Source organism: Diadema antillarum, unplaced genomic scaffold, assembly GCF_040938485.1.
Source record: "Diadema antillarum isolate AM-2024a unplaced genomic scaffold, OU_Dant_1.0 scf00000139, whole genome shotgun sequence".
Taxonomy (NCBI): domain Eukaryota; kingdom Metazoa; phylum Echinodermata; class Echinoidea; order Diadematoida; family Diadematidae; genus Diadema; species Diadema antillarum.
Window position 1 is genome coordinate 145512 of NW_027271028.1, and position 64066 is coordinate 209577.

Here is a 64066-nt window from a genome sequence, read left to right on the forward strand (position 1 = left end):
TTGTAGGCATGGGTCAGGGTCTCGACGTGGCTCTTCCAGTCTCTCTTCTCCTCGGGATCAAGGGAGCGTAGGAGGTGGATGAGGGTCCTATTAAAGCGTTCGGTCATCCCATTTCCCTGTGGATGATAGGAAGTGGTTCGGGACTTGGTAATACCGGCCAGCTTACATAGCTCCCTCACGACGCCACTTTCGAAGCTTCTCCCCTGGTCAGACAGCAGCCTCTCTGGAAATCCAAAGTTACAAATATACTTCGACCACAGTACCTGAGCAACCGTCGATGCCTTCTGATCACGTGTCGGGTAGGCCTTAGAGAAACGTGTAAAATGGTCGGTTAAAACCAACACATTCTCAATCCCACCCTTTGACTTCTCAAGCGTCAGGAAGTCCATTGACACCAGCTCCAATGGCCGACTCGTCTGGATGGTGGTGAGGGGAGCCCTGTGGCTTGCCTTCGCAGATCGTCTGAGACTGCAGCGTTCACAGGTACTGCACCACTCTTTCACAGCTTCCTCCATCTTAGGCCAGTAGAACCGTTCTCTCAGGAGATCTAGAGTACGTTCAGGTCCCACGTGGCCCATCCTATCATGTAGTTCCTGCATAGCCATAGGTCGAAGTGTTGTAGGCAGCACCAGCTGAGCGACTTCTCTCCCTTCCTTCTCTATCGTCCTGACAAGGAGGCCATCGCGTAGTGATAGACGCTCCCACTGCCATAGAAGGTTTTTGACCTGGCTGGGAAGTTGAGCCCGTCGACGCCTAGGAGGCTTGGTAGACTCCTTAATGTACTCGATCACAGCCGCCATGCCGTCATCATCTGATTGCGCCCTCTGGAGTTCCTTTACGCTCATTGATGGCAGGGCCTCGAAGTGCGGTTGAGGAACTTTGACCTGTTGGGCAATTTGGGCAGTGGGGACAGTAGGTTCAACGTTACCATCATCACCTGGGCGGGAGGGGGGAGGTCCTTCTTGTCGGGGGCTGGCAACCGAGAGAGCGCGTCTGCATTGGCGTTAGCCTTCCCAGACCGGTAGACCACCTGGAAGTCATAGTTGGCCAATTCAGCTGCCCAGCGTTGACCTGTCGCGTCTAGTTTGGCAGAGGAGGTGGCATACTTCAGCGGGTTGTTGTCTGTGAATACAACGAACTTGTTACCGTACAAGAAGTCCTTGAACTTGTCTGTGACCGCCCACTTCAGTGCCAGGTACTCGAGCTTGTGGGCTGGATACCTCGTCTCTGCTGGGCTGAGGCCTCTGCTGCCATATGCGATGACCCTCTGTACGCCATCTTGTTTCTGGGAGAGAACGGCTCCGAGTCCCAGTCCAGATGCATCTGTCTCTAGGGTGAACGGCAACGAGTAGTCTGCGTACCCGAGGATCGGCGCAGAAGTGAGCCTCTTCTTCAACTCAGCGAACGCAGCTTCACACTCATCAGACCATTCATAGGGAACCGGCGCAGCTGTCTTCTTCCCTCTCTTCTTCCTTGGGTCGCCGCTTGTCAGACGGTACAGCGGGGCCGCGATCTCAGAGTACGACTTGACATACCTGCGGTAGTACCCGCAGAATCCGAGGAACTGCTGCACTTCCTTCTTGTTACATGGTCGTGGCCAATCAGCTACCTTCGCCAGCTTCTCCGGGTCAGTCGCTACTCCCTTCGCAGAGACAATGTGCCCAAGGTAGCCAACCTCTCTCTGCAGTATACGGCACTTGGAAGGTTTGAGTTTCAGGCCGTGCTGCCTCAGTCTGTCAAACACTGTCTGCAAACGTTCCAGGTGCTCGTCGAGTGTCGTGGAGAAGACGATGACGTCATCGAGGTAGATGAGGACGGAATTCATGTTCAGGTCCCCCAGGCAGGTCATCATTAACCTCTGAAATGTGGCAGGGGCATTCTGAAGCCCAAATGGCATCCGGTTGCACTCGAAGAGGCCCATCGGAGTCGTGAATGCCGTCTTTGCCTTGTCGTGCTCGTCGACCTCCACCTGCCAGTAGCCAGAAGTAAGGTCCAGCGTGCTGAAGTATTTGGCCTTACCAAGCGAGTCCAAGGCTTCCTCGATCCTGGGGAGTGGGTATGCATCTCTCACCGTCTTGCCATTCAGTTTTCGGTAGTCTATGCAGAAGCGTAGACTTCCATCCTTCTTCTTGGCGATGACAATGGGGGAGGCATATGGGCTGCTGCTAGGTCGTATAACACCGGCATCATTCATCTCCTTCAACATGTCTTTCACGTCCTGGTAGAGGGCTGGCGGGATCCTCCGGTAGGGGAGGCGGAAAGGGACGGGGTCGACGAGGGGAATCTGGTGGGTAATGGACGTCGTATGGCCGTAGTCTGTCGAATGGTGGGAAAAAACATCGCCATTTCTTTCGAGGAATTGCTGGAGCTTGCTGTGCTCGTCATCCTTCAGGTGCGATAGGTCAATGTCTTTTAGATGTGTCGCGGTCTGTGTGTGGCACCGGGCTTGATGTCTGCTGGTTTGCTGCTGCTCTTTTGGCGACTCAATGCTGTGGATTTCCTTCACAGCCCTGAGTATGGCCAGTGAGGTAGCTGAAGTAAGGGTGATGGGCACGCCGCCAATATTTCTGACTGTAACAAAAACGATACCTCCACTTACAGGCGACAGTGTGTGAAGACAGGTCAGGTTTCCATTAGCAGAGGTTGGTTCTACCAGAGCGCAGCAGTCTGGAACCGGAGTCCTTCCGCGCACGCGGCCCTTCACAGTTCTCTGCTCTCCTGGTGCCAGCTGGAGAGGTCGCCCATACAGAGTCACACGTCCAATGAAGTCTCCCTTCCCACTTACATCTGCCATCCCCAGACGCATGAGGGCTGCTTTCCAGATGGAGTCCCTCTCCCCTACAGCATGTAGGAAAGACTCTCTTCCGTGCATCCTCACGCAGTCCTCCTCCAACGCTCTGATAACATTGGTTCCGACCAGTAAAGGGACGTCACGCTTGTACTTCGTCGTGGCTGTCACCAGTGTCGGTACCTTTGCGTACTCGAAGCCTAAGATGGATAAGCTGGAGTCGATTACCCCTAGTACACGCACCTCGTGGTCGTCGGCACCGATGACGGATAAATCAGCAGCCCTGAGAGGTTGTCTGCACAGGCCAGGGTGAGTACGCCACAGCTCCTCAGATACGGTTGTGACCTGCGAACCCGAGTCGATGAGTGCGTTGACCTCTTTGCCGTTAATTGTCACCAGAGTTTCGTTGGCTGGTCCCACGACACCCAGGTCATTTGTCCTTGTCGTAGGGGTATGAGTGGTTGAGGTCGTGCTATTTGAGTGGGTTGTGGTTTTGTCAGTCTTTCTCAAGTCAGGGGGGTCAAGGTCAGTCTTATTAACGCCCACAGCCACCGCTGTGGGCCTTACCCGTTTAAAGGATGGGCAGGCACGTGAGAAGGGCAACTCCTAGCGAAATGTCCCTCCAGTCCGCAGATGTAGCAGGCAGTCGACCTCTGCGGGGGAGGGGGAGGGGGGCGTGGCATGGACTGTGGAGAAGGTTGTTGCGGCGCTCTAGTTTCCAGCGCCGTCATCCGTCTCTCAATGTCCGCCATTCTAGACAGGTGGGCCTGCTGGTCCTTCCGCACGTCTCTCAGCACCGCTAGAATCTCCCTCATCGCCGGATCACCGCTCTGCTTATTGCTCTCTGCCACCTTCCCTTGCTGGATGTTGACACCCCGGCGAGCCTGGCCAAGATGTCGCCTTGTTGCCCTCTCCCTAGCGAGGTGACGCAGCTCGTCTTTCAGGGCTCGGAATGTCATCAGTCGAGGCCGCATTGGCGACAGTCTAGCCCGGACCTCCTCATCACGCAGGCCCCTCATAAACTGCGTGGTCAGTTTCGCGTCTCTGTCCTCCATTGGTAGGCCGTCGTACAGTGCCTCTTCTATGTTGCACAAGATGCCCTCTAGTGCGATAGCAAAAGAACCAGCTTCCTCGTGTTGTCGCTGAGTCCTCTCATAAAACTGCGCCATTGGGTCGCCATGGCAACTCCCATCTGCGTACTCAAGTCTCAGTTCATGAAAAGCGGCTTCTGGAGTACGCTCACTCGGGGGAATGTTCAGAACAAGACGCCGCGCTTCCCCGCTTAGATTCCGTACGATGGTGGCGAATGCAAAACTCGTGGGCTGGGGTGCAGCAGCCAGCAAATAGTCCATGTCCCGAATCCAATCGTCCACGCTGATTTTTCCATCACGCTGGCCGGAGAAAATGGGGACGTTCCTCACCTGCTGGGCCGCCATGAATGTCGGGGGGTTCGCCACCTGCCTAGCCGAAGCCATGCCGTCGATGTTGGCGTCTTCTCGGGGGCTAGCAGGCACTCGTCCGTATCCACTCATATCAACTGCCATTTCTGGTACCACTCGATGTACTGTAGATAAACAAAAAGGATCCTGCCGACTACGCCAGTTTCGTGTAACGCCCGTGTTTCGTTGCAAGCGCGACAGCTAACAGCGCACTTGCTTTCCTATGTGTATAGTCGTAGCCTGCTTGTGGGTAAGGGGATGCAGGGGGCGTTCACTCAACAAAAAGAAGAAGAAGGGGGGGGGTGACGATGCAAGAACGGGTCCCTAACCTTGCGAGATATGACACCTGTATAGAGAGCAGGGGGAGAACACATCTGGCTTGATCAACACAGTTCTGCAAAGTCTTTATTCACATTCAACATGATACATAATACTTCCAATTTACAAAAACCAACAATCACAAGTTTCACATACACTATGTACACCGACATTACATACAACGCGTTATCCAAACTACCCCTTAGTACTATTAACTACATGTTACTCTATCACCAGATGTCCTATTACATTTACTATTTCTCATTAACTCAAACTTCATTTCTGTACACATTGACTTAACTTATCTCTCTATATATACATTACATACACGCTCCCAACTACACTCAACAGAATACTGTACATTGGTAAAAGCCCCGATGCAGAACCCTGCCATGGATTAAGCAATTTGTAAACTCACAAACTAAAATAAAAGCTAAGGCGAGAAGACGCTGGGCTCCCCAGCGTATAAAAAGCCAAGAAAGTATACAAAAGAAGTGTTAACCAGCGTGTGCGCTGAACATATACTATACAAAAAGTTAGCTCCTCTTTTCGCCTCTTCCAGGCCTAGAGAAAAGGAGATGGGGAGAGACTTCTCCCATAAAGACTTTGAAACAAAAGAGCTACCAGCACATCTTTCCGGCCTCCACAGAGGTAAAGAAACTTGACAATAACCCTCCGCCGTAGTGCGGTCTTAAAAAGCCGTGGTCAGCCGGCACAGTCTACTCGCGCAGACCCCATTCACCTATCGTACTATAACATACAAATGCACACCCTGTCCACTGCCTTGTGTACAAAACTTGCTTTAACAAATAAGCGGGCCTGAGCAGGAAAACTATCGTCCTATAAACTCTACATCAAACCAACTACCTCTTCTATATGCTAGTGACTAACACGGGGCACAGATAACACATACACGCACACACATACACACACACCTACAACACACAAGTAATCACGCACAAACACACACACACGCACACACACACACACACAGATGCTACCCTCTACATAACATGATATTGTATGGTATGCTAAGAAAAGCCACGAGTTCCTTCACATGCAATGTGAGTTCAGGATTAAACGAAAAGCTATCCATTATATACAGCATGTACTTTGATTTTGACACTACATACATTGAATATTGCGACGGATCTATCTCATAAAATATTCATCGACATATAAATGAATTAAGTTGTCGATAATATGACAGCATTATCATAATCGCTAACGCTTAACTTACCAATATATGATTACCGCCACAGTATCTCGCAACTGAGCCAGTTACCAAATGCAAATTTGTTAAAGATAACTACAGGTCAATCCCTAACTCCTTGAATATATCAAGGCCATAGAAAAGTGAGAATAATGTATATATATCTCATCGGTTGTTTTCAACAACTGGAATAAACTACTATTGCAGGACAGCGACCAGAAGTTAACTGCAATTGGTAAAATCATAACTTCATATATTATAACTTGATATAACGAATTCTCAACCATATCTATAATTTGGTAATCCTGTGATTATCAAAACACAACATACTTATTAATGATGTGTCAATGTGTGAAACATACAGAGATAGCAAGAGAGTATATGAAGTAGAATAATTCTTACCTGTATAGAGAGCAGGGGGAGAACACATCTGGCTTGATCAACACAGTTCTGCAAAGTGAAGAACTTGTGCTGACCCACGCCAGATGATGTTCATTCAGCTCTCAGGTAAGAAAGGGATTTGTTTACAAAACAAACGCCGGGTGCTAAGGTGGTCGCCTGGTGGCCTTTTCATCAGGAAACAAAAGAGTTTACCAAGGATGGAACTTGAACTGAGACTAGAGCAACAGTATGTTCTCCAACATACCCGTGTTACATATATATAATCATATATATATATATATATATATACGTTTTGTGTATTTAGATTTACAGAATACACACTTCAGATAAGTGGTGCCCAATCAAAGATGGAATAAAAGAAGAAGAGAAAGATACCTGTTACACTGATTTTTTTTTTTTTTTTTGGAGAATTACTTGAAAGCGGGGATATGATTGCCCAAGATTGTCCCACTTCCCGTAACCATGGTAACAATAAGACCAGTTGTGGACTTACTTTGTGAGGGGGACCAATTAAACGCTTGTGAGCTTTGAGTTCCGATTGGCACGGAAAACTACATTGCTTTGTACGTACTGTCCAAATTCCCTTGCACAGAAGATGTCAAAGGCATACTACCACTTGCAGCAGAAACAAAAGTCCAGCGTTAGTGCTTCAACATAGGTCTAAAATGTGAGTTAGGGATAGAAACAATCAATGTAAAAATTTGAACCAGTATAATTGATGTTAAGTATCGCTAAATGTAAAAAATGTGAACAATAGTTACAATAAAGATGTTTCCAGACTATGGTTTACTGAGAAAAAAAGTGAATGATATCTCCTTATATCTTAGGCTTTACTGCAAAAAATTATATATGGTAGGACGCTTTGTGATACAACTGACCAACAAATATGCATCAAATGTGATATCTTTAACATTTTTCAAATCACTGCTCCCAAAGGTAAACAGGACCTTTAAAGTGCCGGCTTCCTTTATCCAGATAATCAAATCTTCGCGTTCAAAATGTGCCTTATTTCTACGGATACAAGCAGTGCGGCCAAAGTGTCAGTAAGCAAATCACAGCTGTGGTAACTAGTTAGGATATGATTACTGCTAGTGTAACATTTCAGTAATCGAGAACATTGATAACTACATTATTACATAAGTATCAATACAAGTACAAATCCCGTTGGTTCTTATGCTAATCTTTTCTGCATATGAAAGCAGAATTACTAGATAGGCTATACTTGAACAATAATTGAGCATCTGACTCTTACTGTGATAAAAACTAAACACGTTGATATATAGAATATTAACGTAAGCACGTCTTCAGTCCCTTTTTTAAAGTAGTGCCATCAACTTCTGATTGAGACATTCGGGGAATTTCAGAAATATTTTCGAAAGAAGCTTTACAGTAGCACAGCTGGACTGCCATTAGGAAGGCGTTAGAGGCATTATTTACCATTTGTAGATGAAACAAAAACCCAACTCTGTGCTTCAAAATAGTTCGAAAATATGAGTTAGGAATAGAAAAAAAATGTAAAAATGTAAATCAGTGTAATATAATTATGTTAAGTACTGTAAAATATACAAAATGTAAACAATGGTTATGATAAAAGTGTTTCTGTTATAGACTAAACCGTCTACAGCTTGGGTTTATTGAGAAAAATATAGGGATATTTCCTTATATTTTAGGCTTCATTCAAAAAGTTTTAAATGGTAAGATGTTTTGTGATACAACTGACCTACACATTTGCACCAAATGTGATAACTCGAATAGTTTACTTTGAATCACTGCTCCCAATGGTAAACAGTACCTTTAAGAAGATATTCATTGTTGGTTCGAATGACCAAGTCATGCCTTATTCGGGATCGTCTCATGCCGGTCACGGGTGTTGCTGGTTTTCCTACTTTCCGCTGTGGTGAGTTTGGTATTGGCCGGACTTACTTTCCAGTCGAAAACCGACACATCCGTGTTTGCTGCACATGTCAGGAACTCACGGAAAGCAATCCTAAACTGGGGGTTACGAGTCAGGTAGATGAAGGGGTTGGCGCAGCTGTTGAGGAATCCGAGAACGGTGAAGACGTGATGGAGAGGGCTACCGATGTATGATGGCGGGACGAAGCCGACAATGTAACCGAGGAAGGCCACCTGGTTGGGCAGCCAGCAAACGATGTAGACGACAATGACGAGGAACATCATTCCGATGACGCGATTCCGCGCCACGATGTGAAAAGCGGTGGCAGCCGAAGTCTCGTTGGCTTTGAAAGTTGACGACTGGATGTGGAGCTTGACGGCGATGATAGATTGCGTAATAAGCATCGTCAGGACTGGGACGATGATGCGGATGGAAAACCAGAAGTAGCCCATGGCGGCATAACCTGCCGCTGTCGAGATCGTCAGAACACACTGATGACTCGATTCGTCGACTTTGATAATGAAGAACGAGAAGGAGAGAGATAAAAAAGCCGCCAACCATATGAAAACGATTGCAAATTTGACTCGGCGGTTGGTCACGATACGGCCGAACTGGAGTGGGAAGACGACCGCGATAAAGCGATCAATGGAAATCGCCATGAGGATGTAGGACGAAGCGGTGACCGACGTCCACAAAGGAATGTCAGGAAACAGAATGAGACAGTATAGCATGCCACGCCAAGAGTTCGGTACTCTGATTGGACGAGGTGTCGGGATGATGAAAATCGACGTTAGGAAATCTGCAATCGCAAGGCTACCGATGAGGATGTCAGTGGATCGAGCGGATGAGCGACGTTGAAATATGATGACGGCGACGAGGAGATTGCCCAAGGTTCCTAAGATTCCAGATATCAACTGAAGAATGATGTACCACGTCCACTTTAAGGGCATCACCTCCCACTCAGGTTCATGGGTTTTGTCTGGTTTTAAAGGAAGAAGAAAAGGACCATTTTATAGAAAGCTGGACACCAAAGACGCTTAACTGATCTCTACTATCTTTGCTGGACACTCAGCGGAATTTAACTGATTATTAAACTGACTGCGGAAGACATTTTGGGAGTATTTAGAGTAACATTAACGTGATCAATGAATTCATTTGGACGAGAACATAAGGACCATTACTGTACATAACGATTGCACATGTCACTCAGTCGTACAAAATGTTAAAGTAGCAAAACAATTTCTAGAGCATACGAACTGTCTTACGATAAGCGGAAGCCTTCCCGTTTGCCGTTGTCTTATACTCCATTTTTCAAAGATCATTGTTTACACGAGCCGAAACAATTTGTAGTCAATTTGCCATGTGTTCTGCTGTTGAATATTGTGATATATGTAGTAGCGTGTGCTATTTAATATTTTACGTTAAGTTTTCTTTCAAATCGTTTATGTGAGTATTTCCCATTTTCGACTGAGAATATATATGTATGAATTCGAATTTCACTGAACTTTATTTTGTGATTGTGGTCCTCATGTTAAAGTCAGACAATAAAAACATTATATGAAGAAATCCCAAACTGAATACAATATTCTTTAAATGTAGCGGTGAATGAGGAAAGGCGCACTGTGAGAAGGTGGATTAATACCTGACAGTCCTGATGGACCTTTTTAGGGTATCATTCCTTTTTTTTTCTTTTTTAGACAGTTGACATTCTTTGCGCATGTTGCTCTTCATTGAAAGGATATGTTTCTACCGCAAAGCTAGATACGATTATGATAGCAATTTATGTGAATTATATACTCACGTCCATCCGTCTTGTTGTGCGAAGCAGAAGAATTTTTGTCCTCGTCAGGTGGTAGATCGACACCGAATGTCGTCGAGTCTATAGCGTCAGAAGTTAGCATGCATTCTGATTCGTTACCATCGGTAGATAACACTGCTGGGATAACTGTTGTTACCTCGTGGGTCACAGCATCAACAGTGGCCCCACCCACAGTAGAGGGAATGGGCGTGGTCATGTTGGCTCCACCCATAGGTACATATTGAAGGATGGCGATACAGACGAATGTGGTGCAGATAACTGAATTGAAGGAGGTCATCATGTCTGTTTCTGGAAAATAAGGGATTGAGAAAGAGAGATAGTTAGGGTATTGGTTTAGATATTAGAAATTTCCCTTTAAACAAAAGCATTGGCAAAGCCAACATCTTGTTATAGTAAAAGCTTTACTTCTCAAAATAAGTGAGGATGAATTAGCTCTTTCTTCTGCCACTCAACGCAAATCAGTTTCATCTGTCATTCGTTCGTTCTTTCTTTCTTTGTGGTGGTATCATCGTTAGTGTAAAACATCTCTATTATTAGAATAAGCTCATGCTGGTTTTGATCATGTATCCTGAGGAAATATTCCAAGTAACGAGCAACTATCAATCTTTCAGATGATTCTTAAAATGTAATCTTGTCATATTTCGTAGGACACTATTAAGAAGAGAAGGACTCGAACTTCCTTATTAGTTGCATGTGGCAGTCGATACAAATTAAAACGACAGAAACAAAAAAGTAACGTAAACTTGCTTTGGCATTTACAGATCTAAATGGATAGAGTACTTCTAAATTTATCTATGATGAAATGCGCTTAAAATACTCCTAATCAAATTGCCCCGTGGACGTGATTTTGTATACAGTAGACTCCTGTTATATCGAAGTCTTCGGGACCGGCAGTTTTCTTTCGTTACTTCGAAATTTTGTTATATCCGAACAAGTAAACAATAAATATACATAGGTGGATAATGTTGCGGCCTGAAGTTTTACTTCGTTGTAACCGGAATTTCGTTATAACCGTGTTCGTTATAACGGGAGTACACTGTATATATCATCATCATCCACCTTTGGGCTCAAAGTATCATGGTTTCTTGTCTGGAAAATCATGACAAAAGGATGTTTTTGTTTCTTTTTGTGGTGGTAAACTTACTTGAAGAGGAAACTATGGAGGAAGTAGCTGAACGAGCTAAACGGATCTTACGTATGTATATATCCGGATACCATCTATCTCGTAATTTTGCGGAATATGTCGAATGTGTTATTTCTTGCTGTTATCGAGTTATGCTTGGTCATTAAAAGAAGGATGCCCTAAGTGAAAAAGGAAATAAAGTGCAAGGTTTGAAAAAGAGACGTTTCTATGTTAGTCTACATAATAAATCAATGAAGGACATTTTTTTGTGACCACAGCATTACATTCTGGCTGATGAATTAGCCTCTTTACGTCCGGTTTTATCACTCTGAGAAAGGAAGAGGAAAGTCTGAAGATTGCTTTCACTTCTAAATCTGCTAGTGCCGGTAGTTGAGTTGACTGAATCTTTGTGCAAAAGAAAAAAAATGGTAGAAACCTCAAAGGTTTTCAAACGGGAGAACTCACACACTTAGGGACACACAAACACACACGCACACATGATATTTATGCACACATACTACATTTACATCATGCGTCATAACATTTGAGTCATCTGCGGACAGTAGGATACTCCTTCATCTGCACGTATAATAGGCCCAGGAAGTGCAAAGAACAACAAAGATTTAGCTAGTTCGTAATTAGCTCATGTGCACTGTGGTACAATAGCCTTCTTTTTCTTCCTTCTTTTTCAAAGCGACATAATGCGTAAGCTTACCAGACGAAACAATAACAATTTATGAAATGCAGGTAACCAGAATGGTCTGTCTATCAACGTGACAAACACTATTGTCTTGAAGACGTATCCGTTTCACTGTTTTGCATTGAAACGTTAACAAACTTCCTTTGTTTTTATTTTTTGGGGTTAATATTGTTAAATACCACAAATACCACAGGCTATTTATCAGATGGATAGGCTAACACGCACCATTTATAGGGATTACATGAATAGCCATTTTATTCCACACATGCTCATCGCATATACAGTGAATCAAAAAAAAAAAAAACCCAACATGCCTGTTGTTGCAATATTTAGTGACCCTTTTCTGTTTTTGCGTAAAGTAAAACAACAAACTGGCTTATAAGATATTGATTTGAAAAGGAGGTTAGAGTACCGACAAGGTCGCAATGCAATATCTCGTTGCTGTCCCCTTGAAATTTGAGCTACCTTCTCATTTGACAGTCTGGGACTTAACGTAAAGTATAACGCGAAGCAAACGATTGCAGCTCTCGTAAATTTGGACCTCATATGATCGGCCTCAACAGCACTTAAAGTATCTATGAATACAAAATAGCTATTCACAACTTTGTGGCAATGCTTGATGACAGGACCACAATCTTTGTAAGTCCCTCCAACCTATGTAATTTAATTTATTAGCTTCAAGCGACCAACATGATCACGAAAGATGACGCAGTAATGGTATAATGCATCCTTCAGAGCTGTGAATTCTAAATTCAGCTGGGACTACATCTTACTTTGTACCAATTACTCTGGCTGACATCACGTAAACACGTGCTGTATTGATTTGGGGCAAATTATTTCCGAGACGAGACTTTTCGTCATGTTGTTTCACCACAGAAGTAAAACATTCGCCCATGCTTAAATCAGGAAGCATAACCACATGACTACGTGACATGTTAAGCGCACTTTGTTTACAATGGTATAAAGCAACTATTCACTCGTTATGGTCAGTTCCTTTCAGTGGGAAAAAAAAACAAGTGAGGAATATGGTGGAGATTTTTATTCCGTTTAGCCTTCACTTATAGAAACAAGAAATACAATTATTCACTTTTTTCTTTGATCTGTGTCACTTGCTTTTATTAGAAACAAACACTTAACGTTAATATTGATTGATACGTTGCATTATTGTACAGTGTTCAACCGTATTCGTAACAGATTAAAGAAAATGAATTTCGAGAGTTTACGTTTGAAATATCGTATCAGTGCAGGTAAGAAAAAATATTCTCAATTCTAGAAAATCTATCATTTATGCCCAAAATGATGTTCCAAGGAGGATATAAATCACGCACTTTTTGAATATAAATTGAATGAGCCTCTCCTTAAATGTTTGAAAGAAATGTTACGATACATTCAAAGTAAATCTATTGTGTGTTATCATCCAACATTTGTTCAAGATTGTGAAAACAAATATGGGTATATTCAATTTCTTACTGGAGGTATTCAAACTATTCACAGATTGATCGCAAATCAAAATATTACAGGAACAGATTACAGAAATATTGCATATGAAGAAATACTCCACAGAAAAAAATAAAAACCGCTTGTAATTTGATAAGGAAAACGAACAAAAGCAATTTTGTAGATGTCTTGCGTTTACTAATGACAATGTTGATGTTTTGCTTTTTCAAATCACTGCTTGGCATATTGTGATTTTGTGATGATGTAACTTGAGTCGTAAAGTGGACCTGTGCGCTATACAAGTAGCCATTGTTATCATTATTATTATTATTATTATTATTATTATTATTATTATTATTATTATTGTTGTTGTTAACATTGCTTTGGACCTATGAATGTAAACCATTAAAAGCAATAAACCCTTTGATGAGGCTATTTTTGGTCTATATCAAAACACTTATTCTCTTATGATAGCACTAGAATAGTACGCGCATGCAAACAGTCAAACACAGAGACACAGATACCCGTAATTACGTAGCTCCCTACATGTATTGCATAATGTATTGAAACAAAAATTGGCGTCGAAATTCAGGGAAAAAACAATAAATGTTAAGCGAAGAAGGCTAATTAATAGTCCATTCCTGACAGTTGTATAACTTACCCAGTACCAGCAGCGCTCGACCCGTACGTGTAGAATATCTCTCCGCTACCAAGGCGTGTATCAATCCGACGAGTGTGATCCGCTTATATCATTCTCACGCTTGTTGAGCCTCGCAATCCTTCGTTCATAATATTTTTCAAATGCGCATGCGCTGACTGATACTCTCACCGCGTCTCTAGAGGACCCCCCAATCCTGGGTCTGAACGTGCTGGTATACGGCAAGTGCATCCAGAGCCCCGCTTCCTTCATTAAAAGCCAATTTACAATCAGCAATGGTCTAACCTCGTAATCACAGGCTTTGCATATAATCCTGGATTCAGGTTTAAAAAGCAGTTGAACAGCCACACAGAAAGTGCTAATATATACATGTAAGGGCTACATGAGTGATTTTATCTAAAAATAGTAGAATCGTTGAAAAGAATACACATTCATATGTTTGCTCCTATGCGCGGCTAGTTCGTACATGAATATTTATAACAGTCTCCATGAAGACTTAGTCATTTTTTTTTCTAATACCTCAGTTGTACAAACGAATTTCAAGAGAAGTTCCGCAACGACCTTTATGTGCACATGCTCAGATTGCAAATGTGTACCAACTTTGTTAAGAAACCTATGTCGTGCAAAATGCATGTTCACGTGTGTTGATTCAGGCATGGACCTACTACAAATGATTATGGACTATGAACGGAAGTATTTCTTTGATCCCATCCCCATCGCCACCTGTCCACCTGATTATGTGCATCTTGATGAGTACATTCAGAAGTTTGGACAATGACGATTGTGACGTCGCGCATCGTCACTGACAAAAGAACCGTTTCTCTCATTTCGGTCTTACTTGGCTGAGGTGCCTTTTCAGACTGCATGTCGTCTATCGTTACTGCCCATGTCTGAATGTGCGAAAATGGGAAAAAAAATAATAGATTGATAGTCACAGTCAACCTGTAAAACACAAGCATTTCGCAAATTAAATTGGATGAGGGATGATTTCCCAATATACACTACAACTACACCTGCGTTTTCTATATTTAAGAGAGGCACTTTAAGAGAGGTGCGGTCTTCTGTGCATATACATTGCATTTAGATTTCTCAACGCGCCGTGTTGTTATCCAGACTGGCTATCGGAGTTCATGATGAGATCAACGCAGAGAAGTATGTTTAATATCTTTGTTGTTGTTTTTTTTTTGACGTTTTTGACAAAATCAGGTAATTTAATTAATTTCACGAGCGATGTTTTTCCATGTGCAGCAGGTCCATGATGTGACAAAATGAATATCTAAATACGTTTCATATATTTTGTTATATTATTTCTTTTTTTTCTGCAGATTACTTATTAACTTTTACTTACAAAAAAAAAGACCAACCTTTCGAATCAATATTCTGCTCACAAAATCATCTGTGACTCATTGCTTTTTTAAAGTATCGGTGTGGTTAACAACAGACAATGGAATGGAAATTCCCCGAGATATAGCATAACTTTCATGTTCCGCTGCGATGTCTTTTGTTAGTGACATTAGTAATAAAGAAACATGCAAGTTGAGAGGAAGGTTTAATCAAGGAGGTTCGAGAGATGGAGTTACAACTGACTATAATTATTCAATCAGCTGTCAGCTTTCTATGGAGGAACAAAAGAATTCCACAGGTGCATTTGTGCCTTTGATGTTCGATGCTTGAAGCCGCCATCTTTCTGAGCAATCTGAAGATTCATTTTTAACGCTAACATAATATCGGGTATATGCTGCTCGTTTATATATCAAATGCAATTACATTTCACCTAATGATAAAGCATGTAAAACAAAAGTTCATTCCGTTCGAAAATATGTGTAAAAGTGTAAATCTGAGCTGTATTTTGTGAAAGTGTTTGAAAATTTACCCTCATGGAAAGCCGGTTTTATCACTTTTCTCCTTATTTCCGCCAAATGAAACTAATATGGTATCCTCTTCAAGTATAGTTCTTTATAAATTAATATGTCAGATTAGCGTACAGACGAGTGATTTTGATATCTATTTCAGCAATATTTGAACAATTTCTATTCGCGCACCCCCGTGCCTTTACCATTGTCTACCGCCCATCGTTTGTAAGTAGGGATAGCGAAAAGAAATTACCATCACAAAGACATATCTTCCTTGGAAAGTGGCCGGTGATTATGCAATGAGACACGAGTCAATTGTCTTCGCATCTGAGCGGCAGATCCAGTTTGACACATACTTCAAATATTTTTGAGTGGCGGCTTCGAGCATAGGATCAGTGGAAATAGGACTGTTGTGACTCCATTTCTTGAACCTCCTTTGTTTAATTAAGGCCATTAACCCCTTCACTTGACCGTCTTGGTTGTTTCAGGTGTGAGTTTCTACAATTTGCCTCCCTCTACAAATGAACAATTGTTAAGATCGCAACTGCTCATCAGGTGTAAATTAACAAACATGTCCGAAAAAACCCAGTGGGACTCGAACCTGTCATCTACTGTGTTTTCTGGGCAGTGACACTACCACCAGGCTGTCCCTGGTTGCCGACAGTGACACGATAAACATGGAACAAATACTCAAGAGTACCCAAGCTCCGAAATTCCGACATTGTTGTGTTAAGTAGTCCAAAGCAGACAAGACATATTAAATGAAAGCAAGATATTATTCAGAGGAGTGAAGGTTCAGGTGTGAGTTTCTTCAATTTGTCTCCCTCTACAAGTGAAATTTGTTAAGATTGCAACTGCTGGTCTGTAAATTAACAAACATGTTTGGTTGTTTGTTTACTTGTTCGTTTATTACTTTTGTCACATATGCATTGTATTCTTGTCATATTATTGTCACATTTTTATGTCAGCATGCTTTATTAAGTGAAAAAGTGAAAGGTGCATTCTAATCACTTTTGTTAAACGCATATCATTTCTTTAGCAATAATTGACGCATAAGTCACAACCAGAATATATGTTTGGAAGGTTATTTGTTTGCATATTCAAATAATCTGAAGAAAAATAGAAGACAAATTATCATAAAACATATGGAATGTATCTACATAGTTTTGCGACATAAATGAAGTTGAGGGATCAGGAATCAAAACAAATCAGAAGATACATTTGCATTACACAGGCCCTGTAATATTCCAAATCACGCCAAACAGTCGCTTCTTCAAGGCAATGAGTGCCCGTGAAGATGCAAACGGGCCACTCACTGGAGGAAAAAAAGTTAATTACCAACGACCGCATTGTTTATCTTATCACATGTTTGTCATCATAATCTATGGATCCTAATACCAATGCTTTCATTACAGCCATTTGCAGTCTCCAGTAGAATGTTGTTGTTGTTTGTGCAAAGGATATTTATGTATGTCTTTGTTTGTTTGTTTGTTTGTTTGTTTATTTTGTTTGTCTTAGAATAAAAAGAATACCCACCATTTTGAGCGAGTCATTGGAAAAATTCCTACTCTTTCGAATTGCAGTGCATTTCTTTATTCTCTTATTGTCCTGTTTTACATTTTAAGTCACAGTATCTATTTCGCAGTATGTTTGTCAAACACTTCGTTTATACATTCTTCATATTCTAGTCTATTCATTTTGGAAGAATGGGAGCTGAATATTCATGGTTAAGATATGGAAATCTATACGCTTCATTTGAATAAAAGAGAAATGATCAATTAGCTTGATTCAAAGAACGATTCTAGAAAGTATTGTCAGCTGCCATTCACACGCATGCACATACACACACAAGCACACATAATACAATATTCTATGAATATATAGGCCCATTATACACTTTACAGTATATGCACATAAGTATACAATTTCATATATATGTATATACATATACATACATATACATATATACATATACATATAATTATACATATACATATACATATACATATACATATTCATACACATAAATTAACATATACATTTATACATGAATATAGCACATCCGTCGCGAAGGGAAAATAGATTATGTAGATAATCGAATGTACCTATCAATTAAAGGGGAAATGCAGTCTAAATATAAGTTAGTCTGATAAGAAAGATTAAAATATCACGAGTTCAACGGTAAAATAAGGAAGTCATGACATTTTGAAGTTTCTCTAATTTTTCAGGAAACAGTTCTTGAACAGTCAATATGGATATGCAAATGGCAAAGTGAGCATGTCATCCCCTTACAACTTGCCATATAGTTTTCAAATAAAATTTAGCAATTTTCAGTTTTTCATTCAAATGCAATTATGCCCGACGCTCACATCCAGGTATATCTAAGTCACCACTATTTTAAAGTTATTCAACCAGGAATAACGTCATGTTTCAGACTTCAATGACAGAAACATTGAGTTTTCGTCATTTTTTGTACACGATCAAAGGAAAATTGTGAGGTTATGACATGATCAGCTCACTCATTTACATATCCATATCCACTGTACAAGAACTGTTTTGCAGAAATCGGAATTCAAGATTTCATAACTTCCTTATTTTTCATTCGATATCAGTCAAATTTTTTACTTTTTTATTCGTCAGATTTTATTCTTTTTTATCAGACTAACTTATTTTTGGACTAGATTTCCCCTTTAAGAGTTGATGGACCGGGCATTGTAAGGCACTCGTCTTTTTTTCTCTCTCCAGCATGCCAAAACAGCTGTCTTTGACGAAGCAGAGATCCTGATTTATGACCAGTCTTCACTAATTGGAGTTTAATTTCGGTTCCAGTCAAATCAATCTTGATAAAACTCGAGAGAGCGGATATTCCCCTCCCCTGTAATGACTTTAGAAGGGAGACCATTGCCTTTAATAAGTTCATCATTACGTATAGGGTACCTTCGTCATGCCTTCATGAAATCACTCGTTGAACGCTCGATATTATTGAGGAGTCTCCCGAGAATAAATCGTTTCAATACATCCTTATAAACAACTTTATATCCACAAGTGTTCACTCTTTTGCACCATTAAAGTAGTCTGTGTTAAGTTGACGCATATGAAGCTAATCACTATAATTCAACATGCTAACATTAGAGATGAAATCTGTTGTTTGTTTTGTTTTGGTTTTTTTTTTTTGGTATTTTTTTTTTCAGTGTAAGCACTTTAAGTTTGATTTTGCCCAGCATTAAACCGATACTTTTGTTACTACTGTTTTTTGCTCTTTTGATATTCAAAATGTGATCAATAGGGCGTTAAATCTTATCCAATGCTTCATGTAATGCAGTATGAAAATAAACAAACATGGATATTTTTGCATTTTCACAGAGACTGTAAAGATTTCTGCAAGAAATGAGTTGTGTCATTAGGGATTGGTATGATTGGAGAACTGATGAGAACTGATTTCATACACTGTCTCACTACGACTTCTGCTCCTCAAGGCTGTATACACATAGAGCAAAGTGAACAATGAGAAAATAAGAACTTATTTTATTTGATAATTCTCGCGTCTAGTTCTTTTTTATGCAAATGATGGACAAATTGTTCTTTATCGGCGAAATTAAACATCGAGTATTCAGTGTGTGATTAATAGCTGTAATAGAAATCATGATCATACATACTCGGATGGGATTCGAACCCACGACCTATTATTGATTGCTAGACAGGGGTCATACCTACCATAGAACCATCACTGGCTGTAGGGTGGAAGCTCGGTAGCGGGTCTAGATGGGTATGACGTCTGTCTAGCAATCAGGAGGTTGGGGGTTCGAATCCCACCCGAGTATTTATGCCCGTGGCTTTTTATGGCTATAACTCAGATATTGAATAAATCTTGTTTATTTACGTCGATGAAGGGTAATTTGTCAATCAGTTGAAAGATATAATTTTCTGATTACACGGAAGTCAATGAGAACGACGTACGAGTTCAAATTTAAAACTCTTGTCATTTGTATCACTCAGTACATTTGTCTCATTACATACTGTGAATAAGAAATTATGAGTTATTATCATTATGAGCTCTTTCTTTAAGGAATGAATATTTTTTTATTGTTGAATGTTACTGTAATAATTACAATCTTTATAAGCTCCTTTGTGGAAATGTTTATAATGAGCTCCCTCGTGGAGACATTTATGAGCTTCCTTTTGGAGACATTATATTATCATAACAATGCCTACCTAATAATAATGTTTGATTTGTTTAAGATTTATTTTGGTCTGATTGGACGTCAGTATCGTCTGGGGCAACTTTTTTGATAGGGTCCCATTTTCTCCTCTCTTTTCTTGTTCTTTTTAAAACAACATGTACTGTGAACAATAACTGTGAATTACAAAATGTGGATACGATCTTCCATTTTTATTCATTGTACTGAAATCTTCTAATTGATGTTCTAGTCAAACTAATCAACATATATATTCCTGAACATCTGATCACGTAGTACTTTTAAATCTAGACATCGGAAGAGGTTATTCATTTACTTATGATTCAAATAAACTACTGTTCTGCTAATTTCTGTGGGCCCCCTTTTTTTCACAAAATACATTGTATTTGTGTGTGTGCGTTTTTTTAGTTAACTACAGTATAAACAACGACAAAATGATTTACGCAATGCATTTCCTTTTTGCAATTTCAATCACTACGTTGTATATTTTTTGCTTTTGCGCAAATGAAAATCAAAAACAACCCAAAAAATGAATTGACACTGGAATTTGAAATATTGATATTATACTTAACAAATTTAATTTGTAGAGGGAGACGAATTGAAGAAAATCACATCTGAACCCTCACCCCTCTGAATGATATGTTTCTTTCATTTGATATTATACTTGTTAAGAAAAAAAGGCTTATGAAATGTAATTTCGTCCACAACTTTAACAGAACGAGGAAATTGCTATTCAGCTTTTGCATATGTGGGACTAGGGTGAGTGTGCTTGTAATGCGTGATGTTCGTTATCCCGAAGGTTAGTTTATCCGAAAATATAAAAAAAAAGGAAAAAAATGTGTAGGTCCTACGAACGAACCTTCGGAATTACGAGCCTCATTTCGTTTTCTGATTAACCAGGAAGGTGGGAAGAGAACGGACCTTCGGATTAGGAACTGTAACCGCATGCATTTATCATGTCGATGAAACTTTGTACACCTTTACAACACAAAGACACACTTAAACCAAATTTCATCGTTGAGCTATATTATGTATATTCAATTTCATTTTTCCTTTCATATATTCACTTATAAATATATTAAAAAATTGATCCTCATCTGCAAAATGAAGGCATCTGGAGACATTCGAAAATTTCATCTCAACTGTAACTTGTTTAATCGTGGCCTACTTTAGCATAAAAGTCAATGTTGGATAACGGCTGACATGACAAAGATATTGATTTCAGTATTGATGACGCTCTTTATGTCGGCCACATGTCGTTTGAAAGGCTAATCACTCTCGCGTATTGTTGTCAGGAAACTACGTCAACAATAATATCGTGATTGGCATGACTTAGATATTGAAATAGAATTGCGATTTGATAGCACATGTGGAGTTCAATCATGAAGGCCATTACAGAATTTGTGATTGCGACAACCCAACCAGGCTTAAGGACCCTGGCTAATTGGCAGTAGAGGGTTAAATGGTGAAACTGTCTTTTTCCACGAAGTAACGGAAACCGAGCCGTCGTATGAGGGAGCTATTACGCTCAGCCACTTGACATAATCCCGTGGACTGTTCAAAGGCGTAGGCATGGCACTGGCCGAAAGCCAGGCAGTACTGCGAGCAGCACATGAGACTATCACAGTGATGTTCATACAAGACCGACTCTGATGCGGGGGCGCTGTTCACAGCTGCAAGTTCAAATTCTGCGCTCCTGATTCTATCGGCGTAAAATCCTGAGATGTTAAGAAAAAAAGAAGAAAGAAAATGTAAACAAATAACGATTAGAAAAAATACAAACAGCACATTTACCGTCTACCCGTACATTCAAATTTCAGAGAAGTTACTGTACCTAACTTATCTTTTACTTATAACACTTATTTACAACATTCATCCAGAACATTCTGTTGCTACATTTAGGGCGTATTCTTTGTCTACAAAACTATTCAAGGAATGTCTTCTAAAATGTATACTTTGATATCTTCATTAGATATGTTTTATTTCAAAGTTTCATTAACTCTGAAACTGACTATCAAGAAAAATATCTACGTCTCTAAAAATGAGGTGCATAAAGACACAACATCAAAATTAGTTAATAGGAATAACAAATAAATACACATGAATGTTACAGAGAAAAAACAAGAGAGCTACGTTAAGCACAGACAGTTCATTCCCCATAATAATAATGATAATACTAATGATGATAATAATGATAACAACAACAACAATAATCAAATAATAGTAATGATAATAATAATAACAATAATAATAAATGTAAGATATCGGAGGTGAGCACAAGCAAAAGGTCGTTTTGATTTTGATATGTAACCTTATACTAGTATTTCATAGTTTTTACACTAACATTATCAAGTCTTGTATAAATGTATATCATGCCATCGTTTGAAAGTGGTAAATCATTACAGCAAGAGCAAGGGGTCTGACAAATCCGGTTCTACATATAATTACCATAATACAGTGCACTCCCGTTATAACGATCACAGTTATAACGAAATTCCGATTACAACGAAGCAAAAATTCAGGTCGCAAAATTATGCGCTCTTTGTTCTTTATTGTTTATTTGTTCGGCAAAAACAACAACATTAACAACAACAACAGAAACAGACAAACGAATACACAAATACAATTAATTTTATTCGTGAATAAACCTTTTAAACCCTTCCTGTGTCAATGAGTCAAATGTGCATAAATTTTTCAGACAACACTCTAGAAAGGTAACAAAAGACTGTGTTAAAAGACTGTGACAAACTTACCCTCTCGTTCACACAGCGCGGCATGTTTACCAGTACAATGCTTGTCCGCCCATCGATAGCCCTTACCAGGCTCTACCGCCACACAAGCCGCATGTCTGTCTAGATTCCAGAAGTTTGTGTAGTTAAGCTCCTCCCCTGTCGTCCATCGGAACTGGCCAAGGGTTGGTTGGGTCAATCCGATCCAGGAATTGTTGACCTCTATAGAGACGTAAGTTAATTATTATTACAATCAGATTAAAGTAAAAGATTGCGTTAATCTTACAATCAACTTCTGACTCATCTTATCAACGTTATTACCGTTAATATCACCACTCTCAGCGAAGTAAAATAATAAAAAAAAGAAATCAAAACAAAACGAAACGAGACAAAATAAAATTATCACACGGCCGCTGAACTGAAAGAATTGTAATATCTCGTAGGATCCATTGCGATTCTATACATTGCCAGAGGACTAACAATAACTGTAGGGCCGACGCACGACTAATCACCAAGATGCTATAAAAATATTTGTCAGTCAAACATTGAAACTATTTCTTGCGTGTCTTTTACGAGATTCACGAATCTACACAAGTTTTGTTTTGAAATAGCAGCAAAATGAAGTCATAGTCTCGTATGTATTACCAGCATGACTAGTACGGCCCTACTACTTCCACTACTGCTTCCAGATTTGCTTTAACTTTGTCTGCTACATTCTCAAACTGTGGTGTTGCTTCTCCATCTCCCAATGGTTGTACTGGTCATAAACCTGTATGATAATCCTTCTTTAAAACTCCTACTTGCTGTAATCAACAACAATTATACAAAGCAACTACAAAGCCAATATTGTTATGCATTCATAAGAGGAAAGAGTAAGCATGGTCGGAGGAGAAAATTGAATTTTTAAACAAGAGTAAGAGTTGTAACAAATTCTAATCTTATTACCCATTCCAGAAGGTACGAGAATACACTGGCAAGATTTAGGTGACTTACTCAAGTTTTCCATGAGGGAAACCACGTGGTCATTTTCTTGGCTGGTTTCCAGGAAAACAAGATGACTTCCAAGCTCCATGCATTCTTTTTTTGCATCATCTCTCTTCAGTTTAACTTCAGTGTTGATTAGGTAGCACGAGGTGCCATACTGGGAAGTGAAATTTGCCGGACATGGTCCTATAATCGGGTAGTAATGAAGATTACAACTACACGTCACTGCATGGGTAGTCTTGTAATCAATTTCGTGAAAAAAATTTCGGGTGCACGTCACGAGACCGACACCCACGAGTCATATAGCCCACGAGTCATACAGCTCACGAGTCATACAGCCCATGAGATATACAGCTCACGAGTCATACAGTCCATGAGTTCGACACCAAGCTAACAAGGCCTACGAGACCGACACATTAAGCCCCGTGTTGTATTTGTCGAACTTGTGGGCTGTTTTTACCTACAATTCAAGATTCGAGATTCAAATTTATTTTCACTTCCATCAAATAAACAAAGAAATTATATGCATTGCATATGTACAGGATATTTGTAATAATTGCAGAATGTGATTTGACAAAGTACATTTGAAAATGAGGAGCAGATGAAAAAAAACGCAATTATGTCTTTGTTAATATATACATAAGGCGTGTAATACAAGTCAATGTCGAACTCATGGGCTTTATTTGCGTGGTGTCGAACTCATGGGCTGTATGACTCGTGGACTGTATGACTCATGGACTTGTTTTTAATGTCGAACTCGTGGGCTGTATCACTCGTGAGTGTCGGTCTAGTGGGATGATCTCACATTTTCCTCCAGACCCCTTTGGTATGCACGTTTCTAGAAAACTAGGACCTTTTTCAGAAAGAGTTGCTGCTGATCTTACGCTCAATTTATTGATCTTATCTCAGTGAATCGAGCTTAAGATCAGTACTGATAGTAAGTCGGTTTCACAAAGATACTTATGTTGGAAATTAAGTGCAACTGTAATAGCCAATCGAACGTAACTATTTTTGTATTTCATCAATCCTAAGATCAATTCTTGAGTCCTTGAGGGTTTTGAGATATTCAAGATTTTTTTATGTCCATTTTGGCGGCCATCTTGAATATCTCAAAAACCTCAATGATGCAAGAGTCGCATCACCCAGATTCAGATTCAACAACCCCGATATAGGTTAAACCCTCATTTTTTTTTCACCATTTAAGGAAATTAGATAGAATTTAATTTTTTGGCGACCATCTGAAATATTTCAATATCCTCAAGAATGCAAAGTTACACCATATTCAGATTCGCCATCCTTTAAATAAGGTGAAATTTCATATTTGTTACATTTAAATAGATTATGTAGGAATTGCAGAATGTGGCGGCCATTTTGCATATCTCAAAATCCTGAAGAATGCAAGAGTTGCATCATCCAGATTCTGATTCAGCACTCTTTAAATAGGGTAAAACAACTTTTTAAAAAAAGAAACAGGTCGGGAAGTACAACAAGGTTCAGCCTCTGGCACCAAAACTTTATTACCTCCATCGTGTACTTCAGTTTCGCAGACAAAGAGAGATTTAAAGGAACAACTTCTGTCATTCCATTTCCCCTTTGGACCTCCCTGAGAGCAGATACAATCAGTGCCCAAGTCGTGGGCTTTGTTCGCAGACACCCAGTTCGTGAAGTTTAGAGGTGAGCCGTCCATCCATGTGAAGACGAACTCGTCGACCGGCTCCAGACCTATCCAAGCGGACTTCTTGCCAGGGTAGTTGGAGAGAAAGTTCTCAATGTGGACTTGTTCTTCCTCGGAGGTGATGATGGCCAAAGACGAGGCAAGACCGGCGCAGAATTCACCCGCCTTGTCGCGTTTCTTGGATGGCTCCAGTCTGTAGCATCGAGGACCAGCTCTTGTGAAGCCCACAGGACAAACTGGAATAAAAAATAAAAATGAAATAAAAGGAGCTACAATCAAATACTAGACTACCATACTGCAAAACACTATCGCAACCTTCCTATTTTACCGTTTGCCACCTAATCGCTTTAGTCTCTGTCAGATGGCATGTTCATATCAACACGACCATAGCGTACGGTACAAAACTCTGAACGGTATAACAATCATCATTATTATGTTATTGTTTTATTTATCTTATTTTACTTATCTATCTATTTATTTATTTATCTATTTATTTATTTATCTATTTATTTTTGCTGTTCCTGTTCCTCTATTTCTCGAGTTCTAAGTTTCAGGTAAAATATCTTGTTTGCCTGGGACAGATCGTATCTCTTTTTCCTTCAATCAATATTTTGAAGAAGAAGAAAAAAAGAACGTCAAATGGACCCTTTCATTGTATGTCCCTAACCTGTTTCATCCAACGTAGATTTATTCTTCACTGATGTGGACTTTCAATCAATGACCTTCAAAGCCATTGATGCAGAGATAATACAACGGTGTTTTTTTTTTGTAAGTTGAAGCTCTCTTATGTCTGTGAAATAATCAAAATTTCAAGTTTCATTAGCATGAGCGGGATATGCTGAGTTGCAAAATTATATCGGACCGTGGAAGAAAAAAAAAATCATCTCCACTCTATGACTATCCCATCCAAAGCAATGCGGAATATTTAATTTAGAAGCATATTGCACTAGCGATTAGAATCTGACCCAGTTTTGCAACTAAAATATCTTTCTAGCGTGCAGTGCGTCACTGTGCAATTACGGAGACATAATAATAACCATCCCGGTTAGATCACTCATCCTTTTTATTTAAGGGTGTATAATAATAACGTCACTCGACAGTAGACTCCTGTATACACTTTTATTTGCCGAGGATGAACGCTATGTATTTAGTCATATTCATCATCAGACGATCATAATTTTAGCGCTCTGTCCGGATATAAACGGCATGTAATTAAGAGAAATTCTGAAGATTCATGTTTTCATTATCATTAGCACAAAAGTAAAGTTCCATGTACTTCAATGGAAGATCGAAATTATCGCGATGAAAATAAGTTTAGGACTAAATAATTATATAGGAGAGGTTGTAAAGAGGACTTTCCATCTGTCTGTTCGTATTATGATTGAAACATCACTAAACAAACAAAAAGGTGCATGAATTTTAGATCTACAAAACCAAAATGTTCCATTCGAAATGAACTTGTTGAGGTTTATCTTCGCATTTTTACTCAAGTTTCATTACTTAAACAGAAATTCTTGATTAGAATTAAATTTACCGAAAAAAGAAAGTGAAACAGAGGATTAGGAATTATTACTATTAAGTGTTCCTGAATACGTTTCGAGGAATTGTTCATTTACTGAAATAGTCTTGGGCAGCACTGATTATGCAGAGCAGGCCTACTGTTCGTGTTTAGACAAAACAAAAAACTTTTAAAAAAAGAACAACTGACATTTTGTAAACTGTATACATTGCAGTCCTTTTCACTTTTTTGTCTTTTCACATTTTTAAATAATTGCAGCATTCTTTGTATAGATAATCATGTTTCTTTTACTGCTCTGCCAAGTCTGCAGCATGTTTTAGTGGCAGACTTTGCGTGTGTGTACGTACGAACATTAGGACATGCGTACGTGTTTTTGATGTGATGATTTTATAAGCAAGCAAGTAAAAAGTTGTGCATTTGATAGTGTTCGATATTTTTCAGATAGAAGCGGATGCTGTTTTTTTTTTCTGTGAGTAGTGAAGGATGTCTGAATCTTTTCTCTAGATTTTTGCCTCTCCATTATTTCATTTCACAGTCCTCTCTTTGTCCTATTTTACAAAGTTTGCATACATCGTGCAACGGCCTCCATGGCCCAATTATGCACTGTAAAGTCATGACACGTTTCTTGAATGACAACAGAATGGGAGAAATTTAAGCGAAATTGGCTTGAATTAATCGATGCAAGGAATATACGTTCAGCAGACAGATGTGCTGGACACAGTGAGGTAGCGTGATCTAGTTCTGATTCTGTACAAATCCTACTTGGCGTAGAGCACTGGCGACTTACGTTGTATTTTATTGCATGTTAGTAAACGTGAACCACATGTAGGACCTGCATTAGCTCCAATTCGTAGCACTATATTGACACTAAACACTGGTTAATTCGTCGTCAGGAAGCGATCCTTAAGTGATCGACCGCCACCAAATATCTGACCTGTTTTACGGTCAGGTGGACATTACAGCAACTGATGCCGCTATAATTTCTCCAACCCCCCCCCCCCCCCTCTCTCTCTCTCTTTCCTTAACCCTCTCTTCCATACGCATCATGTTGTTGATTTTAATGTATCAATGTTTTAAATTATCGGTTTGCCAAATAGTCAAGCTTTATGCTTATTCTTGGCAATCGTTCTGTATGTAAATTGTAGATGTAACGCAATACGTGTTATTATGTTACCGATGTACAAATACAACAAAAATTGTCGAAATATTACAAAACAACTATATACGGTGTAAAGCATTATTTGTTTATACAATGTTCATGAAATTGCTGAAAAATTATGTAATTGTAAAGCTATGCCATATAGAGAGAATATCTTAAATCTTATCAGAATGCTTTTCTTGTGAATTCTTCTTTTCCATGTAGAGTTATAAATCAAGATTGTATTGCTTACTTGTTTTTTTTTATCCAAACCAGAGCTGATATCATTATAATAATTGTATTCATATTTTGTTGAAACTTACGTGATTCAAAGTTCCTTTAAATATTATGTACTCATGTAAGCGTTATGTATATTACTTTGTATTATTTTATATGGAAATAAAATCATTTTGAATTGAATTGAATTGAAATGAAATGAAAATGTAACGACGACATAACAGGGCTATAGGAAGATTTATATTTGAGACCAATTAAAGCAAACTACTATATACTTTCTTGCTTTTCATTTTCGCATAACCCTTATCTAGCTTTATTATCACGCATTCTATTTTTCAGATTGCACGAGCGAGAAAAACATCGCCGACGATGCCAACATTCCATTGTTAACTCGTATTGTAAAGTCCACCTTGTTTTACCAAATCTACAGCCATAGGCACGATAGGAGTGAACAAAATATGAGAGATATCTTATGGCACCCTAAAAAGTCCATTTATCATAATTCTAACGTCATCAAAACGACATTAAATGTCTACATTGGTGCATCACGATTAAGTAATTTGTTCCAGCGACAACATTTAGATCTGTTGTTAAAGGTTCTGTCTACCGGTGGGAGCAGTGATTTTAAAAATGTTCAAGATATCAATTTTGATGCATATGTGTAGGTCAGTTGTATCACAAAACATCCTACCATATATATATATATTTTATTTTGCAATAAAGCCTAAAATATAAGGATATATCACTATTTTTATTATTAAACTATAACTGTAGAGGGTTTAGTCTGAAGCATTTTCATTATGACTATTGTTCACATTTTGTATATTTAACAATACTTAACATCGATTATACTGGTTCAAATTTTTACATTGGTTCTTTCTATCCTTAACTCACATTTCAGACTATTTCGAAGCACTAACGCTGGGTTTTTGTTTCATCTGCAAATGTTGAATTATGCCTTTAATGCCTATTTTCGATGATGGCCGCAATTGCACTAAAATTATTGATGTAAAGTGCGTCACGGCCTTGGATTTTGAATTATGACACAAGCTATATTTAATGCGTGATTAGTATTTTCACGAGTCTGCGAAAGTTTTTTTTTTCTTTTTCTTTTTTTTTTGGTGGTGGTGTGTGTGTGTGTAAATGTGTGTGTTTGATGTTGTGTATGGTGTGTCCTTTTTTCGTGTATGCTCCTAAACAAGACAATTATTTATGTTTTTATGCAATATTTGTGATACGTATCCCAGTAGTGCTTAATGGACAGTTCTCATCTTGCGTGTGGTGTGGTCGAAATGTGTTATGTGCGGATGTGTGTACCAATATTTGTTTGTTGTTGTTTTTTTTTCAATTCAATTCAATTCAATTCAATTCAATTCAATTCAATAGTGTATTTATTTCCATCATCAAAAAGAAAAGAAAAAGTTGACATAATCCAAAGTGATACAATTTTTTCATTTTTCTTACACTCGTCTGATAAAGGATTTTTTTTTCAAATACAATATAAAGTATATGCACGAATAATGTCATAAAAAAGAAACAATGCACCATGGCAACAAAAATAGTAAATAATCAAAATGATGGAAAACAGTGTTCCACTAAGAAAGCCAACCTTGTAAGACGTGGAACACTGGAACAAAACAACAACAGCACCAATTTGAAATACCAATGAAACATATTCATTTTAAATTCTCCTATATACTATTGTACATTTACTCATTGATAGATGATGCTGATGCTATGAACAATACTTACTAGAATTTTAGAATGCAAACATATAAACTATATAACATAATCACACTTGTGGCGCAGACACTATGGGGCCAGGTATGCCGGGAAAATTGAAGTGTGTACGAGTCTTTATGTCAAAGTTTTTGTGTAATGTGATCACACGAGGGATAACATCGAGTTGTAATTACATACAATTTCCCCTATAACACCCCCATACTAACACACACACACACACACACACACACACACACAAACTAATGAATGGGGCTGGAATAGTTGCTTAACGAACGAAAGGGGTATTTCATTCGGTAAAGTTGATTATAAAATGGGTTCAAGAATGTAGCCAATTGGAAGCGCTGAAATGAGTCACGTGTGCGTGCATTAATTTCTCACTAACATGCACGGCCTGACGTCACAATGTTTACACTAGCAGTGCGCACTCAATCAGTTGTTACAAGTGCGTCGCGCGCTACTATACGCGCTGTCAATCCTGTAAACAACTTCTAGTTCGGGCTGCTGCCGGCCGGCCTTTCTTGTGTGCATAACATGTTTGGCGTACGTATACTCTTATACATACAGTTCTTATATGTGCGGGATTTCCGAGTGCGACGTGCGTAAATGTTTGGGACGAACATCTTCAGACATCTTGCGAGTGCCACATGTAGCTGACTGGTATTGACCCACAAAGGTACGTGGAAAATGCTGTTAGTTTTCGACCCATTTTATAAAACAAATGATGCACAGGATTATTTCGTGGCGTTAGTGGAGATGCAGCTCACTCTCGGGTATTTACAATGTAGTGCATGTTTAACAATTGTAAATACCCTCGAGTGCGCTACATCTCCACTAACGCACTCTATCCTGTGCATCATTTGTATACTAGCACATAAGCATAAGTGGCAATCAAAATTGGCGGAAGTGATATTTTACCTAATATTTCTCTATAGATCCAGCTTATCTTTTAAACAATAACAGATTTCACAGAAATCAACAGCAGTACGGAGCGTGATATAAACTTCTGAGTAAAATATATTATTTTCAGATGACCCATTCATACTGAGTATGAATCCTGTACATTTATACGCAAGAGAAATATATAAGGCCCATTGAATATCACTATATAGTCAGTGTTCTATAATGACATTTACAGTTAACTATTGTATATCTTTCGTAACTTACCAAATCCTTCAGCTACCAGAAATGAACAGCAGGTACACAAGATAAGTGCATTTACAGGTCTCATCTGAAATATTTGGTAAAGAGGAAGAAGAAAAAGAAAAAGAAAACTATAACAGTTTATGTATCTGTCGTGAGTGGAATATGTTTGTTTTTAGACATCCTTACCGTCTTCATGTCTTCTACCCTTCTTTCTCTCTTTAATACTCTGACTATTTCGGTTAATTCCTATTAAACTTACACAAATAATTATAATTCTAGATATAACTCCTCTGTGTTTTTTTAATATTTTCTACTTTTGTTACAATTGTACACATGATGTGATACGATATTTTATCCTGTGGAGCGATTTATTTCATCATTCGGGTTGTCTATTTGATTTTTGTCCTGAATGCCCAACCCCCCTCATTTCTTCCCTAATGAAACATTATTATAATCATATTATAATAACATAAATATGGAAGTGCGTTGTTTACAAAGAGTTGACATTTTTAGGTAAGCTTATCCTCTCTTTGTGTCAGTACTATCAAAAGAACATTTCCACTCTAACGGGAAAACGTTTTTTTTTTCACGAAACAAGTAGGGCTGGGGGGACTAGGCGACCCCCCAAAAAAAGATTCAGATTTCTTAACAGAATATCTCGATAACATAGAAATAAAATCTATCGGTAATAAAACACCGCAAACCAGTGGAGATGAAAGCTCTTAAATGTGATCATTCAGGAAAAAAAAGACAGTTAATCTCCTTGTGACGTTAAAACCTCGATAGCCTGAAGCAAATTATGATGAATACGTTTAATTTAACATAAATCGTATTTTTAAAGATGCATTCTATGTTTAGTTTAATACATGAACCCCAAACTAACCGATAACTAGATATCAGCAGTTGCAGGATAATTCACGCTGCTCACCATGATGCTACAATTACAAAATCTTAGGGAAATTGACAAGGGAAAGAATGATCTCATCTGCAATGTCCTGAACAAGCAAACATTAACATTATGTTACCTTTTGAAAAAAAAAATCAAGATCTAGGAGACAATGATATCATTTGCATTGATCGTTCCTTTCCCGAGCACCACATTTATGGTAGAAAGACTGCGCAGCAAAAGTATTCAAATGATTGCATTCACACGTTTCAGTCTATCGAGTATCGACCACTTACCTTGCTAAATCCTTCACAAGTCGTGTCAAGCAAAGAAGTGTTTGGATTTGCGAAGAATATCTGCAAGCCTTCTCAGTACACCAAAGACTCTTTGAATTAAACTTCAGAATTAGAATAGAACGACTGCAAATTTTGGATTTGCTTCTACATCTCGGAGGTTGGCTGAGGAAACTTCATTGATGTGAGTTTAGTCGAAGTTTCACATGTTCGGGCAAATAAGAACCACTCCATTAGGAACAGGGTGTCAGAAATGTTATTCAGAGGTGATAAATATGATTATCAATGATTTTGTCCATTTCAGGAGCAGTTGCTAGGATTCTCGGTGAATTCCAGCCCGGAAGCAAACACTCAACTTCTTTGTAACTATTTTAGTCTGGTATCGCTTTCGTGACTGCTATAATATAGCGTTTCTCCACTCGAAACACATTTTAGGTCGTTGTAAAGCAACTCGCCATTTGGAGCGTTAATGAAGCTCAGACAGGACGCGTTAAAATATATATCATTCGGAGACAGGTAGCAGTAATCAATTGCGGTGGTGCGCCAGCGTATTTGGTTTGTCGACAAATATCTGTTTGTTGAAGCTGTAGCCTTATATGCAATGCTGTCGGTGGCAGTCTGGGAGGGTACGAAAGAATTAAATCGCATGGAGACCGAGGTTGAAACTAACGTTCTTTTCTGTATGCCTGAAAATTCTGAAAAGGTTGTGGGACACTAATCGTAGACCCAACGTAAGATCACTGAATTGATTGATTTAATGTTAGACCATGTTTGAACAATGCTTACGCTAAGTGATTAAAATGGAGCAGATCTTAATTACAAAATGCGGTAATTGTAAAAACAATTAAGGTAATGATGATAATTACATTTACAAAAATCATGTGCGTTTTGTTTTGTTTTGCTTTGCTTTGTTTTTTTAAAGGGGCTGTAACGAGATAGAGTAGAAAGATAACGAGAAGAGTAGACACACAGGTCCAGACATTTTCACTTTAATATATGAACATAGATTGATTTTCAAGGTCTTTTGTGATGTACTCTATGTACGTGCGAAAATTATATCTCGTTACATTTTTTATTCCTATGGGGAAAAGAGCTAGTAAGCATACACACTCAAGTATACACGCACAAGTATAAACACAGTCATATACGTATGTATAATTTTATCTACATATATATAGGGTGCATGAAAGAAAAAGTTTATGTGTATAAATATATACATATGTATAATTGTTTATAAAGAACATATGCATAAAACTACATATATATATATATATATATATATATATATATATATATATATAAGTAACAAAACTGCAACAAAGTTCATGCTGTATTCACCAACGGTTGATTTCTTCACACAAATTTTCGAGCGTCTCGCCGCCCTTTCTCAAGTGTTGATACTCAACTCAACACTTGAGAACGGGCGGCGAGACGCTCGAAAATTTGTGTGAAGAAATAAACCGTTGGTGAATACAGCATGAACTTTGTTGCAGTTTTGTTACTTATCTTTTTATCTTGCCAACACGTGGACTACCTTATCAACATCTATATATATATATATATAATTATATATATATATATATATATATATATATATATATATATAATATATATATGTTGATAAGGTAGTCCACGTGTTGGCAATATATATATCTGTGTCTGTGCGTGTGTGTCTGTGCGTGTGTGTGTGTGTGTGTGTGTGTGTGTGTATGTGTGTGTCTATAAGTGTGTAGCCTATCTGTGTTTCAGAGAGATTAGTGAAATTAAACACTTTTACTGACAGTCAAACAGACTTTGGGTTCTTTTAACGCTCTCAGGAACAAACATGTATATCTCACGCAGAGTAATTACCAGTATGGTAATAGCAACGTTAACCATGGTGACAATAATCAAATTTTCTATACTGTCTGCGCCATTCCTTGGGCAACATATTAAACAATCAGCGGCAAAAAATCACACGTGGACATTACCATTTCGCTCAAGCCTGCGGCGGGAAGATACAGCCATTTCCGTTTATTCAATATTTGCATAATCAATGTGTCAATCATATAATTAATGTCAACATTGCAACGGGTAATGAAAAACAGGTACTTGGACAGTCGCGGCACTGAGGCCAGAAATAACGGGAAACGTTTTCCCCTCTCCACACAATATTACAGAGTACCTGCAGTTGGTTATAAAAAGCGAAGCGCATGCAGGGAGAGTGAACGGCAGACAAATGGATGTTAGCCTGATATATACACAGCTGGTTGCATAAGATACCGCAAAGAGCTAAGCAAGCAAAATGAAAATTTTAATATGGAAAATCATGGCAAAAAGGACTAATGATTAGGTTAATTAACGACCAATACTTGCTTCATGTGTTCATACTATTTAAAACTCGAATGTAACTATTATGCCAGAATTGTACATGACGAACGTAAATGATACCCTGCATGTATTTTAAAAGAGAAATGATAATCATATTATTTGATGCTAGACAGCTGTGCAAAAATACAGCATTTTTTTTTTTTTTTTTTGGGGGGGGCAGCCTTAAAATGAGCACCCCACTCCAAGGTAGATGGATCATATGATTTTGGTTGATACAAAACTTCAGGTTTCTAACATTTTTGGTGCAATAATGAGAAACCTCTTATGAAAGAGGATACAATGCCAAGAAGAGGAATTCGACATTTATTTTATGAAAATTAGTTTTGGAATGGCTGAGACATCCAAAACAATGCGATCTTGATAAAAGGTGGCACCCCCTTTTATTACAATCGCTTTGTTTTACTTTATATTGGAAGTCTAAGCCATTCCAAAACCGATTTTCACCGAATAAATTTTGAATTCGTCTTAGAATGGTATGCTCTGTACTATTTTATAAGTGGTTTCTTGGTATCTTGCAAAAAGTTAAAAGTCCAAATCATCATCTCCACCAATACCGCCCTTTAAAATGATGTTACTGCGGAATTATATACTGGTACAAAAGAATTCAGCGTAGTCTCTATATTTGTACATTATTCTGATTGATTCTCTTGTCTTGGTGCGATGAAACAAATTATAATACTGTTAATTCTGATGTGCCCATCAAAATTGACGGCAGTCACATTGATGATAGTTTGAATAATCACAGAAATGATTCCGCTCATGGAGAATACCTTTGTATTTCAACTCTGAGCTATGGAAGCAGCTAAATCATACCGAAAGCTATACTGTATACAATGTTAAAGTGATATTTACATCAAATGCTCGAGCAATTTATCATGAACTTCAATTTGAATTAAATGGTTACAGTGAAATATACAGATTAAATCAAGCATAATGAGCATTAGAATGATGGTATACTTTTGGCTCAGATCGGGCTTCAGGTTTCCAACTGTTTTTAGCAATAATTCAATTCTAATTGAAATTCAAATTCAAATAATAATTAACCTCTGATGGAATGTCAAAGAGCATACAATTCTAGGAGAAATTCAAAGTTCATTTGAAGAAAATTGGTTAGTACAAATGGCTGAGATATCCAGAAAAAAAGAGGTCCTAATAAAAGTTGGAACCCACCTATTAATAGGACCGGTTTGTTTTCTTTATCTATACCTCAGCCATTTCAAAACCAGTTTTCATCAAATAAGTTTTGAATTCATCTTAGAATATGTATGCTCTTTAATATTTCATAAGTGGTTTTTAATTATCTCGCAAAAAGAAAATGAATCCCCAATCTTAACCCAAACTATACCATCCCATCAAAATTAAAGTTGTCGAATTTCATGTAATAATTATGATAATGATAATAATGATGAAAATAGCGGCTACTTGTATAGCGTATAGGTCAGCCTTTCAGTGCTTATGGCGCTGCAAAAAGATAAATACATTTGTATTTACATGTGTATACATGTTCAAACATGACTACAGCAAAATGGGCTAAGCGATATTTCTAAACATTTTTAAAAATCCCATCATCAAATCGAGGAAAATAAACCCTTTCAAGTGATACTTCACGTCTAAAATACTACGGATACTCCAGAAGTTCCTGATTAAAAATATCCCATAGTTTATTATTCTCTTTGTTTTTAGCCAGCTTTAATCGAAAATATCTCAACTTAACAATAATGGAGTTAACCTGTTTTGCCATAAACTCTTCATATGCTCCTTCGAAATTCCACCCTTCGTTAATGCGTGTAAAACTCCATTTTCAAATAATTTATTTCTTTTATTCTTCAAAAGTCAACTTACTGTGCACAAAAGTTCTTACCAGCGAGTCCAGATTAACAAGCATAATACTGCGTAGAATAACATTTCCACAAGTTGAATTCCGTATCAACTGAGCTCTAGATTATAATCTAAACCAGTTTATCCAATCGTGCCAATCTTTTCAAAAAAGGCAAGAAAAAAGTTCACACAAGTACTAGGTGTTTCAAAAAACATTTCCCACTTTTGATTCTTAATAATTCAAAAACTATATATCAGATAACACTGTCATTGATATGAATGATAGCTGAATAGTGTACAATTTGGTTGAAGGTGGTTTAAGTATGAAAGCATAAATAAGTTTCATGAAATCCATGATTAATTTCACAGTTAGGTTCCAGACTTTGCTCTATTTTCAACCCTCTGTACAAAATTTCACTTTGCACAGGGGTCAATGGGTGTGTATGGGAGTGTGTGGTTAACACCCTGACAATGGTCCTGAACAATGGCCAGGGTTTGAATGCTTCATTATTCATTCATGAGAAATTCCATTATCACAGCTAGTCTTTATTCAGCCTCTGGCAGTATCTGTGTAAAGTCAAACGCCTGTCGATACTGTCATTGAGTCGCGTCAGTGCTCTCCCTACTTCTGAAAAACAAATTACAATGAATACCTTCTGTTCTATTGTAAACGTGGTGACAGGAAGTAAAGAAAATCAATTAGAGTATACACTTGTGTATATGGAGCCTTGAATAAATCTACTCTGAAACAAATCGCCCCAATGATAAATGCTGCTGAACTCTTTACCAAAAATGATCTCTTTTTATCGAAAAAGCGAAAAATTTGTCAGACTATTTAATTAGTAGATAGTTGTATTAGAATGAGGAACTATAGATCATTTATGCTTATTCATATCCCAAATTTAGTGATATGTCAGAAGTAATATTTGAAAATGATTGCCAGGTGGAATGAAATGTGGTGTTTGCAAGCACTTTACCGTGCATGAATTCAGACTAGCAGTGCCCAGGGCAATCCACATGAATTATTGATTAAGCATTCATGTGCCAGGGAGTGCCAGACTGACGCCTAGTCAACAGGTGGTTCAGGCATGTCCATTGTTCAGGGCCATTGTCAGCACACACTCACATACACATCATTGGTTCCTGTGCGAAGTTCAATTTTTGTACAGAGGGTTAAAATTTGACCAAAATGTGAAACCTTGCTTCAAAATCAATCTTAGATTTAATGAAACTGATTTATGCTTTCACGTGCAAATTACCTCCAACCAAATTGTACACTATCCAGCTATTACTCATATCAATGACAGTTTTATCGAATGAATAGTTTTTGAAATATTTATGATCAAAAGTGGGAAATGTTTTTTGAAACACCTAGTATGTAGATGTATATATTATTTACACTGACGCCAGCACACTGCTCAAAAGTTTGAATAAGGTATCTCTCCGTCAGTAGGGTGAATGTTTGTGTTGAAGACCTATCCCAACAGAGTACAGAATAACAGAATAACTGCTTTATAACATCTTAACTCAGATTTTGATAGTTCGACTTCATAGGCGCTGTCAGACTGGCAAAAGATCGCCAAGTTTAAGATCGCGATCTTTAAGATCTCGAAGTTTTGCCAGTGTGACCGCAAACTTCCCGCGAAACTTCTCGCGGAACTTCTCAATCTGTTTGCGGGCGGTGTCTCCGGAGCGCGAGGCCATTGTCATGTACAGATGTGCATTTTTACATCACAGTCACTAGCCATCGGACGGCGCACTCTTTCTTGCGCGCGTACGAATGGCCCAAACTTCGCGATCTTAAACTTCTCGAGAAGAAATCACAAGAATGTTATGTTGTGCTTACTATACTGTGGTGACATTATAATACACACACACACACACACACACACATACACACACACATTCCTTTAGTCGCTTGATTCCGAATCACTTCATTTTTCGACCTATCCAACTTAAAATGACAAGGAATATATTATACAATTATCAATTCATATCGTATCAGTAACCCATCACTGCAAACATTTGATTTTGAACCTATAGTGACTATACTAATCCTATGTACCGAGTTGGAGATGTCAAGGTCGTTTATCCCTTTTGCAAACATCACGAAATCTTTAATAGTGGAAGAATAATGTCTCCCAACATCATGTATGAAATCTATACGATGAACGAATCACCTACACTGCAAAATGTCCGGTGTTAAATAGTGAACACCGAGCTGGTGTTAAATTTTCGGTGCTCATTTATGGTGTTAAATTAACACCTCCGGGTGTCATTTCCAAATTTTAAACTGTTTTTGAAGAGTTTCTTAGATAACTGCACTTCTTGTTGATTTTTAATTTAAACAAGACTATCAAGAATTTTACATTAAAATACTAGATTTTTGAAAAAATGTGAAAATAAATTTACACCAAAGTAACACCAGCTGGTGTGGTCTCTTATTGAAGCTGGACGGGTGTTAAACCATTGATATTAACACCAAGAAATATCAAATCAACACCATGTGGTGTCATTTTTGAATTAACACCAGTACAGTGTCAAAATAACACCAGGTACAGTGTCAAATTAACACCACGAAGTGTCAGGTGAACACTTTTCAACACCATCACAGTGCATTTTTAACACCTGTGGGTGTGGTCCTCTATTGAAGTTTGATCGGTGTTAGATTTAACACCCGTGGTGTTAAATCTAACACCGATGTTTTTACAGTGTAGGATTTCCTTTTTCATTTATCTTTTTACGGAAAGATAAACTTACCCCCTGTCATTCTAGAATACGTTATCCTATTAAACCAAAAATTACGGTTGGAATTTTTATTGAGTGGTCCGGATAGAATCCATGGAAATCTATAGCATTTAGTCCCCCTCCATCGTAGATATTAGTTTCCAATTTAAATATCTATGTCTGAACTACCTACCTCAACATTATATCATGCACATTAAGAAAATAATCTAATGTTGCAAAAGGGATACACAAACTGTAAAACTACATCCAACATCACGAGATAAACAGTAACACTGATTATTATTATCTTGTTTGTTCTTTCTTTTTCTGGACGTACTAGTCGTATCAATGTCTGCGCTTACATAGGCCCAATATATCTCTCTTGACCCTCTTTTGCCTAATATTGTATAAATAAACTGCTTGCTATGAGCCACAAAAGGTTATTATTTACCCATCGGAGAAGATTCCGCTCTGTTTTCTTGACTTTTGGTAGCCACGGGAAACTCTTGCAGCCGTGACCTTTTTTAACACTTTATCTACATCATTGAACACTATCCTTTTTTAGACGCTGCAAAATAATATTATTAATTTCGGATAATTGCATTGAATACTTTCCGTTAGAATTTTAAACTATGTATGTAAATACTATGATATCACATATGCACTATGAATGTTCATACATGCTTCCGGTTACACTCTTTGATCAGAAAACGTCTAGCTTCTGACCTTCCGTGTATAATAAATTGATATTGTCCTCTGTCATGGTAGTTATAATTACAATGCTCACATAAACAATCAGGGTTCGCAGAAATAGAACATTAGGCTCCTCCAAAGCATCGCCATAGTCTATAGTATGTATATACGAAGGTGTCAAATTACTCTTTATACTACATATCATTTCCTCGTAATGATTTGAAAAATCAAGTATCTACAATTATATTGTCTGGAGTATATACAACACACAATTCAAAAATGACATTTGCATAGTGCTCTTATAACCTCTTTACTTGTTTCACAGCGCTTTACATATTGTCTACGGCACAACTGCTGTATACATACATTCTCTGTCTATTTTTTTCTCTTTAGTTACTTATACCCGAAACAATTTCAAATCTGGGTATAGTTCACTAACGTCTTTGAATGAGTAATCATTTTTATTTCTTTTTTTAATAGCACGCCTCTTGAAATGACCCAAAAAACAAAAACAAAAACAAAAAACCAATGCTACAAGAAGCACCCTGTGGAATTATCATCTTTGACTGAACCAATCTTTTGAAATCTTCGCAGATCTAAAAAAAACACGGTATTTGGCAAGGGCCACCCAAGAAGCTGATCATAAACATCAAGTGGCTGGGGCTACATAATATGTTGTGTTTACGTTTACCAATAAAAGATCAAATTGCTCACAGGGAGTGATATTGTTATCATCATGAAAAAAAAAATGTGAATAACAGTTATAATGCACGTCGACTATTTTGTAATGAAAACCCAGGAATTTTGATTTTTTTTCCTGATAAAGATTTTCCCCTGAAAGTTTATCCTCTCCCCTTTCTTGAGGAAGTTGATTTCAGCAATGAATGTATCAAAAATCAAGTGTAATCAGGCAAAACATTTTCTATGATCAGCTCCATCGAGGCTGACAGCTTCATTTGAGTTACAGGCATATGAAACTATCTCGTTGTAGATCTAAGTGTTTCAAACTTTTGAACAATTGCGGCTGTTTTCCCCTGTCGGTACGATGGTGATTCGGGAGACGTTGTGTCATCGAAATCTGAGTCCTCTTCCGATGGAGAATGCCTATTTGTAACTCCACCAAAGTAAATGTGATGTACTGTAGACTCATCATTCTTTCCGTTAACATAGTCTGGATTGATAGAAGAATTTGTTATTGGTGATGAGTTCATAGGCGACTTATTCCTAAGTTTGATTGCAGGCAGATGCTCAAGTGCATCAAAGTCTGCCGGAGTGTCCATTGGAGGCGCCGATGGCTCGATGGAGTTAGGAGATGGTGTTTGCTCTCTGAGATGGTGCGACGTTGCGTCGTCGTAAAAAGATTCGTGGGTAATGGTAGGAATCCCTTCGTGACACTGATTCGTAACCTTCCCTTTACCAAAGTAGATGTGCTGTATTTTACGCCCATTCATATTCCCGTTGCTAATCAACGATTCAAGCGAGGAAGACGGAGTTACGTACTCTCCAGAAGTCTGAATAACTGCCGGGGATATTTCTGCTGTTTGTAAGTCTTGAACGTCTCCAAGAGCTTCAAAATAATCTTCAACTGAAAGTTTGAAATCTGATTTTGCTTCATCATAAATGCACTCTGCGGGAACCGAAGGAGTGGAGATTGCCCTGAGCTGGTTGAAACCAACTCCCCGGAAGTAGGTATGGGTGATTTTAGATCTTTTCTTGTTCTCCCCCAGAGGAGGTTGTCCGAAGGGAGAAAAAGCTGAATGAGTAAAGCGTGTTACATTCGTCTGCTTTCTTGCTGGTGTTGCCTCGATCAAAGATTGAACAGACCCTATCAGGTCGGGAAGATGGCGGGACTGTGCCATGCTATCAGGGGATAATCTTCTGGGTTCACATGGCACTCTGTAGCATGGATTCAAGGCTTCCATGGCTCTTCCGTGGTCCATGGCTTTTTGAGAGAGCGTATCATTCTTTTCGGACTGCATATCCAAGTACACATTTCTTGACGATGGTGTATTCCCGAAATCTTTCTTTGTCTCTTTGTTGGGCATGGAATAAACGGGACATATTTCCTCGACTCCTGCTTTTCGGTCACCGCAGCGGAGAGCAACATAGGAGTCGATATCAGGATCCCTTCGATGGCCTTCATCCTGCATAGAGTTATCATCGGTCATTGGGCTTGTCTGACTTGCCGTAATTTCGCTGTCACAATTTTTCGTGTGCAATGGACACACCATTGTCCCTGGTCCATGAGGGCTCATCGAGGAACAATCGAAACCCGGGAAATAGGAATGCCGTACTTTTCTCGTCACTGCTGGTCCATTAGCTACGCCGATGTCGTCATCAGAGTATCCTCCTAATGTCGAGGAGTCGTTTACTTCGGGATATTGAGTCTGAACTTGCGATCCTGTCAATAGATTCTCGGAACTTCCAGAGGGAAGGGAACCCTGCGGTTGATTCATCACGAACGGACTCCTTGTCTGTGACGACATAATCGAATGTTCTGACCCTGTGGCCATCCTTCTTTCTGAAGGAGTGGATGGCCCCTGAGAGCGAGAGTCAGACAGGTCTTCGCTTGAATCATGGAGAATCATAGATCCGCTGGAAAAACTTGTCTGTGGAAGGAAACGGGAAGCAAAAAACATGAGATCATTAACACAAAATGTCATTTCGAAAGTCTCTTTTGTGGTCCTAACCTTTAAAGAGATGGTATGGTTTTGGTGAAGATTGGACTTCAGGTTTCCAATTGTTTTGTGAGATAAAGAACATGAATAATTCTGAAAGGAATTCAAACTTTTTTTAATGAAAATCGGTTTTCAAATGGCTTGAATATCCCAAATAAAGCGATACCGATACAAGTGTGACCATATTTATTAGGCTTGCTTTGTTTTGTTTTTTGTTTTTGTTTTTGGATATCTCAACCGTTTTAATTTTGAATTTCTCTTGAAATTGTGCAGTCCTAAACATTTCATAAATTGATTTCTAAGTATCTCGCACAAAGTTAAAAGCTAGATCCTCATCTCAGCCAATGACTGTATAAAAAATTTGCTGTGACAGTGAGGGAGGTGATTCCGCTGAGGCATAACTTAAAATCCCACCGATTATGATAGGTCTTGCGTTTGGAAATATTGTCCACTTACGGAAAAGTCAGAATCTTCGGAAGAAAAGTTGTCACTGAGGTAAGAATTGCTGGATGCTTGTGGTTGCTTGCGTCGATATTTCCTTGTACCACAAACAATCGCCAAGACGTTAAAAGCGGCGAAGATGGCTAGAACAGCAGCTACCACCCCTACGATGACGATGCGGAGCGAAGTGGTGTGCCGGACTGGATGGGCTCGCATAGCTTGCATATGCGATACAAATGGATGGCGGGTAGAAGTACCTGTTTCAGGAACCAGATTAAGATTTACACATGCTAAACAAGATTTTAGGAAAAGACATAGGACATCTAATGGCAACACATTCGTGATAGCATAAATATCATACTGGGTACATAAATTCACGGGTCAAGATTGCATAACTTTTCGCTTGTCTTGATAAGTATAGTTCGAGAGCTGTGTATGATTCCTTCCAAACTAGAGGGAAAGGAAATGTGAATATCTTTCAGGTGTCAATATCCTTTATCCGATGATAGGATGATCGGTATTGTTTTGTTTTGTTTTTTGTTGGGGGGAGGGTGTGAAATTCTTCACAATGCAGCTATTTCAACAAGTTCTGCTGACGGTATAAACGTAAATTTGAGGGGTGAAAGTGTAACTGAGGTCCAGAGGTATATGGCAAGTACCTTTATAGGTCTTTTTTTTTTTTGCTATTCATAATATCCACATTTCACGCAAAATGACTCAGATGAACTTGAACACATCCATGCATGTACATGGGAAGTAGATTTCAACCTCTGTGTAGTCTGTCTGCAGAGTGAAACAATTCCAAACATGGTGTGAATCATAAGGTACTAGCATGCTAAATCGCACATATTTATAAGATATTCTGCTCTACGTTCATATCTTCGCGATACCAATCGCCATAGGTCATATACAGTGAACGATAGTGACCACGTAAAACTCATTGGCCCGTATTCACCAAGATGGTAGAGTTTTTGTTCATGGTTAGAACCATGGAAAAAGACCGTAGTTTGTATGGGGCGCCGAGTGTTGCATGACCAATTTTGTTACGAAATCAGTCATTTCGTAACGAAATAGGCCATGCGACACTTGATGTCCTATACAAAACTACGGTCTTGGTAATTGGTTTAAATCATGGCAAAGATTGTACCACCAAGGATTGTGCTTTGCAGTTTGGAAAAAAAAATACTCTACGCACAGAATGTTTAAAAAAAATGAATTCGCACTCACTTAAATTTGTGTAAGTCTCAGTCTGAGGAGAGCACGAAGGGCTTGGTGTTTCAGTCATGTTACTCTTTGGTAAAGCTTTCAAGGAAAAATTAAATCCAGCTTTCTGCTTGGTAGCGTCTGCGGTGAATATGATAGCGAGGCGATTTGAGTCTGACCGGAAAGAATTATTCGTCATTGATCCAGTTAGTTTACGCCAGTCGTTTGGCCGGATCGGGACATTGAACCCGAAGTATACGAAGTCGTACTGGTCCTCGATGTGGAGGAACTGGACGGTGAAATGGATTACATAAGTGGGCGGAGCTTGCACCAGCCAGTAAAGATACTCGTTATTGCGATACGAAGTTTTACTGATGATGTCTTCTGGTTTACATGTGGTCAACTCAATATCCGCATCTGCACAAACGAGTCAATCAAATAAATTGAAATATTTATAGTAAAGTCAGATTCAGCAACAAGACCATGAAGCCCGGCATTGGCGTATTTGAGAGATAGGGCGAGAATGGGAAGGGTTCAGCCAAACTATTTAAGCAGTTAACAAGAAAAATTATGAAGAGGAAAAAAACGGGTGATGTTAGAACTAGCAAAGACAAAAGTAAACAAAACAAAACTGCTGTGATGGTACACAGAAAGTGTCGTTTTGGACTTGACGAATTAATCTAGCTTGCACATCCGATACTGGAGAAAGGTCGAACATTATTAGCGTGTGTGTGGTTTTTTTTTTTTTTTGGGGGGGGGGGGAAGAGGGGGAGTTAAACACTTTGCAATAGGAAGATTCGATCTCGGTATTGCTGAAATATCTCAAAAACAAAGTGGTTCTAATAAAAGGTGGGACCCATCTTTTATTAGGACCACTTTGTTTTTAATATCTCAGCCAATTCAAAACCGATTTTCATTAAACAAAACTTTAAATTCCTCTTAGAATCACAGGCTCTGTAATTTTACTTTCACATAAGTGGTTTCAAATCATCTCTCGAAACCTTATAGTCCATCTCAACCAATGCTGTACTATCCCTTTTACAAGCTCGCTTTTGAAGGTTCAATTATATTTCTCTTTAGCATTTACTTTTACTTTGATAGAAACTCTCACACATCGACCTCTATGTTCTATGTCAGTAATTTGTTTGTTTAATAGATACTTTATTTTCTGCAAATCATAAAATCAATCAGCAAATTAATATTCATAAGGTACATAATCATGAACATGTGGGAAATGTACAAAGTAAATTCAGAACAGGGTCGTTTGACTTGCATAAACAAAGATATAAAAGGAAATTAATGATATAATATACTGTATGCATGTCTATGCAACGGGGATTACAACAACAATTGCAGTTAAGAAGCGATTATGCAGATGACCGCCATTGTAAGCATAGCTTGAAAAGATGGCCGGCCCGAAGAAAAGGTAGGGACGTACTAGATTCGTAACAGTACAAATTCTGCTGCGAAGATAGCAGGGGAAAATAAACTCTGATGTGTGATGGTGGTGAATGTGCGTGCAAGTGCTTGAAAGTGCACAAGGGCAGATAGGCTAGAATTTAGAGTAATAGAAATGGTTTGCTGGAAGAGGGAACGATATGCGATGTTGCTATATCGGGAGACCACCATTAGCCATATAAATTATTTGATTTTAGTTCGTATTTGAAGTATACTGTAATAAAATATTTTATCGCCTAAAAACTCTAAAGGCCCATGATACACATTCATACCTATTTGCTATATTTATGTATAAACACATTCGAAATTTATTACCATTTTTCCATAATGCCCTAGTAACTAATGATCATATTCACTCATACCCTACCCGTCGTTCTCATGATTTTCATTTAAGTAATCCAAAGCTTTTACTTGCTCAAAAGTCGATTAGACATCACGGTCCGGATACATGGAACACTCTTCCTGAGGAGTTGAAACAGTGTGCCTCCTTGTTTTCATTCAAAGCAAACTTAAAGAAGCATATTTTATCACAGTATACTTCAAATACGAATTGAGCACGAATAATTTATATGACTCATGTTGGTCTCCCGATAGTAGCAACATCGTAAGTCATCCCCTCTTCCAGCAAACCAATTTTATTATTCTAAATCCCAGCCTATCTGCCCTTGTGCACTTTCAAGCACTCGCACGCACATTTACCACCATCACACATCAGAGTTTATTTTCCCCTGCTATCTTCGCAGCTGAATTTGTATTGTTACCAATTTACCTACCTGCCTTTTCCTCGGGCCGGCCATCTTTTCAAGCAATGCTTACAATGGCGGCCCTCTGCATTATCACTTCTTAGATATAATATTGTTATTGTAATCCCAGCTGCATAGACATGCATACTGTAATATCATTAATTTCCTTTTATATCGTTGTTTATGCAAGTCAAACGACTCTGTTTCAAATATACTTTGTATGTTTCCTATGTTCATAATTATTCAATCTATGTATATATTGATTTGCAGAAAATAAAGTATCTACCAAACTACCAAAAAACTACTACCTTTTCACGTTTTCAGGAGTAGGTTTCCTCAGAGATATTTTATAAAGACGGTTTCGAGTAAGAATGGAATGTATAAGACCTTGAGTAATCCAGGGTTGCCGAACTTTTTTCCTTCCATTTGTTTTGGGAGTTAAAGGAATATGTTTATCATAATAATCTAATATTTTTTGTAAAAACATTTCATAAAAAGAATTAACATCTTAGAGTTCAACGACGTCATTCCATTGTTCTTCGAATAAATCTTGATTCAATGAATCGATATTTTGTGGCTTTTCATTTCTATGCATTTTCAAATATTGTTTGGGTTGGCGGCGTTTTGGGGTTGTTACAGATTTATCATTAATCATAAAAATCGGTAGGTGATCGGATATATCTGAATAAAGAATGCCATTCGTGCAGATTTCAGTTATAACATTAGACAGTATATTATCTATTAATGTTTTACTATAGGTGGTGTTGTTTATTCTGGTGGGTTTATTAATGTGGGGATGCAGTGAATTGGAAAGTAATATGTCATGGAAATGGGTGGGTTGTAATAAATCTATATTGTAATCTCCCATTAAAAAAAAAAAAACGGATTTTCTCTCTCCAAGAATTTCATTAGCACATTGGTCGAAGTTGTCAAAAAAAGATTGAATGTCATTTTGTGGAGGACGGTAAATGGTACCAACTATAATATTTTTCTCATTATCATTTAAGATTTCAATAAATAAACTTTCTGCTCCCTGAATACACAAATCAGTTCGAATTTTAAATCTAATTTGATTATTAACATACATGGCAACCCCACCTCCTATGCCACGCTTTCTGTCATTACGAATAAAATTGTAATTTTCAATGCCAAATAGGTCTGGGGAATTGGTATGCAACCATGTTTCGGTAACTCCTTTAACGGAAAATGGGAAATCATTGAGGGACCTTAAAAATAATTCAAACGTTTCAGAATTTTTATTTAAACTCCTTGAATTAAGATGGATTAAACTAAAATTAGCACAAATCTGATTTTCCTTATTAGAAGGAAATTGACTGTTGAATTCATTGATAGTGAAGTACTGACTTGCGTGGTTGACGAGCTGTTGATCATCTATTCCGAAATCAGGATCCATTTACAATGAGTAACATTGCGTGATAGCAGCATATTATGGTGCAACGAGAAGTGCAGTGCGTGCACATCGTTTACACGGGGTGTATACGATGAGGTGCATCGGTGCGTGTTGTGCTGTAATATAGAGGAGTGATTGAAACGAAATTGACATGATCCGCAGGACTGCAAAGCGTAGACACACAAAAACACAAAATTCAAATAATATGCTTCACTTTAGGGGTGATCTAGCAAGTACTGTAACTTACACATATTGAGAAATAAGCAGTATCATATGTCAATACAATCTCCTTTCTGAAAGGAATGTGTCATTTTAACATATTCCTGTTTGGCATTAGAGTGGCTCGGGGTGGAATGCGGGTGAAGGAAAAGAGGAAGAAATAAAGGCAGACTCCAGGGCCCCGTTGCTAGAAACTTTGCGTTTAAACGCAACTTGCAACTGATTGTCACTGGCCAATCAAAATCATTGTTGCATGCATGTCTTCTTAATAGGGCAGACCCTGAGCCAATCAGAATGGTTGTTTCAAAATTAGCAATTATTTGCAATTGATTGCAACTTTCTTGCAACGGGGCCCTGAAAGGGGGGGGGGGCTGGACTAGAGAAAGCTTGTTTCGATATAATCGTGTATAGTATGGGTAGAAGAAAGGGAGGATATGAAGGCAGATACCGGAGGGAAGGCGAGAATCTGGATGCTATACAATAGGGTAGAATAAGGGTAGAAAAGACATTAAGCTGTGGAGACAAAGAAACATAACAATTTGTTGGATGCGAACAGTGAACTAAGAGACTGTATAACAATTCATGTATTTGTGACAGTAAAACCAGAGTGAGTCGAAATCGACAAGTAACAAAAATGTCTTTCATACATATACTTGTCAAGTTAATTCAGCGACGTTGCCGAGAGTGAAAAGTAGTGGTTGATGTATGGACCTCGAGTTGATTATCTTTTTGGTACTACTGTGTCTTTAATACGGGATATATTTAGCTTAAATTGTTTATCTACTGTACTGAAATGGAATACAAGTGGACTTTGATCATTTGAATTTTGATATACATGGCTTAATTTGTTCATCTACTGTACTGAAATGGAACATAGTTTGAATATTGATCATCACGTTATGTGGTGAAGCTACAGAAGAATTAAAAATAAAGAAATACATTGGAGGAAAATGTGGTGACTAACCACACTTTCCTCGTAATCACTCATACCTACAATACCTCAACATTGGAGCAAACTCTTTACTTGTACATGCCTTGTATGCTATATTCGTTAGGATACATGTAACAAAGGAAAACAGTCGTGACAATGCCACCTAGGTTCTTTCCTGCTACTCAGATATACATTTAACTATAACATAAAAGTGAAGGTAGCGTAGCGAGTTACAACTTCGATGGGGTTGTTTAGTGAAGCAGAGCAAGCAAGATATATTGCCAACGGAAAATGGCGCGAATAGTGGACTCAACCGATTGAATTACAAAAGGGATGGGTGTTTCGTTCGAGTGTAAATGCCTATGTTAGGTTTATACTGTTGGTGTGCGAAGTGCTTATTCTGCGTTCGTCTTGGTGACAATGGTTGAATAATAGAAAGAAGCTGAGACAGAGAAGAGTGGAACGAGGTAAAAATACCTCTCTAGGAAATTTGTCTTTAAAATAGACCCTTCAAAAGATCAGGTCGTGCGTCGACCTCGAGTTCATTGTTCATAGTTGTACCGACAGGGGTGGCAAGGTGTAAAATACATGAATAAAGTAGCACGCACATTACATAATCTTACAATATATGATGCTTGTTTCCCGGATGTAATGTTTTATTGTATTCCCAAACTGGATATTATGAATCATGATATGATTTTATATGGGAATTTTATATGAGAAATGAATTGATATTAAAATTGAAATGAAAATATGATTAATATTTTATTTCAATGCAAAAGCATTATCTTTTCAAAAGTTATAAGAATATAAAGGTAAAAGAGTGGAAAAGATTTTTACAAAATTAAACTGGTCCTTTAAAGCCATGCCTAACAACTTTGCCTATATAATCACACCATTCGAGGGAAAACAAGTATTCAAGAAAATATAAAAAGAAATCCTCTTTCGTGTTATGGTTCCAAACTGTCGAATGACGTAGAAGATGACTTGCTCTTTTACAAACTATAAAGAACTAAAAATTGACCAGGTTGACCCATATTACCTATTTTTAATCCTAAAGAATGGTTGGGTCGTGCAAATTTTTGTTGCTTTTGTGATGCACAGCCACATTCATATACGCGTGGGGTGTATACAGAATTAGTAAGGTTCTCAAAAACTTTGTCTCACGTGTATTGTATGCTTCTATTCCTCGAGTGTTCGATCAGATTACATGTTTAAGTATGTGTGTGTGTGGGGGGGGGGGGTACTCATTATGAGATCATAGGTCTTAGGGAACCAGCAACCACGCTCCCATCGGATATCAATACTGACGGGCGCACTTCACGAGCTAGACACCCACGACCACGAGTCATGACACCCACGAGTCATACAGCTCACGAGTCATACAGCCCACGAGTCATACAGCCCACGAGTCATACAACCCACGAGTCATACAGCCCACGAGTCATACAGCTCGCGAGTCATAATATCCACGAGTCATACAGCCCACGAGTCATAACACCCACGAATCATACAGCCCACGAGTCATAACACCCACGAGTCATACAGCCCACGAGTCATACAACTCGCGAGTTGCACAGGTCACGAGTCATACTTCCCACACTAGAAACTAAAGTGAAAGAGGCCCTCGAGCTCAATATTAGGTAAAATAGGCCCACGTGCTATACCGTCCATGAGCTACAAGCAAAAATTTGTCACTTTAAAAATGCCTAACACGGGAGGGAAATACCTCGAACAAGTTCCTTTTTTTTTAATGAATTTCTGTGTGAGTAAACTTAAGAAACTCTCACATTTATTGTCAGGATTATGCCTTAGTGGAAATCTGTCATATAATGATATATATATTTATGCAAGAAAAAAAATGACACTTTCCTTTTTCTCTGATTTGCTTGCATACCAAAGGTATCGAGTTATATCATATGATAAATCCTGATATAACAAATAACGTGTAATACATAAAAAGAAATTATTCAAAAAAAAACATTCAATGTTTTTAATGGCTAACCATGTCATTATTATCAATTAAAAAATATATACGCTTAATTTTCACAGTTTTGAAGACACGTCTGTCTTTGGTCTTTTATGATTTGTTAGTTTTGTTTTTACTTCCTACCATGACAGGCACACAGAAGTGAACAACAAACAAACAAACAAACAAACAAACAAACAAACAAACAATCAAAACCATTCTTAATAATTTTCTTTGATTTGCGTGACCGACTTGATCTCCGACTCATAGGCCAGTTTATGCACAGATTTCCATCCTGTTGAAAAGCACTTCTGACTGCGCTTTGACTCTACAACACAGGCAAAATGACATGGTTTTGTGTTAAAGTTTCTAGTATTAAAACTCAAGGAAGACTCATCCCCGCAGAGACATGCGGGGATGGTTCGTGCGAGTACCGAGTCGAAAATGGATACATGGATATCGAAAGCATGCTGTGTGACTGTGATGTTGTATCCATACCTGTTGCAGATTCATAACTTATGCGGATTTCAATATCGGGACTGCGGTGAGTTGAAATATGTGGTTGCACGAGAAGTCGAATCCACGCTCCCGGGCTAATCGATACAACATCACTGGGAAGTTGATTCCCACTGTAAAGATTAAAGATGTGGAGTTAAAGCGAAGCGTTTGATAGGTTTCAACAGACAATTCACACTCTTGTAAAAGCATTGTATTTCTAAATTAATTTATATTCGCTGGGTCATATTTTCTAAGTACATGTAGGTACTTACTTATTGTTTTGAACAATTGTTGAATTAGAAGATTCATCCGACCTTTGAGGGGAAGGGAAAAACCGTGAATGGTAGAAGACAGAAACGAAACCATGACCAATATGCAAACAAGAAGGGAAAAATAGGGCGGAGATGGGATATGGGGGGGGGGGGAGACAGTAGAAGACATTTAATGTTTGTTTTGTGAACTAAAAACCATATTTTTTTACACAGTTCTCTAGTGTATTGTTAAATAAAGCCAAATCCATATATGCTATTTCCTGCAGAGACAATAATTGTATATTAGAGAATTTTTTCAATCATGAAAATCTGACAATTTGACTTATAAGCCTTCACAAACCACACTATTGTTGTTTGGTGTTGTCTATTTTTTAATAGTTTTTACCACTCATCAATTTGTGTTTCCGAAAATCTATTAAGATAATATTTCAGTTTAGCTTCCTGTTTCCCTCTTTCTTTGTTAAAATTTATCTTTTACTGCATCTTGTTCTGATTCCACCTAATATTTTTTCGAACAATGAATGAAGTGGATTTTAAAATTGACAGGGTAATGATTTTCTGCGACACAATTTCCCTGGACCTTGAAGGTCAATTCGCTCGGTTGCAGAAAATGGTACACCAAGATCTCGGGTGTTTTTTTCATTAACCATCATGAGAAAAAGAAATATGTATATACTTGAATAGAGACCCTTTAAATCAGGGCTCCACACTAAATCTTTATGTTTGTCTGGTGGCCCGTTCAAGCCATTTAAACCTTAAGATTTGACGTGATGGGGGTAAAAAAAGATATGTACTGACCCGAAACAAAAACAAAAGTAACAATCCTTTCTCAATCTTAGTTATGCAATCGGGCTATAAAACGATGAATTTGGTGGTCCGACGCCAATTTTTTAGTTGCCCCCGGGCCACCGCTTATGTCTACACACACACACACACACACACACACACATATATATATATATATATATATATATATATATATATATATGAAGAGTTTGCAACCAAAAGGCACTAAATCCATTGAAAATGATGGATTTAGCGCCTGCTGGAAGCAAGCTCTTCAATGTATATATATATATATATATATATATATATATATATATATATACTTGTAGTCCGTGTGTTGGTACCAGTATAGAAAATTTGAAGAAGTAGAGTGGTAATGCATTTTGGCAGTCCAACAGTGCTTTTTATTCAGACCAAATTTTCGACGAATACATTCTTCTTCCTCTGGGTCGACAATGACAATTCTTTCAAAATTGTCATTGTCGGCCCTGAGGAAGATGATATATATATACATATATATCATCATCATCATCATCTTCACCAAAGCAGGTATTCCATGAAAAAGGTAGCTGCTTCACATGTCATGTGAATGTCCTTGTTCTCTGTCGAATTCTGAAACATAATTTTCTTAAAGACGTTTCGTTAATCTGCCTTATGAGAAGACTGAATTATTTCTGTTTCTCGGGAAACTCCTTTAGACATCGACTCACCCAAATTCAGCAAGACGGCTGTTATTATCAATCTCGTGAATGTCGGAATCCCACAAGTCGCCTATTTCTAGGAAGTCATACCCCTTGGTCAAACTGAACCTGGCAAAGTGTATGCGAACTCGATGGCTGTCTGGTACGAAAACTTTCCAGCAGTTGCTTGTCGAAGGAAATATGACCTTTTCTCTTTCCTTTTCACTCAGTCTGGTGTCTTCTATGCATAAGAAAAAATAAAACAATGTACTTTTTTATGTTACCAATCTCATGATGAAGAATGGAAATGATGCATATTTCTTTCAAACACTTGATGTTACATTATGTTTCACAATACTCGCTTCTAGGAACACGAATAAAAAGAAACAAAGCATGCGCCTACAAATATCATGGGTTTCGTCATCAACGAAAACGCACACACACACACACACACACACATTTGTGACCCTACATCACAAAACCAACAAAATGTAGCACACACTGATTTTTGTGTCAGGATTCAAAATAGGTGAGATGGGCAACATTGTCAATTTGGACTTTTTCATATTTTATTTTTCTGAAAAAAAAAGCTAGACTTCATCTACATCATGTTAAGATTGACTTGGTTGACCTGTTTCACCATTTAATGTTAAAGTTTGGGATCATAGTAAGATTGGAAAATTGTGTTTGGGGCATTTTTTCTTAAGCACATTTATTTATAGAAAAGTGTGATTAGGTGTGTCTTAGATTCCCTTCTTTTTCATTTCTTAATAACCCTTTACATACTCCTCACTTTCAACTCTAATAACTTTTGAAAAGATGATGCTACTGCTTTGAAGGTTGGCATTAGTCGTGGCTTGAATGTGTCAATAGGCCGTGATCAATTTCAGCTTGATTCAATAGTTTGTTCAGTGTTTATCAGTAAACACTTTTCCACAGTATGCGTTTTCTTTTCAATATTTAGATAGATTAGGGAAATCCTTTTGAATTGAGTTATACATCATTTATTATCATAACTTATAATCTGCTCTTCCAGAATCTGCCCGTATCTGAAAATCCATGTCTGGTTACTTTTTGTTGGTTTTGCCGTGCAAGGTCACATTTATTCTACATGCTTTAATAGTAATAGCGGAGAAGGACAAAAAGTTTAAATAATTATGTTCGTATGTACTTATTTCTGGAAACGCTGCTGTTTCCGTGCGTTCGTGCTAATACGGGCACTCCTTTTTCATATCTCTCTTTAAACTTCCACTTTCTCAGGGCACTATCATTTCAAGCATACGCTTATAATATGTGGTCTGATGCGTTTTCTCTCTTCATGAACATTCATTTTATTTACTGTCGATAATCATCGTCGATGATAGATTTGTGAGTTGTGTTTACACTGTATATCCTGTTGTCCGTAATATTGAAAAATATAGGTTTCCCCGGTCTATTTCATTCTTTTGTCATTCCAATTAATTAATGTGAGTTCAAATTCACACAGCGCACGCACGCGAAAATATTCAGGCATTCAAATTCAGAATCCGAGCGATCAATTTTTTTTTTGAGTTCTAATTCATTCTTATCAAATCAAATTCACGCTTGGGCGTCCAATTTCCAAATTTGAGCATTGCATTTCCTACTCGTGCAAATTCACGCTGTAGATATGTGATAGTCCCGATGAGCTTGTTTGGAGCGTTCAATTTCATTTTCAGGCGATCAAATTCCGATTCGTGCAATCAATTTAACTTAACGAGGAAAATGGAGTTGACTTTTTTAGGAAAGGAAAAAGGGCATATACAGCCAATGAAGACCTGTATAGAGTGTAATTATGATTGTTTAAAGGTTCTTCATTGTTCTCTGTTCATGTATTCTTTCTTTTTTTTTTTCCATCTCGATAAATTTTAGATTGTAAACTCCAATCAGCAGTGTATCCAAACAACACAACGACAATCTAATAATATTTCCTGATGATCATACTGCATACGAAGGTGTCAACCAACCTTCCGTATTACATATTGTATGCTCTTCCGTAGGCTTATACAGTGCCTAATGCTTGTTTAACTGTTTGTTTGTTTCATTTCATCTATGAAGATGGCTGGATAGCTCATATGAAGCTCCGATAGCTGGTATATCATGGGGTCCTGTTGGATGTAATCTTTGCGATGAATAAATGAAGTGAGATCTTTTTGATATTAAAGTGCATGAGCAGTGACTTTATCACACGTGGGACCTCCAATTCATGTCATGTCAGAGGGACATGTTCTTGTGTTCCTTTTCGTAAAGCCCGAGTTCAAAATTTTTAATGAACAGGTGAACTTCTACTGCAAATTATTATTTTTTTATAAATCCCAATATATTCAAAGTAAAGTGAAAAAGACACACATACACGGCCCCAAACTAACTAAATTCAGGACTTCTTTTAAATTGAATGCCGTAATTTGGAACATGCTTGCCTATTTATGAATTTGAATGACCGACGAGATTTCGTCGCTAGCTTGACATGAAATTGATGCTCATTGGTGAACTGCGTGCTCCTCTCTTAAATTTGAATGCTCCAATAGTGAATTTGTATACTCCGAAAATGAATTTGATTGCTCCGATTGTGAATTTGAGTGCTCCGATTTAGTGCTGCGAGCGTGGAGTGCGTGAAATCGAATGCTTGGAATAGGAACTTGAATGACAAAAGTATGAAATTGACCGGGAAAACCTATATTATCAATGATGTTATTTTGTACAGAAGTGTAAAAAAGAATATTATTAATGGTGTTATTTTGAATTGAAATGATGGAGAATAGGAAGTAAAACCAACCAACCAACCAAACAAACAAACAAACAAAACGAACAAGTTAACTACCTTCGCAGGTTTCTCCTCGAGCTTGCAAGAGGAAGAGCGACACGATGAATCCAACACATCCCTTCATGTTGATACCACGATTTCTCTCCCTTGCTTAGCTGAAAGATGGCGTTTCCATCATATCCTTATCTCTCGTGGTCAGGCATCAATTGATATCCTCCTCATCACTGAAATCATCCTTGGCGAGATGCTCTCCTGTTTTAGCAACTCGTGGCGGAGAACTGCCATATGAACACTTCCGAAAAACACCATGTAGTCCTGTTTTTAAGAGAAAATCATGATTTTTGTCCGGTAGTCAGTCACGAAAGACGGGGGCAAGATATCTTGTTAATGATGAACAATGGTATAGTGTGATGCAAAATAGCTAATATCGTTGTGATGGCTCACAGGGAAGTACGGGGCAGGAAATTACTGGGAATTCTGTATTTAGTTTTTGTCGTTAATCAAAACACCAAAATTACTTAGGCAAATATTCGGAACAGTTTTAGTTTCGAAGCACTCAAAAGATACGTGTAAGGAGGATTAAAGGATTCTCTCCATGCATCATACATTTAATTCTGTGTAGATGTTGATGACGTGTTGCAAATTAGTTACTCATTCATCCATACATGATAAAGACCTTGAATAATCGGAATGATATTAATAGAATGAAGAGAATAAATTGATGGAGCACTATGGATAGTTAAGTTTCATTCTCTATGTCGGTCAAAGAAAGAACACGGTATCATCAGCTCTGATAATAACTATATGCTGTATAAAATATGTGTTTTCTGTTATTATATTAAAGACACATGATGTCATCCGGTGAATAATTTAATTAATAAAATCCGTAATTGAGCCAGTCAACTTCAAAACTTTGCATCATCATAAACATTCCGGTACTCTTTTCAGGGTCATCCTACGAGCCATACACCCAAGAGTCATATGGCCCACGAGCTCGACATTAGGCCAAAAAAACAACAAAAAACAGGACCCTGTTTTATCAAAAGATAAAATCGATTTTAAATTTTCTTACCACACGGGCTGCCGTAGACATACAGTTAAAATCAAATATAAATCAATTTTAACTCTTCATAAAACAGGGCCCAGGAGTCCGAGAGTAGAATGAGACACACGAGTCCCGTACTATATAGCGAAAAAAAATCCAAGAGATTGTCGAACCTGTAGGTTGTTTTTGTTTTTGTTTTTGTTTTTGTTTTGTGTTTTTGCCTAGTGTGGACTTGTTGGCCTTGTTTGCCTTGTGTTGCACTCATGGGCTGTATGACTCTCGGGTATCGGACTCGTGACGTGCATCCCTCTTTCCTAAGCCACACGCCATTAGTATTATAGTTTGTATTAGAAGAAAGTAAGTGATGGTCACTATATAGGCTGATAGTGGTAAACGGGGAAGACAAAAAGGAAGCGGGATATCGCTTGGGTGGCGGGAAATTACTGTCCTCCAAACATATTATAACAATGGATGTCCTTCATAAATCGACTGCTCCATGAATAGATTTGTGGAATTCATTGTGGTCCTTGAGCAGATAGGCCAATACTCTGAAAACACTACATAAGAATGGTGACATAATAGACTCACATATTTCAGAAATGTAGCATTGTAATTCCATTACAACACTGCTTGCTAAACAAGGCCACGCGTTTAAAATGTAAGCATGCTTTCTTCTTTTGCATGCTTCCTTGAGTCGCCACACATGCATTCTGATGTTGGGCTGCCATGTCACCATCCTTGTTCATTTGTTATAAATTTTGGCAACATTGTTATTCCCCATTCCAGTCACTATAAGTTCTGAACCTTTGTACCCAGCATAGCCAATTTATTGTTAAAAGCAAGTTATTATTCAGAGGGATGAAGGTTCAGGTGTGAGTTTCTTCCATTTTCTCCCTCTACAAATGACTGTTGATCTGTAAATTAACAAACATGTCGGAAATGTGGTTAAATGTAAAAGTCTAAAAATCATCCGGATGTCTTCTTTAACAGGGAACAGACGAGGTACCTATCAATATTTGTTTCTGATTCCTAATGCAATCATCTTTGATGTTGTTATTGTTGTCAATAATAATGAAGTCAGTTGTGCTTTCTGTCTGATTTCATTCGTCTACCTCTTTGCTTGACGTTGTGCATTATATCAAAATGCTTTGATTAAAATGAAACGAATTGAATTGAAACTGAGTATTCTCCTAGTTTCCAGTGTTTCTTGAAGATGAACTCCGTCCGTCCTTAGCTTGTCGAAATTCCCTTAGTACATCATAGAAATCATAAACACAAAAAAGATGATGAATACCATATTTTCCCAAGGCATAGATCACCTACAAAAACACCAACAATGATATTTTATTGGTTTGTTTCATTTTCCATCTGAGATGATGGCATGGATAGCTTATATTCAGCTGCACTACAGATGGTCTTCCATGGGGTCCACTTGGACGGGAGGCGGGAACACTTCATCGGGATATGAACTCTGCTCTTTGCGATGAATGAATGACTTCCATGAGTTTCGACTCCATTACATCTTATGTCCTATCCGAGGGATAGAGCAGGGAGGTGGAAAGCCACCTCCCTGGATAGAGTGTTGTGCCTCTTATTAGAATGGAAGGTATGATTACACCAGGCAGATGTGGCCATCTCCCTGATTATACAACACCAAACTCAACTAGACTAGGGAATCGAACCCGGGTCATAGGGATTGGGAGTCGGAAACAGAGGCCGACTGAGCCAAATAATAATAATAGTAGTAGTAGTAGTAGTAATAGTAGTAGTAGTAGTAATAGTAGTAGTAGTAGTAGTAGTAGTAGTAATAATAATAATAATAATAATAATTATCATAATGATAATGATAATAATGATGATGATGATAATAATGATAATAATAATAATAATAATAATAATAATAATAACAATAATGATAATAAGGAGGAGAAGAGAAGAAGAAGAAGAAGAAGAAGGTCTTATTTACATAGAGTAGCCTCTTCAGTGTTGCCGCTGCTCTACCAGAGGGCCCTGCTATTATTATCACCCAAGCGTTGCCGGGTACCCATTTATACACCTGGGTCGACAGGGACATCTTGTCCAAGGACGTAAGCACTGGGCGGGATTCGAACTTATTATTATTATCGTAATAATGAACATCATTTATCTATTTTTACATTTTAACTAATTTAACATTCTGAGGCATGCCATCAGTCTAGGATCTTCAAGTCTTTTAAATCATGAACGGTAGGCGTTTGCTGTAGTGGGATAAGAGGAGTTCTCTTTAAAGCATCACTGGGGAATTTATTACCTGATCTGTTGACTGGAGTGACTCGTTCTCAATATTCTCGAATATCTTGGTCACCTTAGCAGAGAAAAACACTCAACGTTACTTCAGTCCTGAGTAGATCACGAAGCTTCTCTTTGTTACCATCTATACTTCACACAATGGAAGTGCAGAAGAATGTTTGCAAACACTGCGGCAGCGTTGAGAAAACTTTCGGTCTTTGATTGACAGAGAGAATTCAACTTTTACCTACATGTCTCTCCCTCTCTTTCCATCTCTCCCTCCTCTCTCTCTCTCTCTCTTCTGTCTCTTTCTCGCTATGGATATATTCATATACAATATAATATAATATATATGTATGGATTATGATATACTAGGTGTTTCAAAAACATTTCCCACTTTTGATTCTTAATGATCCATAAACTATATATCAGATAACACTGTCATTGATATGAGTGATAGCTGAATAGTGTACAATTTTGTTGAAGGAGGTTTGAATATGAAAGCATAAATCAGTTTCATGAAATCCATGATTAATTTCACAGTTAGGTTCCAGATTTTCCTCTATTTTCAAACCTCTGTACAAAACTTTCACTTTGCGCAGGGTTCAATGAGTGTGTATGGGAGTGTGTGGTTAACACCCTGACAATGGTCCTGAATAATGGCCAGGGTTTGAATGCTTCATTATTTATTGACAACTAGTCTTTATTTAGCCTCTGGCAGTATCTGTGTTCATTAAACGCCTGCCGATGCTGTCGTTGAGTAGCGACAGTGCTCTCCCTACTTCTGAAAAACTTTATTAAATCACAATGATTACCTTCTGTTCTGTCGTAAACATGGTGACAGGAAACAAAGAAAATCAATACACTTGTGTATATGGAGCCTTAAATAAATCTACTGTGAAACAAATTGCCCCAATAAAAAATGCTGCTGAACTCTTTACCAAAAATGATCTCATTTCATCGAAAAAGCGACAAATTTGTCAGACTATTAGTAAACAGTTGTATCAAAATGAGGAACTTTAGATCATTTATGCTTATTTAATTCCAAAATTTAGTGATATGTGAAGCAAAATTTGAAAATGATTGCCAGCTAGAATGAAATGTGGTGTTTGCAAGCACTTTACCGTGCATGAATTCAGAATAGCAGTGCCCAGGGCAATCCACATGAATTATTTATTAAGCATTCATGTGCCTGGGAGCGCGAGACTAACGCCTAGTCAACAGGTGGTTCAGGCATGTCCATTGTTCAGGGCCATTGTCAGGACACACTCACATACACATCATTGGTTCTTGTGCAAAGTTCATTTTTGTACAGAGGGTTAAAATTTGACCAAAATCTGAAACCTTACTTCAAAATCAGTCTTAGATTTAATGAAACTGATTTATGCTTTTACATTCAATTTACCTTCAACAAAATTGTACACTATTCAGCTATTACTCATATCAATGACAGTGTTATCGGATGAATAGTTTTTGAACTATTAATGATCAAAAGTGGAAAATGTTTTTTGAAACACCTAGTATACATGTATGTAAATCATATATATTTGTCTCTCTCTCACACACTCTTTCGTAACAATGCCATCCCAACCCACTACCCCCCCCCCCCCCCCCCCCCCCAGAAAAAAAAAATCATAAAGGAAAACGTTCTCAGGCATTTCATTCCCTCTCTAACCTGTCAATGCTACAAAAACATGACACAAGACTTTTTACGATATTGTTCTGTTTGTTTTAACAGGGAAAGTGTCGGTTTTCGGTTAAACATTCCACAATGTTTCTCTTCAGTAACTGGTAGGTAGCTTCACCAAAAGAAACAGGAGCAAAAAACTAATAAATGACAAAACTACTAAATTAAACAGCATTGGACATAAATTATGGTATTTTTCATCTTTCAGTGTAGCAGTAACGCGTTGCAAATAGAAGAATATATTTCAGATAGTTTTTCTTTCACATACTTGGGTATGTTCTATACTTATTTTTGTAAGATAATGATCCATTCAAAAATAGTTTGCTTAATGATGAAATATTTTCACATCTCCTTCCCCATCCGCACCCAAACACACAGACAAACAAACACAAACACATACTAACACAAACACAAACACCTCACACACCACAAAACTAATTCTAAGAAATAATATGTATGCCTATAAACTATGTTTACCCTGAGGAATTTTGTTGAATACAAACGTGATTACACAATCATGATCAATAGCACAATGACTAGAGTCACGTACGGTCATTATATACATAGGAGAAGAAGGTGTTAATGGAAAACAAAAACAAAAACAAATCAAAACCAAGGATTGATACTCCTGTCACACATTCATCCCCTATTATCCTCATTAGAGTAAATCCGAACTATTTTTACGTGTGTCCAGCTGGATAAGACGGATCTGTGGTCTTGATGTTTAATATGTGGTGTTAGTCTTGTCTCATTTTGCCTTGTCATGTACGTCTTTCTAGTTGTAGTCTTGTTGCTCCAGTCGTGCTTCATGTCATATTATGTGTGTATTTGTGTGCATTTGTTACTCTCTCTTTTTAGTTGGCTTCCAAACCTTTTTAACTGGGACCTACGCTCGACAAGCTTGTTTCTGAGTAGGTTCCATCATATTTCTTTAGCATTCATTCTCAGATCACAACTTTCATAGATTGGCCACTCTGTTGTGTTTGTTTGCAATATTCTATTATGCCTCCTATAGCTGGATATCATGTTATATTTGCTGTATTTTTCATCGAGAAATATGAAAATGAATTGAAATTGACTATGACAGTTTTCGTATTCATTTCTTTGTTTTTCCCAATTTTTTGTTTGTTTCACTACTGATCGTCTTCTAAATGTGACCCTGCAGCACAAAACAAACAAAAAGTCGCCAGACGTGAAATTTTAGTTGAGAGCATATTCTAAAAGAGCAGACTTTTAGCTTTAAAATGATGTATAACTCAAATCAAATGGACTCTCCTGACCTATCTAGATATTGGAAAGAAGGCACACACTCAGGAAAAGTGTGAACTGAGAAAAGAGGCTCTGAAGTACAGTGTCTATTCAAGTGCTTAATCTTTACCAAGCCGTGCTGGCTGTGCAATGAATGGGACAAAAAAAAAAGGATGTAAACCACCGGAGTAACAACAATGAAGGAATTATCAGATTAATTTGAAATTGATCATGCCCTACTAACACATTCTGCCCTCAATCAATGACAACTTTCAAAACAGTAGCGCCATCCTTTCAAAAGTTATAGGACTTGAAAGTGAAGAGTGTGTACAAGGTTTTTAAGAAATGAAAACGGGACTGTAAAGACACTTAATCACACTATTCTGCCAAATAATGTTCCAGAAAAACGGTTAAAAAGCAAACTTTCCTGCCCGTTTCATGATCCCCAATTTTAGCATAATTTAGAAGAAGACTTGCTCTTTCAGAAAATATGAAAAAGTTAACATTGCCTCGGTTGACCCATTTCACGTATTTTCAGTCCTCACACAAAATCAGTGTGTGCGACTTTTCATTCGTTTTGTGGTACACGGTCATGTGAATTATGATATCACATATGCATACGAATGTTCATACATGCTTCCGGTTGCACTCTTTGATCAGAACACGTTTAGCTTCTGACCTTCCGTGTACAATTCTCTGTCATGGTAGTTATAATTACAATGCTCACATAAACAATCAGGGTTCGCAGACATAGAACATCAGGCTCCTCCAAAGCATCGCCATAGTGGTGTCTATAGTATGAATACAAAGCATGGGCGTAAATCCCGGTGGGGATGGGGGGATGAATCCCCCCCCCCCCCCCCGAAATGGAGGAGGGGGGTGGCCTGTACAATCATCCCCCCCCCCCCTGAAATTTGAAGAAAAGATGGGGGAAGCAGAAATGTGATTGTATCAATTTTGGCATATCGCACGACGTTCGTACGCCCGCCTTCAGACAGGTAACAGAGCTGAACAGTATTCTATCTTGCAGGATAATGTATACATAATTTTGTCAAGCGCTCGCTCGCTTCGCTCGGTCGCGAAGAAAGTAATATTTGTTTGTTCATTTTCCATCTGAGAAGATGGGTGGATGGCCAATATTCAGCTACGTTAAGCTGGTCTTCCATGGGGTCCAGTTGGATTTGAGGTGGGACCACTTCACCGGGTTAAACACCCTGCTCTTTACGATGAATGAATGAAGCGGGATCTTTTACGTGCATGAGTTGTTACTCTTTCATACACGGGACCTCCATTTTATGTCCTATCCGAGGGACAGAGTGTTTTGCCTCTTGCTAGAGGGGACGGTATGCTTACACACAACATTGCTCAGTCCAGACTCGGGTTCGAACCCGGGCCGCGTGATCGTGAGGCAGACGCGCTACCAACTGAGCCAACTCACCGCCCTATCGACATAAGGTATACGGTCCAGACGTTGACAACGTCAAATAGTATAGGCCTACATGTAAACGCCAAAGCTTCTTGCTTACAAGAAACAGACAAACCCTATGCATGCACTGCCTGCAACTTCCGCAGTACAAGTAGAATTGGTCTGTGAAGCCATGTCAGGAAGCATAATAAGAACTGACTCGCATCCTTACACATAGATCGTCTCAGTCATCATCGAAATCGATGGACAGCCATATATATATATATACATATATATATATATATATATATATATATATATATATATATATACATGTAAACATGCTATGACGCGAGCAACTCGGGACCATCTGCGAAATATGTACAAAAACAACCAACAAACAATAGCAAAAACTATAACGCCATAATTGAACCCCCCCTCCATTTCCTGAATCGTTCCTGAAACGATGATGACTCTGATGACTCAGTCAGGATACATCTCCTTGATGTCACAATCAACCTTTCTCATTCATCTGCTCTCAGAGTAT

General features: G+C 38.2%; 2 protein-coding genes across 2 annotated transcripts; both read right to left on the reverse strand.

Annotated features, from left to right (window-relative positions):
- Positions 1-7846: 7846 nt before the first annotated feature.
- On the reverse strand, positions 7847-10078 carry LOC139721151 (allatostatin-A receptor-like). Its single transcript, XM_071632483.1, has 2 exons — positions 9856-10078; positions 7847-9033 (listed from the first exon to the last, which is right to left on the reverse strand). Exons 1-2 carry the CDS (start codon positions 10067-10069, stop codon positions 7991-7993), a joined length of 1257 nt encoding a protein of 418 aa, XP_071488584.1. The 5' UTR covers positions 10070-10078; the 3' UTR covers positions 7847-7990.
- Positions 10079-38262: 28184 nt separating this feature from the next.
- Positions 38263-51466, reverse strand: LOC139721188 (uncharacterized). Its single transcript, XM_071632514.1, has 4 exons — positions 51347-51466; positions 44142-44534; positions 42930-43171; positions 38263-42404 (listed from the first exon to the last, which is right to left on the reverse strand). The coding sequence occupies exons 2-4, from the start codon at positions 44314-44316 to the stop codon at positions 40773-40775; spliced, it is 2049 nt and encodes a 682-aa protein (XP_071488615.1). The 5' UTR covers positions 44317-44534; positions 51347-51466; the 3' UTR covers positions 38263-40772.
- Positions 51467-64066: the final 12600 nt, after the last annotated feature.

Bases quoted from the DNA above. Each gene is read 5' to 3' on its own strand.
- LOC139721151 (XM_071632483.1), bottom strand. From the start codon at position 10,069: ATGACCACGCCCATTCCCTCTACTGTGGGTGGGGCCACTGTTGATGCT. The intron at 9,034-9,855 runs GTGAGTATATAA...CTTTAAAACCAG, and splicing joins GCACAACAAGACGGATGGAC to ACAAAACCCATGAACCTGAG.
- LOC139721188 (XM_071632514.1), bottom strand. From the start codon at position 44,316: ATGACGAATAATTCTTTCCGGTCAGACTCAAATCGCCTCGCTATCATA. The intron at 43,172-44,141 runs GTGAGTGCGAAT...TTCCTGAAACAG, and splicing joins TGAGACTTACACAAATTTAA to GTACTTCTACCCGCCATCCA. The intron at 42,405-42,929 runs GTAAGTGGACAA...TTCCTTCCACAG, and splicing joins CCGAAGATTCTGACTTTTCC to ACAAGTTTTTCCAGCGGATC.